Here is a 60,948-nt window from a genome sequence, read left to right as displayed (position 1 = left end):
CTTAGATTGATTAGCCATATGCATCGCATGCGTTGTATAACACCTGTTAGGAAGTACGAGTTAGCTCAAGTGGAAGGCTAACAAGAACAAAGACAGGGCAAAAAGACATGGTTGAAATTAGTGAGAAAAAATATGAAGACCTAGATTTGTGTAGCCGACTCAAATAGTTGAGAAAAGCTTTGATGATGATGATTCACTATTTCTCATATTTGAAATCTTTTTTTTTTTACTTCTATATATAACAAGATCAAGATAATCTATTGGAGGGTTTTTTAACATCAAAAGAACCTCTTCCGATGAAAGTTTTTTTAAACTCCACGCAACTTTTAGTGAATTTTTGAAGTGAGGTTAATTTGATTGTTTAGAGCTTGGCCTTATATAAATCTTTTTCTTTTCATAAAGTACCCAACACATTTGGTCCCATAAATCTTTTCACAACAATTGACATCTAATAATATTCCGGCCTATAACCACGTGAGAAAATATTTTGACGAAATCATTTTCTAGAAAATAGTTTCATACAACCAAACTTGTGGATGGTGTGTTGATCTCCGACCTTGGTTTCTCTCTCTGCAAGTTAAATTGATGACTCCATTACGGTGATCTCGACACCCCTCTGTGTCTCTCTGCAAGTTAATTGATCACTCCATTATTGTAATCTCGGTGGCCGTAATTTTTGAAGCGGATCTCTTCCGCACCGGTTCTGTGAGAATTATTGTATTTACTGGGTTGATATGCAAAATCCATGAAGAAAGAGAGTGAGGGTTCTACTTCCTCAGATCGTGATGGGGCAGAAGAGGAAACGGAGGCTGTGGAATTAGTGTTGTTTCATGTGAGCGAGTGCTATGTATATCTGGTATTCGACCACTATCCTTCCTTTCCCTTTCCAAATTTTTCTGCTGTGGTCTTATGCGTTGAAAATTTCATCTATGATTTAATGGGTAATTGCGGTTTTATGCATTGAATTTTTCATGTATGATTTCATGGGTAATTAAATGAAGTAGTATTTGGTTATTGATATATAATATTGCAACTTTAATTATTTGGTAATTCTGTGCCTTACCGTAACCTTTTATTTTTTAGAAAAAAGAAAAAGAAACGAACCCATGAATTGAATTTTCTATATATATCTCATTATGTTTCTTGTCTAATTAGGGATGAATTTGGTTGTGTTTTTCGTAAGATGGTTTTAGGACTAGTTGCATATATTCTCCGTAAATCGATTTGTTATTATAGAGCTCCTAAAGTGGAAACTTGAAAATGAAAGTCTCCAATTTGGGCAGTTCAGAGCGAGTTTGCAACTCGATTGAATTTCATCTCGTTTGGAGTTCGCTTTGATATAGACGAAAGCTTTTCAAGTCTGAAAATGGCATGCTGTGCAGTCTTACCTATTATTTGTAGGGGGATTTTATGAATCTTGGGGCATTGATATAGAGAATAGATCCTTTTGAAGTTATATTTTTTTTATTTCGTACTGCTAACCTCGCTAAACTGCGATAAACAGTTAACCAATAATCAATTAGTTCGTTGGGTCACTAACCAAGGAATGGCCAGTTAATGGCTGGAAAATTTTAATATGCTGAGACATGATTTAGCTAATCCAGGAGTACATGAATAAGAAGCGAAGACCATGTTAGTTGGTTTACATGAGAAGGCTGAGCTCTGAGCTAGAGCACTTGCTTCGTTGGTTTCTAAAAAATTAAGGATTTGTAGCATGTGCTCACTGGATTTTCAATAACATCAATGTAGATATTAATATATTTGATCTTGAGACGGATAGAGGCCTAGACAAGTGAGATGTGTATCCCAACCATTAGAGGAACCAAAAGAAAAGAAAAAGTGAGTTATGAAGCCCATTCAAGCAATGAGTAGTTGATAGGCAGTGTATGAATTTGTTGACTGGTCATACATGTTGGGGCTCTTTTGTAAACGGCTTATATTGAGGTGTATAAAGGCCTTGCCCATTGGGAATTTCTTGAATGGTTTTGCTTGCTATGTCTGGTCTTGGTTCTCTGATATTTTATAGAACACTTCAGCTTTTATTTTTATTTTTCTTACTTCATAATGAAGACAATGTCGTACTCTTATTTAATTTTATTTGTTAAGGTACATCAATTCTTTGTGTTTTGGTTGCAGATACCGCCAAGGAAGAGTGCAGCTTCTTACAGGTTCATTCAGCACTTCCAACTTTGATGGCACAGTTTTCATGCATATTTGGGTTTCTTAATCTTGTATGAGCGTGGAATAATACACTAGGTTTTTCCTCGCACATTATTCTTGTGAGCAAATTTGGCTTCATTGTGTTATTCGTTTTCTTTCAAAGTTGCATTAGAGAGACAAGATTCTTTTATCAAATTGAGAATAATTCAACAAGTAATAGAAGTTAGAAACTTGATGCACAAAAAGTTAAAGAATTATATTCTTCTGAGCATTGACAACTCTATTGCTTAATTTTGAATGACTTTAGTGAAGATTATTGGAGAAGTGGAGCATCTCTGTGTATATGAAATCATGCATGTATATCAGTTGATGATGGCTTCATGAAGGAGGGGATGATGAAGTTATTGACGCCGAGGTGGATGAAAAAGGAGGGACCCAAAGAGAATGTCTAAGAAAGTGTTTAAAATATCTCATTAGGGATCATAGAGAAGGCTCTTGGGTTCTTAGGGTATGGAGGCCATCTCTTTTTCTTGGTTAGCTGATGAGGAGGCTTTTCAGTTGAAATTTGTGAATCTTGTGCCCAGAAATTGAAGGTTCTGCCATGCCCATTGTTAACTTACATGTCCTAAAATGATAGATGGATTTCTAGGTTATTGAATGGTTCATGTTGAGTGGTTGGAGGACTAAGATTCTTGTGCATAAAGGGAAAGACCTTGATACTCAGGAATTTTTTTCTTGCCAATGGGCTTTTTCACTTTTTCAATATTTTAAGTATTTCAACCGCACATTGGGAAGTGTTTCATCAATGTAAGGAAGAAGGAACTTGAAAGATAATAATTTTAATCTATGAAATGCATAACCTTAAGAAGCCTATAGGTTATGGAGGAAAAGAGGGTAATCCAGAGTGCCCTAGTGTTGTGTAACTTTCCCTTGGATATCTTAGATTGCCCTCGTTTTCTCCCTCTGAATTGCCAGCGCTTCTTCATGGGAATTCATGAACAATATGTGACCACATTGTGAAGTTCTTTTCATCTAAGAACACATTGTCTATGTATATCATTCTTTTCCCATTAAAAGAAAGCACTCTGCAATTATTTTACTTATTCTATGGTTATTTTATGTAATGAATGATCCATGATGACATATCTCCATTCCAATACTGGATGAAAGGAAGTTGTAAGTGGAAGAAATCATATATGAAATTGGATAGGACACATTCATAAGCTATATATGTGATTTTAGACACCTCTAAGCTGACATCCCCTTCACAGTTTTGGGCTCATTCTGCCACACATAGTCAGTAATGCTCCCCTGGACAGTCTCTTGGGCCTTCTATAAACTTCTTGCTGCTATCATGTAAGTTTCTTTAACTCAAGTTCCATAGGACTTGAACCTTAACAAGACATCCCTTTATCCTTATTGCTTCGAAACAAGGAGGTTTAGAAGTAATGTGGGTTCTGTCAAAGATATTATGTGGTTTTGATGCTGATTTTGAGCTAAGCTAGTGGAATTTAAGGCGTTCTCTCATCATATTAGTGTTTTGAGATTCTAGAAGGAACAGGTAGAGGGGCTTGTGGCCTAGGTGGGACTAATGACATGTGCTTCAGAATTGCTTCTAACTATTGGAATGCCAATCAAGATTTTGAGGTATCATGTTTTAAGGTGAAATGGATTTACATCTAGAGTTAGGCTGCTTAACAAGGTTGATACCACCTCTTAAAGTCTCATTAGGTTGAAGACAGGTGGTTGTTAGTGCTACATGCAGCCTTAGGGTGGAGGGCGTGACCTGGGAGGAAACCCAGGTTTAGTTGCAACAGACTTGGGCAATAGCATGGAAAACCAAGTATAGGTTTATTCCCCATTCCACTTTAAAAGTTATTCTCTGGGTGTACCGAATCCTAAGCGATCTAGGTGAGAATGTGCATGCTGGTTGCAACTTGTATAAACTGAGAGCCGTCTCAAATGATGACTGAGTGGACCTTGTGCAAAATCTCTAATTTATTTATTACAATGTGGTTTAACCGTAAAAGCAACTCTATGTATGACAAATATGGCTATTGTGGTTTAAGGCTTTCTTGGAATTCAATGTCAATGCCAATTATATAAGAATCCGGGACAAGTAAAGAGAATCAATCAAACGGGTCAATACATTCCGTATCGAAATCAATAGAAAGAAAGATCTGAATAAAAATAGAAGATCTTAATGAGGAGAATCCACCAAACCAAGTAGAATATACAATAACAGAAATCCCAGTAAGGGACAGGCCTAGAATGTTGGACTTCCGCTCCCATGTGAGGGATCCTATAGTCTAGCTAGTGTGGTGTAGATAGAGACTGGGTCTGTTGGAGCTTTTTTGCTGATTTGGTGGAATCTTTTCTTTATTTGAAATCTAACAATTTTATTAAACTGGAAACTAGAAAGTTTCTTTTGGAAGTTAGGAACTGATCTTATAGTTTTATGGTGCAGCATTGTATTTCCTAGAACTTTATCAATAGTTTTATGGTCTTATCTTCATGCCCCCTTTTCTTGTTTAATTTTGTTTTCTGTATTATTCTAGTAAATATTAAATGTGTTCATCAAAAGTTAAGCCTTAGCACGTTATTGATATTCCTTTTGTACCACCCAATCATATAGGCTGTGCTTTCTTATCAAATCTTGCCAAGGATCACTTAGGAATGTTTTCTGTATTATTCTAGTAAATATTAAATGTGTTCATCAAAAGTTAAGCCTTAGCACCTTGTTGATATTCCTTTTGTACCGCCCAATCATATAGGCTGTGCTTTCTTATCAAATCTTGCCAAGGATCACTTAGGAATGGATTCCCTTGATAGCAAGTTAGTTTCTTCGTCTAAAATAACATTTTGCACAAGATTGCACAAGTTTTATGTTGTTTTGATGTTTTGGGAAGGGATTTATGGGACACAGGATGACTTTATCCTTCGAACATTGCCTCTCACTAATGCATGTTGGAGTTGGGATGGGATGGATGTAGTGCTTTTGTTTGCCTCAAATCCTCTACACTGCTAATATCATATCTAGATTCATCAGTTCCTTCTCCATCATGATATCTTGGTTTACTTTGGAATAGCAATATTTTCACATCCTTTAGATTTGAGAAGTCTCCTAATATGTCAGTTTAACTTTGCCTAGCAAGTTTTCCATTAGAATATATTTTGTTTTACCTCTCACTTATTGAATGTGTACAGTTGACTACTAGAGAATTTATTTTCTCTATTGTTAAATGTTGCTTTGCCTTTCAATCAAGGATTAGGGTGACTGCTTGATCCAAGAATTTAGGTGCAAGGAGTTGATAGTCCAATGGTGGAGGAGAACTGATCTTGAGCGACCCTATCAATATAATGAAGACTTTAAAACTCTGAAAGTGATAGCCATGAGAAACCCAAGCGGAATAATTGATAGACCCTGAAAGAGGTGGGTTTTCCAAATTTTCCAAGGGCATTCTTGTTAGCTGTCACAGTAGTCAAATCTTAGAGATATGAACTAATTACTTGGCTACCATTCTTTCCTCAGAACAAGGGCTCCCTTGGGATATCTGGGTATTCTGCAACGAACAATTAATCTCTGCTGCCCCCTTTTGTGTAAGATGATTCCTAGTTATTTCCATTCAACGGGAGGAATTAACCCCTTTTGAAAAAATACTGGGGAAGTACAATGGCTAATAGGTGACATGAAACAAATGAATTGATTGAAGGGAGAAGATGCAGCCCTTCTTTCCTCTAACAGAGTAAGAGTACATATTTGGGAAAGACAAAAGTGTTTAGAGTTTCCTATCAACCACCAAATGGATTTAGACAAGAATTGTACCATAAACTATAGGGACTTCCATCTTATAACTAAAAGGGCATTGATTATCATTTTTCAGAAGAAGGAATGTCGCTGTAACGTCATTTCACTCATATTCTTAACAGTACAGAGCTCTGCTGTTTCTAGTACTGCTGCTAAGAGCATTGCTGGTTGCATTTGCAAAAGCCATGATTGTAGCTGTCCATGCATGTGGAGGGCTGGTGACACATTTTTTTAATTAGTAAGCAGGCTTTGTGTAGCTTATTTGCCTGAGTGATTTTTATTTTCTACAGTAAATTGAGTCTTGTACAACGAGAAACTCTTGGACCAATACCAATGATATAATGTATGAATAATGTTCAGCCTAACCAAAGGCAGCAAAATGGTCTACATGTTCTGCTGAAATTAGTACCTGTTCAACTGAAGTTCGGTTTTCTTTTTTTATATCATAGCTTGAACAAAGGAAGTCAGCAAGTCATATTAGCAAAGAGTCTTATTATGATTTAATGTTAGCTATTGTATCAGGATTGTTATTCTCCCCTAGTGTGGTAAAGTTTAGAAATTTGTCCCTTGATTTTGGTTTATCTTTCTTGGCTATATGATTTGAATTTTTTTGCTCGCTAATTATTTTTCCACGTGTACTTTCACTTACAATACATTTTTTGGTTTTATATGCAGGAAATGCTTAAAAATCATACTTGAAATATAAATGCTTTTCTTTGAAGAATCTACAGATGCTTATTGAACACGATCCTGAAATTATCTCTGTGGTTATTTAATAGGGCTGATGAATGGAATGTAAATAAATGGGCTTGGGAAGGTTCATTGAAAGTCATCAGCAAAGGGGAGGAATGTATAATTAGACTTGAAGACAAGAATACTGGTATAGCAATGTTCAGAGATTTATTAATGGACATAAGTTTTGTTTTGTGCTTCTTCCAAATGTTTTATATATATGTAGTTACTGTTAAGATTTATCTGAATAACCAACTGATTTTATATCAAACAGGTGAGCTTTATGCTCAATCATTTCTTAGGAAAGGGGAGCCACACCCAGTGGAGCCTGTAATCGACAGCAGCAGGTTGGTTACCACTTGCTTTCCAGAATGACAGTCAACAGTATAATCTTCAGAATTGAGTGGTTTTTTGGGATGCCTAACTTATTTGCCTTTGCTTCTGCAGATACTTTGTTCTAAGAGTTGAAGAAAATTTTGGTAATGTTTCTGTTATTCTTTTTTCCTAATGTTTCATTCCTAGACATTTTGTTTCATGTGCTCTGAATTTCTATGAAGTTACTTTCTATGGCTATAATGGCAATTTCAGTAAATAGGTGATGAGAACATGCATTTATGTGGCTATTGTATGTGTTTATATCTTTAGTACATTTCTATGAAAATGGTTATTAGACAACAGAAACATGAATAGGGAACACAACAATTTTGGTAACAATCAATAGGTAATGAAAATCCTTCTTTTTTTAACCAAAAGGTACCAACTATTTAAACTCATAAGTTCATTGCTATACTGTTGCGATACTGTCCAAGGAATCAGCATCTTCTGGCATCTCTTAATGCACAACAAATTAATATATGCAGAGTTAGTGATCTCCTAGATCTCCAATGCATACCATCCTCTAATGCTCTAGTGTCTCTCATCTTGCGCCCCTAATCACATTATTCATCTCACATTCCAAAACTAGTGGCCCATAGAGCCTTGGTTGAGTAATGAATGTTTCTGAAGAGTCAAGAAGGCCCTGGGATCCTGTAAATTCCTCGGATGGTCTGGTAATCGGCACCCATGAAATCATGGAAGAAATAATCCTCTGCTTAATCATGATCCTACTTGAATGCACTACCTTATGCTATTACATCCATCCATACTAGAGTACCTATAGATAGCTAGAAGAGAAAATCTCTATGGATACTCCTCTTTTAAGGATGGAGATAGGATGTCACCCACCCAATAGCCGAGCAGCTATGAACATTGGCATTATCCATGAAACTCCAATGGGATAGAAAGAAGCTCTATATCCTATTTGGTACTTCCTCTTTAAGGATATGTTCTCTCATAGTTGTTAGGAGCACGAGCAGGAATGAGATCTGGAGCGGGGGTTGTTGCTTGTCAGAAGATCACTTCTTAGGGAGCTCCAATACAATAAGTTCTAAAAGATGGACTTAAAAATATCATAAATTTTATGCTTTGTTCTCTTTCAAATTTGGTCTAGAATGAAAATGTTCACCCTCTCTTGAAACCTAAAATTCATCTTGTGATGCATTTTCTAGATCCCGAGATGGAGCTCTCCAAAGGGGAGATGGGGCTCTTAACAACTTCAGTAGAAAGACCAAGAAAATAGGGAACCGCATTCCCAAAGTATGTAAACATGTTTAATGAGTTCAGCGGAAAGAGTTTTCAAGAGAATAAGGAACACTTTCCCAAAGGAATGGGAACGCATTGGAAATGAGTTCCAGCTCCCTAACCGCATTTTGCAAACCAGAACGCCACCTTAGATTGATGATCCTGGTAATTATACGTTGTCTATTGCTTTTCCAGCCCCTCAACACAAAATTCAAAATTTCGTAACTGGAAGGTCCAATGTTGTAGACAGCTCCCCGAAAATTATTTATTTTGCTGCCATTCGAAAGTAAGCATGCATGGGATAGCCAAGACACTCCAGACCAGATTTCCAGGAGATAAACTGAGAGAACCCTGCAATATTGTCAAAATTGGATGGATAGAGTCATTTTTTTATATCTTAATACCAAATCTACTATTAATATGTTTGCTGAGGGAAATCTCTTCTATTCTAGACAATATCCCCCTGGTCTCACTGAACCTTCATTTCCCAGAAAAAACATGAAGAACACACTACTCACGTCCATTCAAATGCATTCTTGACCTGAGCAGATGGTTGCAATACTAGAGCAGCCAAGCATGAGAAGCGGGCATGAAGAGTGTCTGTCCCATTGCTCTACATTGTTTGACATGCTAACTCTGTTAATGTTCCCCAAATTTTAAATCTAATCCCATTGTCTATACTTGCAAACTGTAAATCTAACACAACTCTTTGCTCCTATAATGTGCCACCTCTCACATCAAACTACCATGACCTGCCAAAACTCACCTGACTCTAAAACCAATCTCTGTAACCCTCTGTCCTGAAGGGTACCATTTTATCTTTAACAATTGCACGGCCCCTTTCTTCTTCATCTTACAATTTCCCTCCCATTTGACTAAGTTAAACTTGTGGTATTCGATGGCACCCTCTCTGGAAATTACCTATGGAATTTCTGTTGTTTCTCTTCAGAACCTGAAATGCTGAGGCATAATGGAATGTTGGATAATAGCATGACCTTGATGAGGGTGATTCCTGCACAAAAGAAAGAACTGTTTTTTCCATGGTCACAGTCTCTTGTAATTTGTTTAGGCTTTGAAATCTGACATTAAAGCTAAGTAGCTGAGAGTACTTCGACTTGGTGATCTGTTGCTTTAGTTTTGCTCTTATCCTTCTAATTAATTAAGCTGTCTGTGTCTACTTCTTGCTTTCATTGTGGACTGTATAATTAATTTATACTTGTAAAATACACAGGTGGTCGTGTGCGGCATGCATTCCTTGGAATAGGTTTCCGCGAAAGGCCTCAAGCTTATGACTTTCAAGCTGCTCTTCATGATCATATGAAGTATCCTTGTGTTATTGATTAGTAGGCTCTTCCAGTTTCCTGAGTAAAAAACTCACAAGGGAAAGTAGAGTATGGTCCATATTTAACGGTGGCCCCATAGTCATAAGGGTCATGAGGTCATCATTCCAATTAATGGGTTGGATATAAATAGAGGGGCAATAGGAGATGCATGTGAATTTCAATGGGATCCTCTTCCCTTCCATCATCATCCAATCTATTGATGGCATGGGATGGCCATATGGATCATATTATGCTTTCTCAATATATCATTCATTCTCCCCTGGGGACTCTATGTGTGTCTCTGCATGTGTGTGTATACATGTGTATGTTTAGCGTCCATGTTTTTATTGTCCTTGGGATTGCAGTAAAGCTTATTTTTTCTGAAAATGATTCTATTGATAAAGAAATTTTCTCGGTGACTTGTTTGGAACTATTTATTCCTTAAAAGGCTAAAAGATATTTGAACAAAAAGAAGACTGCTGAAGAGATGGAACAACATTATCAGTCAGCGTCCTCTGTGGATTACAGTCTGAAGGAAGGGGAGACCCTTGTGTTGCAGCTTAAAACTGTAAGTTTTCTCATTGCCGATTTAACCACTTAATGAAATTACTCCATGAAAGTTTTCTCAGTAGTGTTGGCTGAGTATGGTTTTTTAAGATAAGCATGCCCTACACAGAAAGAAGGTCGAAGTGTGAGGTCTGCATTTTTTGAGAGAGGGCTCAACAACCTCTCTTTGGAAGACAAACCAACAGGAGAAGCACCGATCAGTCTTAAGCCACCTCCACCTCCTCCAGCACCTCTTACACCATCGAATGCTCAGAGAACGATGGTGCATGAGCAACTTCAGGTGCACACTAGTAATGGTGTTACCATGCAATACAAAGAGAAAGACGAGTCCAAAGAATGCCTTGATTTGGAACATGAACGTGTGAATGATATTCTAGAGGACGACTTTGGAGATTTTCAGACAGCTGATTGATTTTCATTTGGTAAAGATTGTTTTGTTACATGGTTTGACTGACTGAACCATCTGCGGTTGGTTGTTTGGAGTACTGCATCATGTGTGTAAATAGATATTTTGCAGTTTGATTCTTAAGCATCCATTTCTCTCTCTCTCTCTCTCTCTCTGTCTCTTAACATAAGTAGATCGTGTGTTTTCCCTGTACTAATGCATAAGATCTAAATTACAACCTAAGATGGCCTATTTTTTTGGTGAGTTCATCAAACATCAATGGATAGAGAAGGCCATGTTCATTCATTACGTTGGTTCATTATTGTGACTTCAAAGAAGTGAGGGTTCTATGGCAATTTTGTGAGAGAAAAGAGGTGGGAATATGCAAATACTATGTCCACCATAGGGCAGGTTTACTTGAAAGCGAAAAACTTCATGTTTTTCTATAGGGATGGTATGCTATAAAACCATTTATCTTTGAAAGTTCCAATTGGCCTAAACTATCTGATGTGAAATTTGACATATTAGGGTGTGTCACAAAGCTTGAGAAATTTTGTTTAGAACTTTGGGCCTAATCAATGGTAAACCTCCAGCCGTTCAATTATACATCAAACAGTTGAGAGTGATTGTGACTTTTTTCTACGAAAGATAAATAGTATTATTGTATATGTCTCATTTTATATATATATATATATATATATATATATATATATATATATATATATATATATATATATATATATATATTAATCCTCAATCTAGTTTCTACAAGGGTGGATCGGGAGAGCATTCACCTAAAACCTTACATGCACGTGGGGCTCGTGTGGTTGAGTTGATTCAGAACAAACTAGATACATGAAGCAAGGGAATGGGGTTGGGACATTGGTGGTTAAGAGGTTGATGCCTTAACATAACTTCCCACCTCCATGCTTACCGTTAACCATTCCTCAAAAGAAAAAAAAACAAAATAAATAAATAAATAAATAAACAAAAAAAAAAAACAGAGAGAGATATACCTAGAAGGCTAAGTTGGAGAGTTGGTTTTTTGGTGGGTCATTGGGGGTTGTCAAGGCATACATAAAGGCATAATGCCTTTATGCCTTTATAAGCATAAAGGTGTGCTTGAAGAGGCCTTAAGCAAGAAGGTTTGGTATAAACTGGTTGGCGCGTTGGGTGATGAAATTTATGGTGTATGGATCCCAGGCTCGAGTCCTACCAACATCAGGGTAAAAAGATCTTTTCCCACTTAGCTATCGGAAAAAAAAAAATATTACAAAAAAAAAAGAAAAAAAAAGGCCTTAACAAATGCATGGACACCCCACTGCACAGCATCACAGGGGTCTCGACAAATAATTTTGATAGGGGGAAATAGCTGAAGCCCTGATACACAGTATGCATGACATTTTCTAAGGCATTGGGCTCAGTTCCAACTGGGACAAAGTATTGCCACATGCTGACAAATCTAGTGGTAGAAGCATTTTCCCAACCACAAATGGACGTACAACAGTTCTACCATCACCTCAATGGGGATTTTCACATTTTGGAACTCAAACCCGAGGGGATGAAGTTATTGCTATAAGTTGCGATATAGAATGCGTTACAAGCAGCGTTTTAAAAAACGCCGAGTCGAACCGGACTCGCCCGGTTCGACTCGGAAATAGTGAAAAAGGAACCGGATCGCCCAAAAATCGGAAATCGTCCGGTTCTAGAGAGAACCGGACGATTCTGTACAGTGAATCGCAGATTCACTGTACGGAATCGGTGAGTCCGAACAGTGAATCGGCGATTCCGTACGGAATATATATATATATATATATATATATATATATATATATATATATATTTTATTTTTATTTTTTTTTTTTATTTTTTTTTTTTTTGTAATCCATGATAGATTTTTTTGTAATACTTGATCGATTTTTTTGTAATCCATGATCGAATTGTTTTTGTTTTTTTGCTAATCCATGATCGAATTTTTGGGTTTTTTGTAACCCATAATAGAATTTTTTGTAATCCATGATCGAAATGTTTGTTTTCTTTTCTTGTAATCCATGATCGATTTTTTTTTTTTTTTGTAACCCATGATAGAATTTTTTGTAATCCATGATCGAATGTTTTGTAATACATGATCGAAATGTTTGTTTTTTTTTTGTAATCCATGATCGAAATGTTTGTTTGTTTTTTTTTAATCCATGATTGAATTTTTTGTTTTTTGCTTTTTTTGTAACCCATGATAGAGTTTTTTGTAATCCATGATTGAATTTTTTGTAATCCATGATCGAACTATTTTTTTCTTTTTTTGTAATCCGCGATTGAATTTTTTGTTTTTTTTGTTTGTTTTTTTTTGTAATCCATGATCGAATTTTATGTAATCCATGATCGAATTTTATGTAATCCATGATTGAATTTTTTGAAAATTTGTGATTTTTTTTGTTTAATCCATGATCGAATTTTTTTTTGTAATCCATGATAGAATTTTTTGAAAATTTGTGATTTTTTTTTTAATCCATGATCGATTTTTTTGAAAATTTGTTTTTTTTTTTTTTTAATCCATATTATTCAATGAGAAAACGAGAGAGATGATGATTCTGAGGCCACCCTATCCCAGCCATATTATTCACATATCGAGTCCCAACAGCAACAGTGTAGGGATGAGCACGAAATACTGTAAATTAAATGCTGAATGGCGATTCATGCAGGGAAAGAACATATCAATATTCGCATATTCATTCAAAAACATGAAAATTCTTAATGGAGTACCCTCATTTTTTATTGAATTCCTAAAAACCAATATTTATAATGAATTTTAATAATTTTTTCGAATTTTTTTTAAGCTTTATTCCTACCGATTCACCCGATTCCCGATCCGGATCGCCGATTCGCCGATCCGGATCGGTTTTTTGAAAGCCCGATCCGGGTCACCGATCCGTTTTTTAAACCATTGGTTACAAGATATACTATTTTCAGAGCTTGTAATTTTTTTTTTCCTTATTTCTTTACATTTCGAGATCGAGGTAATCAATAAGAGGTTTTCCCAAGTCGGAACAATTTTTTTCTATAGATTTTTAGGATGCGCATTCTACAATGGAAAATAGATACCAAATATAAATTTTCATATTATAAAAATAACTAACATAATAAGGATCATATTTAAAATATTATCAAAGAGTTATAATGGTATAAGTGTAGATTACGTAATTATATATCAATAATAACGAAAGGATGTTTATTGTAATTTTATAATAACATATTCATCAATAAGGGCTACTTATTTTATCCATAATGATCATAATAACAATTCTTACTATTAATTTAATTTATTTTATGACTATTAAATAAACATAACTATCATTAAATTAATTATAATTAAATTCTATCCTCTCTATATTAGTCTACTGAAATTGTATGTTCACAAACAATTTACTCATATGGCTAAACAATTATCCACAATTCACTACCATAGTACAAAGAAAGAATCATAGTCATATTTTTCATTCACTATTTTATTCCTTATAATATTTATGTGGATATAACATTAAGTATAGCCTCTTAGGGAGTGGATGACTAGGTGCACGTTAGGAGTAAAAGTGATTTTAATTTTTAAGCCCTGGTTTATAGTGCACTTGTTCAGCAACGTATGACTGTGAATCTCAGACTCGGTTATTGCTCAATTTTCTGATTTACAGGAAGCTTTACAAGAGATGCATCCACCTTCAGTTCAAGGGGATTGGTTCATGGTCAAATCAGCATATAATATCTTGTTTCATGATAGGTTGATATAGAATTGGTTTTCTTTTAAAAAATTATGGTGCTGGAAAATCCATTATAAAGTTAAACTTTTCTTGTGGATTCTTTTTTGGATAAGACCACACATGTAGAAATACGGGTTCCTAAACAAATCTATTTTTGAATGGATTTTTGGACTTAATTTTTGAGGATATATAATATCTAATATGGATATCATGAATATGAATACATAAATAAATTTTAAAATTGGAAATAATAAATTTATTAAAAAAACATTTGGATCGTAGGTTTCAATTGTTTTTAGATGGACCATATATTTGCATCCATCTTTAAGATGGATGCTTTATATATCTGGACTGCATATGTAGAAATGTGATCCAGCCCGCACGAAACAATTTTCCTTTTTTTTCAAAGAAAAACTTTAACTGTTGATAAGTTGATGAAATGAGATATGTTGATAAGTTGATGAAATGAGATAGGATATTGACAAATGTATGTCTTATGCGCAAAGAGAGTGATGACTTTGGATAACATTTATTCCTTTATTGTTCCTATACTGCTGAAATTTGGAGATTTGGGATGGTTGTTTACCAAGATGGGGATTGAAATAACACTGCCAAATGATTATATGAATTATCAACCATCTATATATGGATGGTTTACGAAAGGTCGGATGTGTGATTTTGGAAATTAGTAGGGTAGCAGTGTTATGGAAAATTTGGTTGGAAAGAAATAAAAAAGCATTTGAAGGCAAGAGTTTGAGACTTAATTTTGATAGTAGCTCAATGAGCGGGCTTTGGAGGTATCCTTAGGGACTTTTCTGTAGCTACGGTCTTTTGTTATGCAGGAGCCAGTGGTGTCTTGAGAGCTATTGAAGCAGAAATGTAAGCTGTAGAACGACGGCTGGAGCTGATGGTCGAAAGAGGTGTGCTAGGTCCTTGTGTTATCGAAGGGAATTTCATTAAATGTTATTAATTGGGGCTCTTTTATTTCGCGACCTCCTTGGCAGTTGAGAAGGAAATGGATTGAGAATTCATGATCTTTGGTCTAGTTTGCAAATTTTTTTCCAACATGTTTATAGGGAGGCAAATTCGATTGCTGACGGCCTTATTAAAAGCGGTGTCAATCTTCAATTTGTTTTAGTTTCGGACACGGTTTGTACGAGTCCAAATAGAAATGAGTCACCTCTTAAAACTCTATTTTTGAAATGGATTTTTTGACCTAATTTTTAAGGACATATAACCTCTACATGGAGATCACGAATATGAAAAAATAAATAAAATTTGAAAATTAATCATAATAATTTTATTAAAAAAACATTTGGACTATTAGTATTAATTGTTTTTAGATGGACCGCAATTTGCACCCATCTTCAAGATGGAAGTTTTCTATTGAGGACGGCATGAAACAATTTTCCTTTAGTTTTTGATGTTCTTCTTTTTTTTAAAATGTTGTACACAATCCTTTGATCAATAAAAGAAGTAATATTCTAAAAAAGAGCAAAATTTAAGAAAAAAAAGGGTGAAAAATCGGACACAAGGTTTTGGTCCACCGCCCTTTGCTTTGTCGAAGGGCAGGTTTGCTATTAATGAATATTTAAGGTTCATTTATAAAATGACACTAACGAGGTCCCACAGCATATAAACTCCTATTCTCAATCGTTCCTTTCTCACTAAACCCTCTCTCCCTATCTCCCTCCACTCTTACCTGGGGTTTTAGGAGAGCATCCCGGTGCCCCAACAATGGTAGCGATGATACTAGGGCGAACCCTAATTTTCAGGCCAGCGGCCATGAGTTTCTCTGCTTCTCCTTTACCTGGTTTCTTCAGGGCCTTTTGGTCATCTTCACTTTCTGCTTCTGCTACGAAAAGCCATGGCTCCAGCATTATCTCGTTTCTTCGACCTCTCTCAGTTGCTGTACCAGCGATCAATGGCCACTTGGTTTCTTCTTCTGGTCTTCGTTGCTTTGCTACAAGGCCTACTACCTCTTCTCTGAATGACCCGTCCCCCAACTGGAGCAATAGGCCGCCAAAGGAGACCATTTTGCTTGATGGGTGTGACTTTGAGCACTGGCTTGTGGTCATGGAGCCGCCTGAAGGGGAGCCAACAAGGGATGATATTATTGATAGCTATATCAAGACTCTTGCTCAGGTGGTTGGAAGGTAAGGGCTTGTTTCTATCTCTGTCTTATTCCTCTTTTTTCTTTTCTTTTATTTTCTCTTTGGTAACTGGCTAGTCTTTTGATTCTCTCTTATCTTTTATATTTGTTTTTGGGTTGAAATAGGATTTTGACCCTTTCTTTTAAGAAGGAACGGTGGATTCTTTGTTCTGTCTTATCTTAATATGTATACAGTCAATTCACCACTTTTCTTGTCTATATTTTCTCCATTGTGCTTGAAATTTTGGAATGACCTAACTTTTTGGGTAATAATGGCGTTTGCTTTCTTGATTTGCTTTAGTAGGAGTGTTTTACCCTGTTTGTGATGGATTACGTAAAGTAATGTACTTTTTTACATGTTGGATGTCCCATATATCGTGAGGAGTAGATCGATGTTTCATGCAGTGCCCATAACATGTAGAATTGAAACTGGTCCAATTCTATCAAAATGTAAGCAAGATTTATGGCTGTTGTAATTTGATAGGATTTGTTATGTGTTAGGAAGCATATGGCAGAAGTTCGTTCTCAATTTTCAATTTTGATTACTCTGCTCTGATCTTAAGGAACTTCTAATGATTTTTTTAGCCAAATAGGAGATAGAAGTCTGTTATGTAAATCATATAAGACCGGTGTTTCTAACTTATGAAACATGAAATTTTTGATGTCCGTTTATAGAAAAATTCTATGTGATCTGGAGGATTTAGTTGCTACATTAGGGCTGTTGGAAGGGATATAATGGACTCTGGCATGAAAAACTGATGTAAGATTCATAAAAGGAACAAAATGTGAGAAAGGTTGGATAGTACATATATTTTCGTGAAATATCTATACATGTTTGGAATGTTCTAAAACTATGAGGATGCTATGGTTTTCAAAGGATTTCTTATTTCCTATTTATTTATTTAGGTCCAAATGTGCTCTGTATTTCTTTTTCTATTTGGAAGTTTCACATCAAATCTGGAGGCGACAAATGTTGTCAGAAATTTTCTCTTTTTCCGTCTGAAGCTTTTGAAAAAAATTGTTTTCCCGAACGCCCTTCTAGGGCAAGGGGTATATAGTTTGAGAATATTATTGAGAAAAGGAAAACTGTTCTTATCTTAAAACCTTGTCTTGGTATATTGCAACTTTGACTATTGGAGTACCTCATTTGAGGGATTTATTGGGGCGTAGATGTCCTCATTTCTTTCCTCCTTTTTTTTTTCCATGGAAATTGGGCAAAAATCCAGTTGATATCAGACATAAAAATTGTCAGCAATCATACCTCAAAAAATTTGTTAGCAACCAAATAGAAAATTTGTTCAATGGAATTCTTAAGAAAAAATTGTGTAAGGGCAGCTTATGGCTGAACAAATCTAGAATACTTCCCAAAGATGCAGCTTCTAAATTGTAAATGCCTCCTATAGTCTATACTGGGATATGGGCATTCTTTTGTTCATTGATACATAATCACATATAGCCAAACCCAAATAGTTGGGAAAAGGCTTTGGTGATGATGATACATAATCACTTAAGATATCATTAAGACTTTATTTACCACTTGTTGAAAGAGGTTTTCACATGTTTTTGTTCTTTGATAGATAACTGCAGAAGAATGTTTATTGAAGGAAAAGGTTTATATAAGGTTGCAACCTTAAAATGTAGAATCACAGATTCGCCCCAAAAATCATTAGAAAAGGTTGTTTTAATGTTGAAAAGCCCTCTAATTGATCATCTCGACATCAAGATTTATGAATGTGAAAAAAAAAGATTTTGAGTCCCAGAAATAGTGCATCTTGCAACACATTATCTTAACCATCCATTTTCAAGATTTTCATATGTTTATAGATATACTTGATTTTAACCATTTTTGAAGTTTAAAATTTTATAACTAGATCAAAAAATAGATTTTTAGATAATCCTAAGAAATTTTACACCAAAATTATATGTTGTGATAAAATTCGAAGGTGCACCTTAATTGGATTGTTTAAGGTTGCAACCTTATAGAAACCACACCTTTATTGAATGCTAGTGATGCAAATATCTTAAAATGTGCTCTTGTAATTCACATATCAAGATGTTTTAATTGGCAACATCTAATTAGCAACATCTTGCTAAGAGTACCAAACGTTAATAGTTAATGCTTGATTAATGTCAGTAGTGCATCATTTATAATATATGGTATTCCGAGGTTAACTTGATGTCTTCTACTCATACAAATACAACATCTGACTAACTTGGACATGGCTTGGGATGGGGCTGAGTCTCAAGTCGAGTCAATCTGCCAAGTCTTGAGTTTCCTCTTCAAGTTTTTATCTTATAAAACTTAGATATTATCCAGAATATTTAGTCTCTTTTAGTTTTATCAAAAAAAATATATTTAGTCTCTTTTATGAGACTCAAATATTAGTTGGATAGATGAGGATAAGAGTTAGATCGGATTCAGGCTTGACCCGTGACGGCCCCTTATTTGGTGGGTTTTATAAGGACTTCAAAAGTTTATTGAAAACTGCATAAGAATGAGTTGAGAAAAGCATAATTGTAAAATACTATGCGCAAAATAGTCAATATATATAGATATATTAATTTATTTATGATCAAGGTTCAAATTATTGTGAACCATGTTGGGTATATTTGCTGATATATTGACTGCGGATCTCTCCACACCATGATATGATGGCTACTGTGAGTATTTGGTCAATATCAGTGTATATATTCATATATTGTGACGTTTTAAAAGTTACATGGGATGATATTAGGCTGATACTAATGACATAAAGTCTATTATACCTGGATTCAAAATATTTAAAAAGGAAAAACATTTTATGTCCATTATGAATCCTTTCAAAGGTCCTTACATCCTGCTTAAGATCAGTTTTGAACCTAGTAATCTCTTCCCTTGATAGACCTTTTGTACAAGACAAACAAATTCGCAACTGTGCACTCATTGCAAGCGAGCACATCAGCATGAGATTCTAGTCCAAAAGACTCAATGTTGTTTACAGACAAGACTTTGAAAAGGCCTACAATCACGTTGATTGGACCTTCTTTGACCATATTTTCTCCTTGATGGGATTTGGCAGAAAGTGGAGGGTTGGATAGTTAGGTGTCTATCATTGATCCATTTTCAGTTATGAGCAATGGATCCCCTATGGATTCTTATAATTTTTGCATGGATTGCGACAAGGTTACCTCTCATCTCCTTTACTATTGCCCATCATCATGGACTTCTTTAGCTATTCCATCTCCAGTGTTTACTCCCGTGGTATTTTCAGCGGTTTCTCTAGCTCTTTGTATAGGCCCACCATCTTTCACCTTCAATGTGCGGATTACACCCTTGTCTTCTATGATGCCACCCTCAACATATTGGCAGTCTTTGGTTATTCTTGAGATATCTTGAATTGGCTTCGGGGTTGTGGGTCAACATGACCAACATCATGCTTCTTAGCTTATACACAATCCGAGCTCTAGCACTTAGAATGGGATAAGAAACCGATACCCTTCCCATTAAGTACCTAGGCCTACCATTGTGCATAGTTAGACTAAAGAAACCTCAACATAACAATATTTTTTAAAATTTTGAGAGGCGTTTGGCCTCTTGGAAGGGTTGATACCTGTCGACAGGTGTCCATATGACTCTAATGAAGGCAGCCCTATCCAATATCCCGGTATTCCAGGTGTTGTTATTTTGGGTGCTGGCCAGTGTTGTACCCACATTGGAGTGCATGATAAGAGACTTCCTTTGGCGTTGCCGGTGGCTCCCATAAATTCCAACTAATCAAAGTAACAATTTGCAAGCTAAAATAGTTGGAGGTTTGGGGATCTGAAAACTATAAGCATCTAACACTGCCCCCTTTGGGAAGTTGTGGTGGCACTTAGCCTCCCTCCTTGACCACTTCTAATGATTTGTAGTTAGTCATGGCTGTGGCACTCGGACTCTGACTTGCTTCCTAAAGGACCGTGCTCTTCAAGAGCCTTTTATCCTGGCCTCTAGCAAAGAGGACACCCGTTGACTCATTCGTCAAACACTTGGGTGGTCAGCTGGCGTGCTCCCTGTCTCAATTCTATCCCAATGTCGTCAAGATTGATGATCTCATGTCCCTGATCGAGTTGCACACGCCTGTTTCCTTCCACAATATGGTTGTGACAAGATTATTTGATCCCCTAGCCCTAGAGGGACTTTCTTGGTCTCCTTGTTCCACCATGTTCTTACCCATGAATATCAAGACCAGTCACTATGTATTGGGCCTGCTTCTTTCTCCCTGCTTCTTCATCAGGTTCATGTGTTTAATTGGTTGGCCATCTCGAACAAAGCACTCTCTTCTCAAAACTAGGAGAGTCCAACTGGCTCATTGATGTACTATGTGTAAGGCCAAAAGAGGAGTCCATTGCACATTTCTGTGTTCATTGCACACCCAGTGTCTAGTTTGGTCCTTCTTAATTCAATTATTTGACTCTGTGGGTCACTCCAACAGTTGAAAGCCTATTCAAGGTAGCGTCTGGTTGCTCTACCAGCCCTCAGCCTTATACTTTGGCAGCTGACCATACTAGACATCATTTGGGTTATATGGTTGGAGGATGATCACTAAATTTATATGGGGAACCGATCCTGAACCATTACCCTCACTAGGTGCATCAGGTAAACCATTATTTTGTGCCTCCCCTTGGCCTCATAAAGAATTAAGATCCTACTCAGCTATAGATTTCTCTATCCAATGTCCGCAAATCATTCAACCCGTCCCCTGTACTCAAGATCCTCATTGTTGCTGCCACCTGAACTAGGAGTCATCAAGCTAAACTTCTATGCGGTTCCATTGAGAACCCTGGTCCTCCTTTTGACATACATGGCCCGAGACAAATTCGGAAGCCGATAGCTGTGCAATGGACGGAGCATACTAGGAACCAGACCCAGGACCTTTGGCACCTTTTTGATCTTTGGCCCTTGGGGAATTTTCCTCTTCTATTCTCTATGAAGGGTGCACAATATCTTTTATATGTATAAAATGCTTTAGAAAAAGAGAAGACCTTTCTCTTGCTTTGTACAATGCAATCAATGTGTGGACTGCCACTGTCCTTTTTGTACCAAAATTTTGACCTTAAATACAAACAGTGAATTCTCTTTAAAAGAAAAGAGAATCCTGGCCCTTCTAGTATCGTTCTTTATTTTTTTTGGGAAGGGGGGGGGGGGGGGGGGGGGGGAAGAGAATTCCACATTGGCAAAATATTAATCACCTTTTACAGGCTGTTGGGAATATCCTGTTCACTCTTGTTGGGCTTGAAAGTGCTTGACAAATGTCGGGGTTCATCACTCATCATCGAAGGAGACTCCCAAAACATGATCTTCATCCCCCGTCCCTGGAGACTTGAGAGTTTGTTCGACCAACTTTCATTGGTGTGAGTCATCCAGAGTTTTTTTTATACATACCTGACATGGAGCTAAGTCCCTGGCTGTACTTGTCAAAGAAGGGGTAGATCGTACATCCCTTGTAATGAGTTGGCCTCAATCCCCCCTTCCCTAGGCTCTTGCAGCCTAGCTTAGTGCTAGCCATTTTGTCCCAAGTTTTGTACCTGTTGTTGACAATCACATGTTGTGCAAGTTTACCTCATTCATACAATGAAAAAGCTTATAGAAGGTGTCGACCTTCTATTGTACGAAGGAATTTTTTTGTATACGGTGTTAACCTTATTCTGTTGAAGTAAGTTGCACGTCAAAAATCCTTTAAGGAGTGTTCTGAAGTTGTAGGAAAACCCTCTAGTTGATCATCTTGACCTCGATATCTATATATATATATATATATATATATATATATATATATATATATATATATATAAGATTATCAAGTGCTTACATATCTGCTCGATTTGTATCATTTCTGTAATTTTAAATTTTGTAACTAGGGATGAAAGTAGATTTTCAAGCCATCATAAAGTTTTCGATCTGTACATAAGAGTTATTTGTAAAAAAAGAATTTGTGTATATATATTTATATACTGTATAAAGCTGTTATATATTGATATTTTCCCTTCCATGATATGGGTAGTAGGCCTTTTCTCTAACCTTGTTTATAAATATTCTAGAATATAAATTATTTTGTAATTTTTTCCATATGTACATTTTAGTAGTTTCAAGATTCTTAAGTGGTGTTACTCAAAGTTCACACGTGCACCAAAATTCAGAATTTCTCAAATCTATTATTACTATTTATACACAGACACAGATGTGTATGTATATGCATATAAACACGCATATATACATGTCTCTGATTTGCCAGCTCATTTATGAACTTTTCAAGGAAGTTGGTATGGATGAGGGCCACAAGAAACAGTCCGGTTATTATAAATACCTCAATGCAGTATGTGGTTCTATAAATTTGCTCTCAAGGACATCTTGTATTAGATACTTAATTAACTTTATCCTCATATACATTGCTAATGCTAACAAATTTAACAACCTTCATGGTTAGGATGGATTGGAGTTAATGTACAACCATTCTGTTGTCCTCAAACTTATGAGTAGAAATGCAAATATTATGTGACTACCAAAGCCAGATTTGCATGAACTTCATATTTCAGAGCCTCTTTTGAGAAAAGGATGGATTGGGAGTTATGTTATTTTGGTGGATGCTGTTAAAGACACTTGGTCTAGGAAGATCATGGGTATACCTATGAGTCCCTATCTAACTCCTGTGACTTCTAGTTGTCTATCAACCTTGTCTTCAGAAACACAGAACCAACTTTAGGATGCAGTGGTGAGAGGACTTGATCTTGTGGGGAGGCCAATGAAATTATTTTCAAGAAGAAAATGAGCAACTATTCCCGCATTTTGGAAAATTATAGCTAGGAGATGAATTAGTTAGCATCATGGCCTTCACGCATTGATGTATTGGCTTATCTCATGTCTGGTTCATCACTCGACCACCTTTTTGACAACTTTTGTATCCAATGTGTCGTCTTCAACAAACTGCTTGATCCAATGTCCAAAGTGTCAAAAGAAGGTGGATTGAGGTAGGGAGTTGTTTAGGCCTAAAGGGGCAATAAGAGTGCAATGCTCTGTTCCCAGGTGCGAAAATGTTGTCACTTCATTATTTCAGTTTTTTTTGTGGCTCTATAGTCCCAATAACTTTTGACGTTCTTGATGAGCCCAATGTCATTGTTATTGCAGTTATTGACAGGCTAGTTAGGTTGAGGCCCTACAGATTTGAGAAATAGGTTACTTGCATCCTTAACAAGTATTGACTGCATTTGAATTTATGTGCAGAATAAGAATATGTTTATGCAAATGAGGCTTCAAGGGCCAAGTTTATGTTAAATATATTATTTTGAAGCCCCAGTTTGTGTTAAATATATTATTTGGTTGATGTGTTTGTATGGGAATTAGAAAGTATACGCTTTTTCCAATGACTGGTTTATGGAGAGTCCTTGAAGTGGAATATACTTTCCCGTTATGTATTTAAATTCTTTTACTTCAAATACATGTAATGTAACTTCTGCATGACAATAAAGCAGCTAGAATTATTCTACTATCTTGTTTAGAACGAATGAAGTTAGAATGATTTATTGTCAAGCACAACTGATTTGCAAGAAGCGAGCATGGAATCCTAAGGTTGTGAAAGAAATTAAAATATTGGACAGAGAAATGAAGAGCCAGGGTGAAGAGGCAGTTGGGTAGAACTTAGGATTTAACCTCGTCTCTGATGGACTGAGATAAATAGACTCCTTATCTGATGAAGTGGATGAGAGCTATGACAAATGTGAGTTTCTTTTATTTCCTTAGGGTCCTTGGGAGTTTAGGTATGCGACTTCTAAATGCTTGATTAGAATGGTAGTTATATCATTTCCATGCAGTTAGATGGGAATCAGAGTGTAAAAATTAAAAAGGAAGGGGGCTTAGGCATCAGAGAAGTCAGAGATCTACTGCCATCTTAGGCAAGTCAATGGGGCGCTTTGCCACCCAAGTACTTTGGCAGCAGGTCATTCTACACAGGTTTGGGCTAGATGAGTCTGGATGGATACCCATAGGTGCTGCCGATGTCTGGACTGGTTGCTTGGAAAGCGGTGATTGCGTCCTTTTTGGTGTTTAAAAAGGGATTTGGCTTACGGCTTAAACTGTGGAGGTGATCAGGTTTTGGAATGATACTTGGTTGAATGAAAGGTCCTAGGAGGAGGAATTCTGTGACCTATATCTTTCCCATTGGCACTCTTTTCCCATTGGTAAGATCGCTGTTTCTTCTTTGTCTACTGACGTAACCCAAATCAACCAGACCCATCAGCCCATCGCCGCTTCGAGAGATTGGTTCACCCTACCCGTACCCAAGGTCCTGGTCTTTAACTGGCTTGTCATCTCCAAAAAGATTCTAGCAATTAACCACTTGCAGCGGAGAGGAATTTATCTCATCAAAAAGTTTCTGTTGTGCAAAGATAGCATGGAGTCACTTGATCAAATTATTCATCGCATGCTGGCCACCGGCTTTGCATTTTATGTTAAACCAGTTTGGATGGGTTTGGTAACACCTGAAACGGTCAACGGCGGTTCTCACTTCCCTCCCACCTTGCCTTTCTTAGGCCTGCTTCTATGCTGGCTTCCATTTTGGCAATCACATGGACATTGAAGCTTTATTTTTTTGAGAGAAATTAACATTGTATTGTTAGAGTAGAAATACAAAGATACAAACCCACAACCAAAGGGGCAAAAGTCACCGCGGAAGGTGACCGCTGGGTGCAACCAGCAGAGAAAAGAGAAAAAAGAAAAAAGGCTACACAAGCCCTACAAACAAGACGCAAGAAAGGAAAGAAAGGAGGAGAGAGAAAAAAGGCCAAAAAATCTAGAGACAAAAGTGGCAAAAAGGTAGCTATGGATCCATTATACTAGTAGTAGTGAAGAGGCTGCTCTCTGTTTGGGTAGCTCGTCAGCGAGTCAGTTGGCCTTCCTCCAGGTATGCATCAATGAGACTGGAATACGCCTGCAGAAGTCGTGAATCTCTTCAAATATAGCCCATAGTCTCCACGGAGGAGTTGAAGAACCAGATGCCCACGATATGACATTTTTCGAATCCCCTTCAACAAGAAGGGGATGACCCCATGTAGGATCTTAAGCATTTGAGACCTTCAAGAAGAGCTCTGGATTCTGCCTCAGTGGAGTCTGCGACCCTGATAGGAAGAGAGTAGATGTGTATGGTGATACTGTTGCAGTTCCCGAAAATCCCTCCTATACCTGCCTGGCCGGGATTCCCTAGAGAGGAACCATGGACAATCAAACTTTAGCAAAACAAAAGTATTTGAAAGCAAAGAATCCCACAATCTGACCATGTACCAACTGAAAGCAAACCATTATCTTTTGTGCTTGAAAGCTCAATGTGTTTCACACATTTTTATGGGTTGGACTTTGAGTAGCAGTCGGAACACCTTTCCTTCAAACCGATGACCATATCCAAATATTGCACTTCAGGTCGCACCTGCCTTTGGTGCCACCAAACTAACTCCATTGGCTGCTCATTTGAGAACCTAGGTGCAGCTGGCATATGTGGCATCTTGCTCTGCTGAAACCATTCTTGCTTACTCAGGCGCGCTATTAAACACACGAACTGTACCCCTCTAAGGCTCAGGCTCTACTTTTGGACTTGAAACTATCTGATAGTAGTTGGGGATCTCTTATGCTGATCGAAGGCGACTCAATGAACATGACCAATTGGGCGAGAAGATTAACCTCTTGTGCTTGGAGACTGCGACCGATCTTCGACCAAATCTTTGAGTTGTACTGCACCATTCAAATATCTTTTAGACCAATCTAGGTTAGACCAGACCAATTATTGAACTGGTGAGGCCACCCGTCTAGTCAGACTGGTCCAATAAAGCCAAGGGAAGTTTACTCTCATGACCCCCTAAATTTGCATGATTTTTAAAGAAAGGAAACTTATCAAAATACCTATAAAAGATAAGGTATTTGATTTTTTACCCATATGCAATTATTCCAACTCAAGACCATGTGTATTTTCATGGGTATTCTAAAATTAAGTCAAAGCACATGGGTAAAGTGTTTAATTGCTCCTCTTGTGAGCAATTTGATAAATTTCCCTTTAAAGAAGCCCCACAAAATGTTGTACTCTATATCAATACCGTCTTTTCAATATACCCCCACATCAAACTTTCAAGATCTGAAGTAATAACTTATGTGATGACTTCGGAACTTGAAGATCTTAAATCATTTTTTTCTAAACTGTGACATTGGACCTTCTTCAAGATCTGAAGTAATTTCTTATCTTCGGACGTTGAAGGTCCGAAAGCGAGGGCCCTCACCTCACATAACTCACTCTGAACTAATAAAACTAATACAAATCGTACAGACTTCTTGAGAGTTGGTGTTGAGGTGAGTTTTGTGAGGTGAGGGTTTTGACTTTGTGTCTTGACTTCATACCTTGAAGGTTCAAACTCTAGATATGATTTTGAATGTTGAAGGTCCAAAGTCACAATTTAAAAAAATTAACTCCATTATTGCTTCGGATCTTAAAGGTAAAATTGGAGCATTTTGGGAAAAAGTTAAAATATGAAAAACCTGTATCAATGTAAAAAGCAACGTCTTTTGTGGGTGGGGGGAACATGATCGAAAATTTGCATAAGTAAAAAATCAATAAAAAGAATAAAAAGGAAAAGTAGAGAAAATTATGGAAAAGTGGAAAAATCTAAAAGTAGAAAAATTTTAAAAAATTGTTACTCGTCAAGCAATGATTATTTTCTATGTTTTTTTACTAATTAATTGGTGAGCGCTTTGGCCTATTCCTTGAAATAGGCCTACTCAATGAATAAAAGTGGGCAATAACTGCAAAAAAATGAATTCCATCATGAGATATAAAAGTGGTATACAACTACTATTGAGACATCCAACCATGAGAAATAAATGTAGTATACATGTATTACTGAGACATTAAACAACATACCCTAAGAAAAAGGAAGGAATAGTGAGAGTACTAGATTACCCTAATTGAAAAATCAACAAAAATGGTGTCAAAGGGGAAATGAAAATAGCATCAAATTTGTGTTTCACATTAAATGGGTCATTAATTATGGATTTTTTGACATGTAAAAACAACTAAAGAATTGAAATATGCTGAATTTTTTTCCACATGAAAAGGCACCCTGAATAACCACAAACCAAGAGGTTCAGGACACATTTTATGATTTCTTGCAAAAAACCACAGAAGTTTGGCTTTTTCTATCTTTTCCAGCAACAAAACAATAAAAAAATGTTTGGATAAGCCTACTTGGGCTTCAAAAGTGCTGATTTATGGCCAGATTCACCCTCGAAAATTGCCAGGAAAATGTCCCTCCAACCACCCCTTGCACAAGAGGGAGAGGGAGGGAGGGAAAGTAAAAATCCCTGAAGGAGCTCTCTCTTCAAAAGTATTGTTTTAAAAACCCTAAACCTTTCTTTACATTGGAAATGACTGAAATGCTCATAAAGAAGTTAAAAATGATGAAAAGCGAAGGGTTTTTGTTTAGAAGAGAGAAAAAAGAGAGGTGAATTTGTGTCTTTTAAAGATTGAACTTTGGGACCAGCTTGTTTGGCATTGGACTGGTGGTGCACCAGTCTTTTGCTAGGTTGCGGGACCATCTGGTCCAGTATTGTAGTTTGGACTGGATGGGCAGCCTAGCCATGGGTTCCTAGTTTGGACCAGCCTCTCCTGTTCGGTGCGGTTTAGTTTTCATTGTTTTAGACCCCAATCTTGAGGAGGAAATTTTTTTTTTTTTTTTTGGGGAAATTTTGTACAAATCCCCAATACTTACATGCCACAATTTGTATTCCGACATTGTAACTTATACACTGCTTTTAATATAAAGAGTCACATTTTCAAAAAAGCAGTATAACAAATTATTACTGTTTAAGCATGAGACTCGAGTATTGTCACACAATTATGTTTCCTTGTTTATGAAATTGTTTAACAAGCATACACATTTTACTTTTTTTTTTTTTTTGTGCGATACTTGAGTCTGAAAAGATGGCCTATAGTTATGCATAGAATTCTTTGACTATATGCAGGTTTTTTGTCTTTTAATTTGATAATTTTTGTTTATTCAACAGTTAAATTGTCATATGAATTAGAAAATGGACTTATTTATGAAAGTTCATTTTTTGTATGTTTGTATTCTATTGCACTTTTTGATAGTTTGAGGTTGAATTTTTTATTTGTTTGAGGTTTGGAGTAGCTTTTACTTGGTTGTTTCTTCTTCCTTTGTGGGTATGGTGTTTGTGCTTATACATGTGTGAGCCCGAACACATACATTTATGTGAATATTGTGGTAGTTTGTACATATTAATTATTTGGGATTGTTTTGGTCGATTTTAAAGATGCATGTCTGGGTTGTACCAAATGAATAGTTGGACATGAAGTTTTTTAGAGTGTTTCGCTTGCATGTATCAGGGTTATTTTGGTCATTTCAGATAAAAATGTTTCTTGTCTCTGCTTTTGGCAGTTGTATTACTTTGTTTTTGTTTTGTTTGCAGCGAAGAGGAAGCTAGGATGAAGATCTATTCTGTTTCAACCCGACACTACTTTGCTTTTGGATGCCTTGTGTCAGAGGAGCTGTCCTACAAGCTTAAACGTATGTGATTTGTAACATTCTTTTATGCAATCAAATATAATTATCGAAGGTGTCTTACTTATGTTGTTTATGAGGTGCATTACAGCTTTGCCGAAGGTTCGATGGGTTCTTCCTGATTCATATCTGGATGTCAAGAATAAGGACTATGGAGGTAGGCACCGCTCCTGTATGTTCTAAAAGAGAGAAAGATAAATCCAAACCAAAGTGTTTGTTCCATTGTGTAATGTACTTGCATAACGTCATATAAACTAAAATAAGCTTATTCAGTCCAGGACATACTTTTAGTTTCTGTTATTTCAACATGAATGCGAAATCATCTGGTCATTACAGTGCGATGTTGATTTCTTGGTTTGTTGAGGCATCAAAATTGAAATGGCTCTCCTACTTTACTGTTGACTGTTCTCTATGCATAGTCAAGTTGCTAAAATTTTCTTTTTTTCACTTTGCTTTTGTGCAGGAGAACCTTTTATTGATGGAAAAGCTGTTCCATATGATCCCAAATACCATGAGGAATGGGTTAGGAACAATGCACGTGCAAATGAGAGGTCCAGACGCAGTGACAGGCCCCGGAATTTTGATAGGTCAAGGAATTTTGAGCGGAGGAGAGAGAACATGCAGAACAGAGACATGCCACCGATGCCTAATCCAGAGTTCCAGAACCGTGGCAGTCAGAATCCGATGCCTCCGAGTGATATGCCTCAAAGAGATATGGGTCCGGGCCCAAACATGGACTACCAAAACAGAGACATGCCTAATAGAGATTTTCAGAATAGAAATTTCCCCAACAGAGAAACGGCTGGAATGCCAAACACGGGTTTCCAGAACAGGGATATACCCAACAGGGACATGGGGGGCATGCCTCCTGGCAATAATCAGGGGCCTCCTGGCAATAATCAGGGGCCTCCAGGCAACTATCAGGGGCCTCCTGGCAATCACCAGGGGCCTCCAGGCAACTATCAGGGGCCTCATCAGGGGCCTCCGGGCAACTATCAGGGGCCTCATCAGGGGCCTCCAGGCAACTATCAGGGGCCTCCTGGTAATTATCAAGGCCCTCCTGGCAACTATCAAGGGCCTCCGGGTAACTATCAAGGCAGAGAAATGCCTGTCAGAGATATGCCTCCCATGCCAAATAGAAACTATTAATGAGGTTTCTCCCTGATATTTTGAAGTATAGGGGACAAAGGTTGCAGTATTATGCTGAAGTGTAGGACTTGACAATTATAGCTTTTTCGCACTTGCTTTGGATATTATGTACCCCTCGTTGTGGGGAATATAGTTGTTAACTGTGACGGTTTGCAGTTGAGTTCTAGGTGCTCAGCCATGCTGAGCAGTACCTTTTGCTTTCGTTTTCAAACTTTGTGGTCATTGACTGTTTGATTATCATTTTATCTGGTCTGTATATGTGGTCAGAATTTTGATCTTCTCTTTTAATCTTGTTTGCACCTGAAGGTAAAACGCATTTCTTGGTTTGCATAGAATGGGTCTCAACCACTGATTGGTGGTTGTTTTTATCATTATTTCTTTTCAATAAGTGGAACTTCATAGCTATTTGATGCATGATCATTGGGAAGTTGATGCTACAAATTAATTTCTAGGAAAGATGTTGAAGGGATTGCGTCTTGAGATTATTATGGGATACTGGCAAAGCCAACACGCCATTTTGGTAAGAATCTGTAGTGCTAAAAAGTTTTTGTTTAGTAGGCATTCATAGTTGTATTCTTTGTTTTAAAGGGAAATTTATCAAAATATCTATTAAAGGTACACTATTATCACTTTGCACATTTTTTTAAATTTTTTCTTAAAATACTTATAAAAATGCACATGATCAACATGCAAAATGACAAACAGTGCAACTCTCCATGGTATTTTTGATAATTTTCCCCTTATGAATTCTTATCTGTTTTTAACATAATCCTCTTTTACACTTGCTAAAAATATGTAATGCAAGTTTGAAGTTGTCAATGTAGACTAATAAGTTAAGAAATTGTGTAAATCATTTATTTTTTGTACAAAGAGATTATAATCAGTTTTAGTCATTGGATGTGATATCCAATAAGTGAAGGTGTCACGATATTTAAGAAATTTTACTTTGAATTAGGTGAATAAATAATGTCACATTTTCAGCCACCCAATTTAAATCAAGATTTGTGATATGTATGTATCAAAAGCAAATAGTCTCATTGTACATATTTCCATAAGTTAAACGTAAATGGAATTGGAGACTATTTCTTAAAAAAACTCTCATTGTACATATTTCCATAAGAATCCAACGCCTACTTATTTATCCGTTGGCCCCTAGCATATGACGGCTCTTTTTCGACATTTCAGTTGGTAATAGGCGACTCCCAAGTCATTCCCCCACCTCTTTACTTCCCTCCCTTTCTTTCTTTAACCTAAATTTACTTCCCTCCATTTCTTTCTTTAACCTAAATTCAGTATCCTCTTGTGGAAGGCCATGGTCATAGCTACACTTTGGGTCATCTGGGCCCAGGCCATGGTCGTAGCTACACTTCGGGTCATCTGGGCCAAGAGAACATCCCCATGTTCCATGTGTCTCCCAGTGGAGATTGCTGGAATTAGACCAATCAAAATTGAATTTTGACGATTGCTCCTTTGGCAACCCTGGACCTATGGGTATCGAAGGACTAATTAGAAACCACACAAGTACAACCCTAGTTTCCTTCTCAAAGCACACTGGCCATCACGACTCCTAATCGGTTGAGGCTCTCGCCCTTTTCGAAGGCCTCAAATTCTTGGAACCCTCTTGGAGCTCAATCTTGATCCAAGAGTGTCATTTCCTAGGGCTATGGCTCCTCTAGATGCCCTTGGTCACTAGCACCAATTTTTAATAAAATATAGCTATGAACGTTTTGTGGATGCATATTTGGAAGGAGGGGAACTGAAAGGCCAACGCTCTTGCTAAAGATAGTGCCGCAAGCAATAATGTCCAAGTTTTTCGGTAGACTGCGACCTTTTGTAACACGATAGGAATTTCTCCCCTTGTACTTATTTTTGGACTTGTACTTTACACCCCCGCTTACGGGTAGTTTTTGGTATAGAGCTCCCTATATGTGAGAAGCTATATTTTGTATAGAGGCCCCGGTCTGTAGGTGCCCAATTTTTTTATCATGTACACTCTCTTCTCTTTCAACGTTTATGTTAATATTTTCATATATATATATATATATATATATATATCAATGAGAGATGAACAATTTAACACTTTGCCATATCTTTTTATTTCTTTTCATGGAAAAACACAGGGTCTTATGTTTGAATAGTGGCAAATGGGCAAAATGGTAGTGTTCGAATAGTGGTAAATGGGCAAAAATGCGGTTTAGATTTTTCAGGTCCCCGACGATAGATAAGATGGTTGGGGAGAGGAACCATGTCCCTTGAATTCAATGGATGTCTTCTCTTTCATTATTGTATTTTCAAACTTTTTTTTTATGCATTATTGTATTTTCAAACTCCTCATCACCATTAAACAAACAGGATATCCGGGGAACTACGGACTAGTTTTAAGAAGATGCATTAAATTTTTGTTTTTTTGGTTTTTTTGTAGATAATTTAGTGGAGATGACGAGCCTCTATCCGTTTTTGAAATCGTTAGTGGTTTTTTAATGTGTTAGGTAAGAATGGAAGCCTAGACCTTAGTTTGGGCACAAGTGACGCTACCACCACGACCCCAACCCCATTCTTGGACATGTTTAAAGTTCCGAATTACCAACAACAACAAGGTAATTTATTAAAAAATAAGATTTCTCAAATATTCTAGGGATGAGCCCCATAGTTTATGAATACACTAAGCACAGCCTCCTTTAATCTTTGAGAAATTATAAAAAAAGGTGTGGTTTGTATAGAGCCGAGGTTCTAAATAATCAAAGTAAAGCACACCTTCAAATAATGTGGAGAAATGTGGTTTCAATATTGAAAATCTTAGTGATAGCCTTAAAATATATTTTCATATTTAATTATAAAATTTAAAGCATAAAAAATAGTATAGATCGAGGAGATCTATGAAAACTTGAAAATTGATGGTCTAAAATGCATTAGAAGATGCACTATTTCCAAAACTTGAAATCCAATTTTTTCTCATGTCCATGCATCTTGATGAGATGATCAATTTGAGGACATTAAAACAACCTCTTCTAGTAAAATTTTTGGGGTGGGCTCTAATTTGATTGCTTAAAGCCTTAGCTTTATATAAACTTTTTCCTTATAAAAAATATACCTTAATTTTTGGATTTATTATAAATAAATCGTAAACTTTCCAAAACCTCATCCAAACCCCTTTCTGGGTGAGTAGACGAAAATAGCCTTCACAGTAGTCTTAGAACTATGAAGGCATCACGGTCTATTAAAAACTGTGATGCTCATGGCCGGTTGTAAGTCAAATGTAGTTTTGAAGCATCACGGCACTTAAAGAACCGTGATGGTTTATTGGACTATCACGATTCTAATTTAACTGTTATACCTTCATCATAGGGTATAATAACTCTTAATGACCATCACAGCTTTTTAAGTGTCGTGATGCCTCTCAACGACCATCACAACTGTTTAAATACCGTGATACCTCAAAACATTAAACCACCCAACCATCACAGTAGTGAGTCTACCATGATGTCTTCGCGGTCTTAAGACTACTGTAAAGGCTATTTTGGTTAAAAAGACACAAAAAATGGAAAAAAATGATATGGATGAGGCTTTGAAAAATTTGAGGTTTATTTTCAATAATCCAAAAATTAAAATATATTTTTAATAATTTCCCTTAGTCTTTCTTTATGTCTTAAATAAGGGGGATGTGAAAGTGGATAAGTGTGGCTGTGCGCTATGATGGACATCGCCATGTTAAAGCCAGCAGCGTTATCGCCATCTAGGGTTGCAACGGGCCAGCCCAAACCCGGCTCGGCCTTGAACCGGCCAAAAAGGCTTTAGCCCATGCCAAGTCATTTCCTTTATTAAGGACGGACCAGACTGAGCCAAATAAATAAAAAAAAAAAAAAAAAAAGGAAGAAACAAAGAAAACAAGGGTCAGGCCAGGCTGAACTGGGTTGGACGTGGCCCATGCCCAGCGTGGCCCGGCCTTACCCTCAGGTCGTGATTGCCCAGCCCCAGCCTGATGGTTAGGCTGCATTTTGTGGCCTAGGCCCTAGTTTTTTTAGAGCTGGGTTGATCGTGCACATTTCGTAGCCTTGACCCTAGGTTTTTTTAGAGTAGGCTGACAGGCCGGGCATCTTGGCCCATTGCCACCCTTATCGCCATCCAACTTGGGAGACAATGGGAGTCACAAGTTGGGTTATGTCCTCCCAATCTCCCCATCGTTATTTATTACTTGCTTGGAGGGGGATAACTCTAGATCATCAAGCCATTTGCACAACATATTTATTTTATTGTAGATGTTTTCTACAAGTTAGTGTTGATACAAAGATGTCATAATTACTTACAACCATCCAATGCGGCTACTTTGTACCAAAGATAAATAGTCTCATTGTATACATTTTCTATTAATAATAGAAATTGTATATAATGAGACTGTTTACCTTTAATGCATGGAGGTCACAAATGCTTACAATCATCCGCAGTGAAATTTGATAGTTAGAGTGTATCACAAAGTTCGAAAACTATTTTTTTGAACTTTAAAATTGGTCAATGAAATAAATGCGGCCACCCAATTTTACATCCAATGACCAAGATTAATCGCGACCAAAAGGAAAATGGTCTTGTCGTATACTTTTCCTTAATAATATTACAAGAAGCCATAGGTCTAGAAACCCATGTCCAATGGAAGGGAGGTGAAGGGCCTGAAGTGAAGAAACGCCTTTGCTGCGTGAGTTCGTTGGGAGTAGGACGGTAGTTGGTGAGTGCACCTGCTGCATCACGCCCTGCCCATCGAAACCCCCGCCTTCAAACCTTATTTACGTGACCCGCAATGAGAGGGCCCGGTCAATAACGTGTTTTCCTTCTTCTGAACACTCCCCAGTTTGGTGCAGTTAGCTCAACTCTTCCTGCACCAACCCACCACCCAAACAGTACCACTACACCACTCTCTCATGTCACCACCATTGCTCTGCTTCTTCCCTCTTTGCTAATGGAGCTCATAGCAAAAAACGATGGGTTCTCTTCACAGAAAGCGAAGCCAGCATACACATTACAGGCCAACAAGCTGAGCTACAAGCTGGTCCCGCGCGACGGCCACTGGTGGCGGGGTTCGGGTGCCAAGGCGCGCTACATTCTGTGCGGTGTCACCTGCGAGGCTCGGCCGGGGGAGATCCTGGCGATTGCTGGGCCGAGCGGTGCGGGAAAATCGACCCTTCTAGAGATCCTTGCTGGGAAGGTGTCTCCGGGGAGCTTTTCTGGGGAGGTTCTTGTCAATCGTAAGCCGATCGACGGGTCGAGGTTGAGGAGGATATCGGGGTATGTGACCCAGGATGACGCGTTGTTCCCTTTGCTCACTGTGGAGGAGACGCTCATGTACAGTGCGTGCTTGCGGGTGAGGGGCGGAGCGAGAGAGAGAGCATGCAGGGTGCGCACGCTGGTGCGTGAGCTTGGCCTGGAGCATGTGGCGAGACAGAGGGTGGGAGCTGAGGATGCAAGGGGGATCTCTGGAGGTGAGCGGCGGAGGGTTTCCATCGGTGTCGACACGGTGCATGACCCTGCTGTTCTCTTGCTCGACGAGCCAACATCAGGGCTGGACAGCGCCTCTGCGTTGCAGGTGGTGTCGATGCTTCGGGACATGGCGGTGGTGCATGGGCGAACTATCGTGTTGAGCATACACCAGCCGGGATTTCGAATCCTGGAGCTGGTGGATTCGGTCTTGCTTTTAGAAGACGGGTCGGTCCTGCACCATGGCTCACTTGGGTTGCTCGAAACCAGGCTCAAGCTCGCCGGGAACCGTATCCCTCCTCATGTGAATGTCCTCGAGTTTGCGATCGACGCCATGGATAGCTTGCAAAGGCACAAGATCCTGCACCACTCTGCAACTCTCAACGAGCTCTTCCTCCTATCTGATCAATTTCGCCATGGAAAAGCAACATCAGACAAAGGCGAGTCTTGCTCTGTACGCTCAGACAGATCCATGGGCTATGCCAATTCATGGGTGCGCGAGGTGTCCATACTAACAAGCAGGTTTTGCAAGAACACTCTGAGGACAAAGCAGCTCTTCGCGGCCCGAACCCTGCAGGCCTTAGTTGCAGGGTTCGGGCTCGGAACGATATTTCTAAACATCGGCTATGGTGAAGCAGGAATGCAAGAGAAGGTTGGTTTCTTTGCTTTCAGTCTCACTTTCCTTCTCTCCTCCACAACAGAGGGGCTCCCCATCTACTTACAGGAGAGGAAAATCTTAACCAGAGAAACCTCTAGAGGAGCTTACAGGGTCTCAGCCTACGTTATAGCCAATGCTTTAGTGTTCATCCCCTTCTTGTTAATGGTGGCTCTCCTATACTCTATTCCTGTGTACTGGCTCGTCGGCCTCCGGAAGGGGTTCCCCGCCTTCACCTACTTCGTGGGCGTGGTGTGGCTGGTGCTTCTCATGGCGAATTCATTCGTTGCCTGCTTCAGCGCACTGGTGCCTAATTTCATAATGGGAAACTCCCTCATTGCTGGCTTCATGGGTGCCTTCTTCCTCTTCTCTGGTTATTTCATTTCAAAGGGGAGCATACCAAAATACTGGGTCTTCATGCACTATTTGAGCCTCTTCAAGTACCCCTTCGAGGCCTTCCTGATCAACGAGTACACGGGCACCGGGGGCTCCCGGTGCTTACAGCAGGGCATTGGTGGCTGCGCGCTCGATGGGGCCGGGTTTTTGGAGCAACAGGGTCTGAGGGTGAGGCAGAAGTGGAGCAACGTGGCCGTGATGCTGCTCTTTGTTTGTGGATACAGGGTGCTCTGTTTTTTGATCCTTTGGTTCAGGTGCTCTAAGACGAGGAAATGAGAGGCGCAATGCTGGTTGATCAGGCCTCTGGACTGAGCCCAGTGTTTGGTTTGGGCTGGTGGATTCGTGGCTCCTGACTTTTGTGTGGGCCTTGGCCCGGTACAATGAGGGTACAAGTTTGGGGCCCGCGCTTTTGGAAGGGGGAAGGGAAGTTGAGTGTCTTGGGACTTGGTAATTTCTTGTTGTGCGTGGGGCTTTTGATCAGAGAGTTTCATAAGCTCTTTGCTTGTGCTCCACTTGGGAAACGGCCCCCAAAATCATTAATAACTTATTCATTTGAAGTGCTTTTTTTTTAACCTTTTGCTGTTTTCAAGCGTTAGACCTTAGAATCCATGCAGTACTTATTGCATTCTAGTAATTATAGTTTGTCGGGGTGGTGGTGGTCATAATTTAAAGTCTGTTCGGGCTGCCAATGACCCGGTCTAAGGCCCAAACTGTCCGTGACCAACCCGGCCCGAACTCTTTGATGGAGCTAGGGCCCACCTGGCCTGAAAAACTTCTTCTTTTTAAGATCTATCTCATTTTAAAATTATTTGGATACGCTTTTTATGTTTCCCCTACAACATAAAACTTATATATTTCCCTTTTATCCAATCATCTATTCTAAATGGAGGGTTAACATTGTCCTAATCACAATGTCACATCTCTACATTATTTTATTTTTAATCTTTTTTTTATAAACTATTTTGACACGTACTAGTGAAAAATATTAAAAGAATATTTTTAATAAAATAAAACGATCAAAATACCTCTGAAAATTTCAAGAGGTTTTTTGGTCATTATATTTTATCAAAAAATTATTTTTAATATTTTTTATAGGTGTGCCCCAATGAGAAGATGACACATACTAAATTTCATATTCATACAATTTGTATATATATATATATATATATATATATATATATATATATATATATATATATATATAAAGCTTTGAAACGCCAGATCTAAGATCAAACGGTGAGTGACTCTCTTGATCAAAATTGGATGGCTGGATGGTAAGGGAAGCATAGATCTTCTATCCTATAAGAAAAATATAAAAACATTTCTCAAATTATTTTATCCAATGAAACTTAAAATTGAATAATTTATTTTATAATAATCAAATATACTTTACATCTTTGACGTGGTTTTGATAGAGAGAATGCTTCGATAGAAAGACGAGAAACAAAGTCCACATTTATTTTTTGAAAAATAAAGAGAAAAAAAAAAAAAAAAGGTTAGAGAAAAAATAGCCTAGAGGGAAACCGGACAAAATATAGTGCCCATTCAACCGCTCTCTCTCTCCCATAACGATAAATTCACTTTTCAACCCAATAAAACAGGGAAAAAGTTTATATAAGAATGCAACTTTATAATGTAGAACTATGGTTGCACCTCAAAATTTCATTGAAAAAAAATAGTTTTAATGTTGAAAAACCCTTTGATTGATCATCTCAACATTGAGATGTATGATCATGAAAAATAAAAAGATTTTAAGTCTCAGAAATAATGCATTTTACAACATATTATCTACACCGTCCATTTTCAAGAGTTTCATATGATTATATATCTACTTGATTTTAACTATTTTTGAAATTTTAAATTTTATAATTAGATATAAAAATAAATTTTAAAATAATCCTAAAAACATTTTACATCAAAATTATATACTATGATAAAATTTGAAGTCGCACTTTATCTCTACGGCTACGGATGCATTCGTATGTCAACTGCACCTATAAAACAGAGCTCATGGATAAAAACTAAACAAATGTGATAGATCCACTTGTCAACTCCATGACCAGATAAACAAATAACTCAACTGCCAAATGTGAATTTACAAAAAAAATAATAATAATAAAAAAAGAAAAAAAAAGAAAAAAAAAAGAAGTGTTTCGTGATTCATCCAACAAACCTATTATTATGTGGAAAATCAGGCCAATTACCAGGATTTCCTCTGAACTCTGGTAAAGTATGGGAATAAAAAATTTGAAATAATCAAAATTAGCATCACAGCTTGAATCAAAGAAGCCAACAACACCTATCATCTTCATATATCTTCTATCAAATTCTCTGAAGCCCTATGGTTTTTGTTGTTGTTCAAGGATTGAAAATGGGGATCAAAGATCGATATAACAGGGACTTGGGTTTTATTTTTTCGTTTTTGAGGAAATCGTAATTATAAGAAGTATTTTAGTTCCTAGAGTGGATCAAACTCGCAACCTTTTGATTCCGAAGCAAACACACTACCGCTAGGCTATGGAAGCCATTGTAATAGTTTAGGAGCTAGTTTTTTTTAACGTGTTAGTGGGGTGATGTTATGGAATAAAACCGCAACATACTGACTAGGATATGGGGTTGCTACCACCATTGGTTTGTTGTTATTGCTATCAAAAGAGTTAGGGGAGATTGCGAGGGTCTTTGATAGGGTGGTTGAGTGTAAGAGAGCAGAAAGTGTTGGGCTCCCAAAAGACATTATTATTATTATTATTATTATTTTAAAAAGTTAAGACACCATTATTTTATTAGCTTTCGCTTCAAAAAAAAGTTCAAAGACTTGGGATATGTACGTTTTTGAGATTTTGGGGTTGTTAGAGAGAGAGAGAGAGTAAATTTTGTTAGGTTGGAAAAATAGAGCTTGAGGCTTCACAATGGCATTTTGAGATATATTCAAGAGATTTGGAATAGGAGGAAGCCTTTAGGAATTTTTATTTTTTATTTTTGGGTAAATCTGTGGGGGAGAAAGTCCCCTATTCATTTTTCATTAATAAAAATAAAATTCGATTATAGCTCATAATTTTACAACCCTACTATAGGGCAATTGTATAATAACCTTATGATATTGCGATACAAGAAAGATAGCTCCAAGTGTATTTCCTTCCTTCATGTGTGCTTCGCAAATAGATGAATTCTTAAAGTACTTGTGCTTAAAGAAACTAGCTATTAGAAAGGAAGGATTAGTCAGGATTATCCATGCTAACTTCATCATGTCCGCAGTATTGAATTCAGAAATATCATGGAGCCCAAGCTTCCCCTCGTCCAGCATGAGGCATACAATTTTTCACTTCACTAGATGAAGCCCTTTCTCGCCAACTGTGATTGCCCATAGAAAATTTTGTTGCAATCTCTCTATCATATTTGCATGCGCGCTTGGGAAAAAAGAGAGATAAAATCTAGATAATAGACGATAAATCAAGAACTGATTTCAACAACGGCAAACGACAAGTATAAACTAAGGACAAAGTGCCTAGTCCTTATTTTACCAATAAATTTCCCAACCAAACTATGACAATGATTATGTTTCCTTAGAAAAGAGGTAGCCCCAAGTACCTAACCAGAAGAGATCCTTCAACAAAACCCTATTCTTTAAAATCAAATGCTTAGAGCTTTGTGAAACCCCAAAGAAAAGTGCCTTACTTTTGGATACATTTAATTTATGCTCTGTGGTCTTTCCAAAAATCAATAGAATAGATTTTATGGTTAAATCTATAGAATAGATTTCCTGGTTATAATAGCTGTATTACATGCATCATAAAAAATAATGGCATCGTCCTCATAAAAAAGAAGTGAAACCCTATAATTACAACTAGAAGGGCAAGCCATGGGAAGCATACCTTGTGAAACCATGTAATCCAATTTTCTGCTTAATAAATCCATAACAAGCAAAAAAAAATATGGGGTAAAAGGTCACCCTGTGTAAATCCCTTTTATCTCTCAAAAATCCTTTTGAAGAGCCACGATGAAGTACCAAAAAAGAGGGAGTGTTAATGCATTGCCGAATCCATGGGAAGCCCAGAGCATATAACCTAACAAGTACGAAACTCTAAGATACCCGATCTTAAGCACTACTCAAATCAAGCTGGATGCACATCTTAAGTTTGGCCGACTTCTTGTAACAGAGAAATAATCTATTGTTTGTGACGAGTCTTCCCTTGAGAAATATCGCTTGTCTAGAATCAATAAGAATACCCAAGATCTCCCTCAAGTGATTAGAGATGATCTTGCCGATGATGTTATAGACGACATTGCATAAGCCGGTGGGTTTAAACTCCTTTATAATACTGGGCGAATTTACTTTAAGAATAAGGCAAATGAAAATAGAGTCTATATATTTTTAGAAATTTAGCTTTTTTAAAAAATTCATGTAGAGCTAAAAAAGGTCTTTTATGATCACCTCCTAATTAAATTTATAGAATTTCACTGTAAAGCCATTTAGACTTAAAGCACTCTCACTCTTCATACCCTAAATATAAGTTTAATTTCTTCAAAAGAGATGTCATTTATAAGTTGCACTTGTTGGTTAGCGTTAAAGATGGAAGAAACTGATCAACCAACTCAAACCCTATATTACTTTCTTGTGCATGCAAATCCTCAAAAAAAAAACCAATTATATGATCCTCAATTTGCTTTTAAAAAGAAATAGATTCCCCATTTTAGTCTTTGACTAAAGTAATCATATCATTCATCCTAATAATAATGGTGGATAAATGAAAGAATTTTGTATTAGAATCTCTATTCTTCAATCAAGCATGTCTTGATTTTTGCTTCTATATACTCTTCATGTAATAATAATTGTTGTTGCTTTTGATTACATCAGATTTTCATTAGTAGGGTCACAACTTAGACTATCATCAAGAGTAAATAGCTTTTGAAGAAAAATCAACTATTATGTCCGTCGCATATCTAAAAACATCTGGTTTGAAAAAAAAGACCAATGTGATCTTTTGATGGGGAATAATATATATATATATATATATATATATATATATATATACTTTTTTTTTTTTTTTCATGCCTTTTATTTTTGCAAAAGATCACTTACAAGTGGTCTTATTACAATAACATATACTTCAAAATAAAATCGACAAAACAATAAAACCAATATCTTGAAACTTGATACCATTGAAATAATTATTTCTTATGCTTGATAATATAAAGATAAAATTGTAAGAAATAAAAGTAGAGAGTGTCGGAGATTACCTTAATCGGGCTTATTACACTCCACACCGAGACACCACCATTCAATAGTGCGGGATCAACGATCAAACTTCAATCTCAACCGAGAAAGCATTTTTAGGTCAAACTGTTCTATAGAACCTTTTTAGAACTCCCTTTTAATCATCAAGCTTTGAACCTAGGTGCTAACCCCCAAGACCTAGTTTAGTATATCCTCTACTACCCAACCCTTAGGTTTAATCAAGATGAGAGAGAGAATTAGGAAGTAGCCTAGGATTGGGGCGTGCCCCTCTAAAGATGGACTAGGAGAGAGAGAGGTCTGGAGAGAGAGAGAGGAGAGAGAGCAGGGCATGCCCCTTTGAGAGAGAGAGAGAGAATAGATAAGAGAGAGAAGGGAGAGATGTATAAAGAATAGAGGAGGAGATGTCTTCTATATTTAGAACAAATTTAGGTTTAAGGTTTCTTAGGGTTTCCCATAGTTTGCCTATTTAGTGAGAATGAATATGAACCGTTGATCAATGGTGACTTATAGGGTAAGAGATCTAAGTCATCCATTCCATAGATGAACCATCAACATTATAGAAGGTGTATGGACCCTTATCCCCCTTTCTTAAACCATTTTCCCATCAATAGAAATTATCTAATCAAAATATTGTGCATTCCATAAAATAACACATGCCTTCTCATACTTTCACAAAATCTTTAATATATCAAGTTAATATATAGTCAACATCTTCCAACCATATGCCATATCTTATAAAATTAGAAAGAGAATAAAGGGTGGGGCGTCCCACCCAAGGAGGGCACTCATTGGTCCTATATTCTAGAAATATGGTAGGCCCATGTGCACAATAGCCTTCCATGAAATTTATATATGTATAAAATTGATAAAATAATTTTTAAAATATTATTTGAATATTTAAACCATTGTAATATCTATAATTTATAAATCCAAATATTATATATAAAATATCCAGGGATTTATAAAAATTCAAATAATAATTCTAAAATAATTTCTATCATAAAACAAACATAATTAAATTAATTTGATAGGAAAATAATCAATATGGTTTTGGGATTAAATCAACAATCATGGGGCACTTCACATTCAACTGTGGACTACAGACCACACTTGCTTTATCAAGCCGATCCAGTGCTTCCCATGACCCATAATCCAAGCAGAGGCTTCTTAACGGGTCACCAAAGTCTGGCCAATGAGTCAAGGGGTCGCAATCCTATTCTGTAGATTTCAGGTTCTCTCCTAGAGACAAACCAAGGTCACTTAGACCTGATGCGACCATAGCTCCTATGGTGCATAGGGGTATCTCTCCCACATGCATATGCTTCACCCGGAAATGTAGCTCGTTTTCCCAAAACGGTCTATCAATATGCATGTCGTGATGGTACATGGATCAGGCTTTGGTTCCCTTCTCTGAAAGCCACTATCATACACAAGGGTCACATAGTCCCTCGGCTCACCCATCCGAGCATACTCCGACCTCATCAAAGGATGACCCATTGGAACCCTTATCGGTTTATATTATATGCCCAGGTAACATGGGTTTTTCCAACCGACTGGCCTAGACCATCAAGCACAGTCTGGTATCTGCAAACATTGTTTGCATAGTATGGTCCACATGGGACCACACTCCCACTGAGTTTACAATCACTCATAGGGCCTTTAATGGCCACATAAACTCAACATGGTTCCATGCTCAAAGATCCTTCCTTAGCCTCTTTAACGTAGTAACAAATCTGAACAAGCCAGGAAGCTGTTGCCATGTCGTGAAATACTTGAAAGGGTTTTGGCGAGTCGAAGCCAAGTTTGTAGATAAACAAGTAAAAAACAATGATCAAAGTTACCCTTGGGGAGTGATCCTACATTGGATCCAGGGTAAGGAAAAACCCATTCCATGTTTGCAAGGGCACTAAGTGTTCTCATATGAAACTTTTATATACTCCGACTGTTTGACCAGGAGAATCACCCTCTAGTTGAACTAAGATCTGAAAGTGCACAATTAGCCAACGTATGTGCAAAATCCCATGAATTTTGAGAAGAAGAATTTCTACCACCCATTTTCTATGAGTTACCCAATATCATATTGAAGTCACCCATAATTAGCCACGAATAAACACTCGAAACTATTAGAGTATATCCATTACACAAACGTGTTGCTTGAACAGTTATCATCTGAGCCCTAACATTCACCACATTGACAGGGGTTCTACAAAACAATGATACGTTTTGTTTTTTTTCTTTTGAAGAAGATGAAGAAAGAGGAGAAGAAGAAGAGTCGGTATTTTATCCATCCTTTTCACTCTCTCTCAAGGTTTTCAAATTGGTTTTCATTTTTCTATTCTTTTCATTTTCTGTCTATACATTTTTTTTATAATTTCCAAAATCCATAATAAAATAGAAAAAGAAAAGAAAAAAGAAACATTTCACTACTATAAAAGGAAGAAAAATAAATAATGCCAATATTATGATTAGTTGTGATTACAATAAATACATGTTTATTATGAATTTATTATATGTATCATGTGACATATTTTTGTATTTCATATTCTCTATTTTTTATAATAATATTTACTTATTAGTAAATAATATATGTACTTATGTAATTAAAAAAGTTTTATTTATACTAAAATGACATAATTGAAAATGTAAAAAGAAAGAAGGATGAGAAAAATAATTAACAAAAATGCAAATTATATAAGTTAATAACATATTTCCATAAAAAGAAAAATATGATTATTTTTAAAGCAAAAAATTTTGAATTTTTAGTTTTGCCATTCAAACATTTGACAGTTTCTATTCAATCTTGATGCACTAGTCTTTTTTTGTATGTACAGAGTTTATTTTGAAAATATTTTTTGCTGAAATAGTTTATTTTAAAAATACTTTTTGCTGAACTTACTCTATGGTTGTAGAGATTACATCCCAAAATTTAAGATTTAAAAATTATCCCTAGCAGGTAGTGCCTGAGGGAGTAAATGGATAGTAAGTCCCCAAGTAAGTAGGAAATCTTTTAGCCTATTAACAACTAAATTATTCTATTAACTCTTATATTTAATAAGAATTATACTTAAAATAAAATTTATAAGTAAAATTATAATCATATTTTGAAATTTATGGGAGAGATTTTTGCATTTTTATTTTCCTAATTTTCAAGAATAATAGTTATTTATATGTGAAGAATATATTTCGTGATATAAGTAAAAGTAATTTCAATTATGCTAGAAAGAAATTTGATTGAAAATGCAAAATAAGAGAAAATAGTAAAATAAATAACCAAAAATGAAATTATATAGATTAATAATATAATTGAAATCATACTATATTAGCAAGAAGGAATTATTTTTTATGTAATACAAGTAACAATATAAATGAAATAATTAAAATTATAAGTTTACCTATATTCATGAATGAAGACTCATTCTCTTATATATATATATATATATATATATATATATATATTGTATTTTCTGTCTTTACTTTTTGCATTTTCTAAAGTCGTCATCATCATAGTATTTTCTCAACTATTTGAGGTTGGCTACACAAAGGTATGATATTCTGCTCTATCAAGGGTCATACCTTCTGTGAATCTATAAATCCTCATATAATTTTTCACTACTCTTTGCTATTTTTTTGTCTTCCATCTAAACTAACTCTCACATCCTAGTAAGTATTGTATTGGGTTTGTGCTGTACATAATCAACCCACTTAAATCTAATTTCTCTTATCTTATCATCTATTGGTACAACACCTAAAATTTCTTAAATGTATATCATTCAATTCTATCCCTTAATGTCTTGTTACTCAACCATCTCAACATTCTAATCTCAGCTGCACTTATCCTACGGGTATCTTGTTTCTTGACCTCCCAACCGCCTCATAAAGCAAAGTTGTTCTCACAACTGTCCCATAGAACTTGTCCTTCAATTTTATTGGTACACGGTGATAACATAAAATTCCGATTGTATATATTCACTTCGCCCACCCAACTCTAATTTTTTGTACGATATCATCCTTAATCTCTCCATATTCTTAAATTACCGACCCAAGATATCGAAAGTGCATTCTTTTTAGTATTTATTGGTTGTTAATTTTAATTGCTCCCACGTCTCTACTCCTATTATTATTAAACTTGCATTTAGTATACTATGTCTTAGTCCAACTAATTGTTAAAACTTTAGATTATAAAGTGTCCCTCCAAAGTTTTAACTTTGTATTAATGTTGTTACGGATCTCATCAACCAAAACTATGTTGTCTGCCTTATCTTACAGGTGCTTAGTTAACTCATCCATAATTAAGACAAAGAAGTATAGGCTCAACGCTGACTCGTGATGTCAATCCATTGTCTTTGAAAACTCACACGTCTCTCCACTAGTTGTAATTTCTAAAATCCGAAACTAAATTTAAAGAAAAACAAAAAAATTCCAAGAAGAAAATAAATAATATCAGTACTATTATCCGTTTTAATTGAAACATACATCTAATTATTATAGATTATTTCTTAAATGAATCGTGCCATAAATACTTGGCATCATGTCCTTTTCATTATTCCATTGCATTCATGATTTCTTCTTTTCAAATAATTGAGAATGTGTCGCAAGACTAGGCACCACTCATTTCCTTGGTTGTCTTTGAGTCGAAAACCTTGTAGAAAAGCACATTCACGTGTGCATGATAGAGTGAGACCAAAATTTGAGAATGCGGAAGATGAAAGCAAGAAAATGAATAATAAATAAATAAATAAATTATTCTGTTAATTATTATATTTAATACGAAATATATTTAACACCAAAAAGATATAAATAGAATTGTGATAGTATATTAGCAAGAAAATTACTAACAAAAAATATAAATTATATAGTTTAATAATATATTTAAAATTATAATATATTTCAGGAAAATAATAATCTGAAATGCGACTAAATTTTTTGTGCTTTCTTTTCACTTATTTAACATTATTATCTTTAGGACCCAGTTTCTATTCGGCCAAGACCGCATATGTAGACATGCAGGCCCATTAATAAATCTATTTTTGAGATGAATTTTTGGACTTAATTTTAAAGGACACGTAATATCTAATATAGAGATCATGAATATGAAAAAATAAATAAATTTTAAAAAATAAAAATAATAATTTTAATAAGAAAACATCTGGATGGTTAGTTTTCATTGTTTTTAAATGAAACACCTAGTTGCATCCATCTTTAAGATGGATGCTTTACATTCAAAGTCCGCATATCTAGTCATGAGGTCGAGCCGGCATGAAACAATTTTTCTTATCTTTATTCAAAAGATGTTTTTTCCTACACGGGCGAGTCACACAGGTTTGTGGTCGACAAAGCTAGAGAGATAGATGGGGGTTCATGGTTCTTCAAATAATTATAATTCATAATAGTAATAATAATAATATTTATAATAATAATAATAATATTGTTATTATTATTTGAATTTGGTTATACAATCTTTGTCAGAACTAGTGCTCCGGAGAAGTTGAACTTTGAGAATTAAATGTTTATTTATTGGGTGGGCTTTGTATAGAGCTTAGGCTCTAAACAATCAAATTAGAACCTACCTTCAAATAGTGTCGAGAAATGTGGTTTTAATGCTGAAAGTGTTTGTGATAGTCTTAAAATATATTTTCATCTTTATTTATAAAGTTTAAAGCTTCGAAAATTGTGTAGATCGACAGATCTATGAAAACTTAAAAATCTTGAAAATTGACGGTCCAAAAATGCGTTACAAAATACACTATTTTCAAAACTTGAAATCCATTTTTCTCCCATATCTATACATCTCGATCTCGAGATGATTAATTTGAGGATATTTGGGCATCAGAACAACCCCTTCTAGTGAAGTGTTTGTAGTAGGCTTCAATTTGATTGTTTAGAACCTCGGCTCTATATAAACTTTTCCCTTATTTATTTGATGTTTTGGGGCATGATACTAAAAAAATACCTTTATATGTAATTAATGGTGAATCTTAAATTTTTTAAACTCTAATGCTCCTCCTCATCTTTGCCTTATGACTCTTTGGAAAAGTTATTGAAGTTTGAATATGTTTAAACAATTATTGTCATACGGATACCCATATGTGAAGCTGGATCCATCAAATTCTCTCTTTACCTCTCTATAATTGAATATGCTTTGACGAAAATATTATTTAAAAACTGAAAATTTATCTCAATGATTAATATTTAATACATGTATAACACATGTGCACATTACTAGTATATATTTTTAGAGAAATGATCCTATCGGACCCTCTCCCACCCATGTGTGTAGGACCCCTAAAAGATCACCATTAAAGTTGGTATGGATATCTAGAAAAGTTAAGTCCCACACCCATATGATAACTTTTCTAGATATCTGTACCAACTTTAATGGTGATCCTTTGGATCCTACACACATGGATAGAGGAGAGTCTTATAGGATCATTACTCATATTTTAAAACCAAAGTTAAAGAGTTGGCACAACTCATGGCGCAAGAATAAAAAAGCGACCGTATGCCTAGAGTAGATACATGGCACATGACCTCAAAAGAGAAGAGTATAGAGTACCTACCTCTCCGTTCCCCTCCTTTTGGCTTCCCATAAAACCTAATTTCTCCCTTTAGCTTTGTCATTTTTTTCCTATTTTCTTTCTGTCTTAAATCTCACGTAAAACCTAATATCTCTCTCATTGGACATTTCCAATGTTGATGATAAGTTTGGTGAGAAAATTTCGTAATACAATTTTAGATATGAATGTGGTAATAAATTGGCTTTCATGTCAGTAAATTTAGCTAGTTATATAATTGAGAAAAGATTTAGTGGGACTTCCTAAGTCGACGAGATTTAACCATGATAACATTGGCATGCATAAAGGACATGTTGGATAGGCAGGGTGCTTCTTATTCTTCCATATTTATAAATAATTTTTTATTTACAATGTAGCTGTTTGTTAGGTATTTTTATATTTTTTATGGGTTATGTTAGGGTGCTCATATTATGAAGTAATTTATTATTGTACTCAACAAATTTTTTACACTTATATACCCTTGTTATGTATATGAAGTATATTTTTAATAACGGTATTTTTTATCATTTGGAGATGTATGATGTCATTTACATGGAGTGTAACAGTACTCACATGGAGTACACTAGTACCATTTAATATTTTATGTCGGTGATGTCACACCCCTATGTAGATGACGTCATACCCCCTCCTAACGACAAAAAATATTCCTATTAAAAAAAACTTTAAGTATAACACAAGAGTATATAAGTGTCTAAATTTGTTAAGTACAATATTAAATTACTCCATAGCATGAGCACCCTAACATAACCCTTTTTTTATTGGTAAAAAAATGTATTTTTATATCTTTTACTAATAAATTCGTACGACATTAAAGTCAAAAAAATCCATATGGATTAAAATGGGAATTTGAAAAATCATGTAACCATTACTTTTGTGAGGCAAAACTTTGTGTATAACAAAAGGAGATTGTATACAATGAGATCATTTATCGTTGATACAAGTCACAATTACTTATAACCATCTGATGTGAAATCTGATAGCATAGGTGTGTCTTAAAGTTCGAGAAGATTTCTTTTAAATTTGAGCTTGGTCAATGGAATAAATGCAGCCATCAATTTAATATCTAATGTTCAAGATTAATGATGATCACCTTGTACTAAAGGTAAATAGTCTCATTGTATAGTTTTCCATATTAAAATTCTACTTTTCTAGTTTCTTCGAAGTTATTTTTTTTTCTTTTTGAACATTAACAAAACCAAAGTTAACGATCAATATTGTGTTAGGATTTAAAAATCCTCATAGATGCAGAAACAATCCCGAACGTTGGATCCTACTAAGATTGTGTGCTTATTTAGCTAGAAACAAAATACGAGAGAGCACGAGCCATAATACGAGAAATAAAGTATGAATCATACACACCATAAGAACACAAAGATTTACGTGGTTCACCCCAAGAATGTCATATCTATGGGCATGACAAACTGAAATCCATTATACCAATGAAAGTTATATTACAGATTTTGAGAAAGAGAGTTACTTTCCTAACACTCGACAAAACCCAATCGAGTAAACCCTTTTAGACCTAGACTCATGATTGGTACCACCCGTCGATCTCTCACATCTATTCCACAACTAAACAACTGTTAAAGAAGAGACAATCTCCATTCTACAACTAAACCATTGTTAAAGAAGAGACCATCTCCATTCCAAAGCTAAACCATTGTCCACGAGAAGAAACTTCTCTCTAAAAGTGTTGAAAAAACTTTAGAGAAGAGATGAACCCACTCTTAGGATTAGGGGTAGTGTCTTTAAACTATTGATCGCAAAGATCAGACTTTTACCAGAACTATGAGAACTTTGTAAATTTTTGTGTACCCCTCCATGGCCATGAAACCCTTCTTAAAGAGGGATGGAGGAGGCCGTTCTCTAACGTTCGGCTTCTTCTTGAAATATCTGAGAAAATGTGGCCCTGTAATCCTGGGAAGTGGGTGGTTACTTTCTAGCTGTTAAATAACGACACTTTCTCTCTCTAAGAAGCTTTCCTTTTTTAGTGATAAGCATTAAATTATAAGAGAGAGAAATATTGCACGTTTAAAGGCCTTATGGCCACACACACGTACCAACATCTCCCACTAGGCCATGAGGGCCAGATATACTGAAATATCATAAAGTCTTTACCACTTAATGAATTTAACATTTATGTACATATTTTTTCATGACGCTTTCACGCAAGTGCGGTTATACATCTCATAACAAAAAAATCCTAAGTCATGTCATAGTTTTTCACGCTAATGCGGTTTTTCCTCTCATGACCAAGACATCAAAAAATATCCCATTTAGGAGTTATTGACTTAAATATTTTAAGTCCCATGAAAACTACATGCTTTGATAATATTTATGCACTCAATCCCTTTGTTAAAGGGTCAACAATCATATATGAAGATGGCAAATAACTTAAAGTTATTTCATTCTTTCCAATAATATCATAAATATAATGATAATCAATTTCAATGTGCTTACCCTTGGAATTATAAGCTCAATTTCTAATTGATAAAATAGCAGCCTGATTATCACAAAAAATTTAACAGGTCCGTCGGCTATATCCAGCTTCAAATCATTTATGAAGCGTTAATCCATACTGCATAAATTATAGCAATGCTACAAGCAATATACTCGATTTCCATAGTATACCGAGCTACATAACTTTGTTTCTTACTAGACTAAGAAACACATCTACCACCAAAGAGGAATACAATTCCTGAGGTTGATTTTCTATTATATGTGTGTCCTACAAAATCTGCATCAGAGTACTCAGTAACCTCTAAGTTATCAGCTTGGAAGCACAACTTGTAATTTTTAGTTTTCTGAATATATCTGCGTATCCTTTTTACAGTATGCCAATGAGCCATCCTAAGATTACTCTGAAATCTACTTACAAGACCATATGTATGACTCAAATCAGGTCTTATACACAACATGATATAATTTATGTATCTTACAGCTTGAGCATATGGAATTCTTTCCATTTCAGCTTTGTCACTATCATTTAATGGACACATTTTCTTTGATAATTTTGAGCCTTTACAAACAGGTGTATCTATGGGCTTGCAATTTTCCATCTTAAATATTTTAAAACACTTTTTAAATAATTTTTTTGAGATAAATATAGAAGTCTTGAACTTCTATCTCTTGTTATCTTAATGCCTAATACATATGAGGCTTCTCCCATATCTTTCATCTCAAAATGGGAGCTTAGCCATGATTTGGTATCGTTAATCATGCCAATATCATTATCGGCTATCAAAATATCATCTACATATAGTGACAATATAATAAAATTGCTCCCACTATTCCAGATATATACACAATGGTCTAACCTATTGGCTATATAACCAATTTCAGTGATTGCATTATGAAAAGTAAAATACCATTGCCTAGAAGACTGTTTTAGACCATATAAAGATTTCTAAAGTTTATATACTTTGTCTTCTTGGCCTTTAATTACATATCATTTTGGTTGTTTCATGTATATATCTTCTTTTAATTCTCCATTTAAGAAAGCTGTCTTGACATCCATCTAAAATAATTTTAGATCATAATATGCAACTAATGCAAGGATAATCCTAATAGATGAAAATTTTGCTACTGGAGAATAAGTTTCTACATAATTTATGCCCCCCCTTTGGGTAAATCCTTCAGCTACCAACCTAGCTTTATAATTATCAATAGATCCATTTGCATTAAGCTTTTTCTTTAGGACCCATTTGCAACCGATGACTTTTCTATCTTTAAGAAGGTCAACCAACTCCCATACTTGATTTCTTTTAATAGAATCAAGTTCATCATCCATGTCTTGAATCCACTTAGCTGAGTTATGTGAGCTAATAGCTTCATTGTAGCTACGAAGTTCATCTATTGTATCTTTACTCATTGAAGAGTAATTATCTTCATTCATAAATACATAAAATTCTTCTAAAGTTGTAGGTGTTACTCTAGTTCTTTTAGGCCTATCTAGTATACTTGATTCAATTGAATCATTCTCACCAAATGTAAAAGGAGTCTGAGAAACATGGTCTTCCAGACCCTTAACTTTATCAATTTCATGTAAGTCAATAGGCTTATTTAAAATATTTTCATCATCTATATTTTCTAAGAAATAAGCATCATGACTCTCTACTAATGATCTAGTATCATGGTTATAGAATCTATACCCTTTCGAATTTTCTGAATAGCCTATAAAATAACATTTTATAGTTTTACTTTGTAATTTATCTCTATTTTGTGGTGGTATAAGCACATGTGTCCAATAACCCCAAACTTTCAAGATAGTAAGGTCAGGTTTCCTACTTGTCCATAATTCATATGGGGTCAAGTCTATAGATTTAGTTGGAACACGATTAATGATATATATTACAGTGTTGAGAGCCTCACCCCAAAAATAAGGTAATAAATTTGAATGACTCATCATGGACTTAACCACGTCAATTACAGTTCTATTTCTCCTTTCATTTTGTTGTGGTATATATGGCATAGTTGTTTAGTAAATTATATCATGCTCCTTACAAAATTCAGAAAATAAGGCGGAACAATATTCACCTCCCTTATCTATTCGAAGAATTTTAATATGTCTACCTAACTAATTTTCTACCTCAGCTTTATTTTATTTAAATGTTTCTAATGTATCTGGTTTCTTATTAATTAGGTATACATATCCATAATGTGAATAATCGTCTATAAATGTTATGAAATATTCCATACCTCTATGTGTTTTCACATTTAATGGGCTACATATATCAGAGTGAACAATACTAAGTAGTTCACTAGACATTTTCCCTTTATAAAAAGGCCTCTTAGTTAATTTACCAGAAATACATGACTCGCATGTTTTAAACACAATTTCTCCTAAATTGGGGAGCAAGCATATTTGAACCATTTGATTCATTTTGTCTTTATTTATATGTCCTAATCTTAAGTACCATAAATATGGATCATCCGTACACATAAAAGCATCAAAAGAAGCATCAATATAACTAGAAAATGATGAACTTCCATTAATATTCAGTCGGTACAAATTGTCAACTTTAGTATTGTACACCAAAGCTCTAGAATGCTTCCTAATGATAACCCGACCAGACCTAAACCTTATTTCATAACCGTTGTCGTCTAGCCTTGGGATAGAAATCAAATTGCGCCTCATATTGGGTGCATACAATGTATCTGTCAATAAGATATTTGTTCATCCTAGTAAACACAACTTGAAAGTACTAACACCTAGTACATCGCAGTAGGTGTCATTTCCCATATAAATTCGCTAGTTACCAAACCATCCTTGGTCCTCGAGACATGTCGAGTGGAGGCTGAGTCGACCCACCAATTTCTCAGGTCATGATCGGCAACTATTGATTCTAGGACTACACAGATCAAGTCCTTTATCTTATTTTGATTATTTCGAATAGGGTTGTTATTTTAATTCCTATTTTTATTTTTCAGCTTAGAACAATTAAACTTGATGTGTCCAATTTCTTTATAATAAAAACAGGTCTTCTCAACCTTATTCTTTTGATTTTTAAAATTTCTCATCATTTCTTTATACCTAGTATTTTTTTGATAATTGAAAGGTTTGTTGAGGATCTGAGAAGATGAACTTTGGGCAAAGTTGAGCTCATTTGACTTCTTCCTCATTTTTCTCCCAGCTTCAACACTAATATACATAGGAAGATTTAACATGGTTATCCCTTGTGCATAATGGTTCAATGCAATTACAACAGACTCCCAAGATGGAAGGAGACTGTTAAGGACAATGGACACTTGCATGCGATCGGGGACTGGATTCCAACTGCGGCAAGGTCTTTTGCAAGTACTGTCATTTTATTTACATGCTCGGTCACTAAGTCTGTTTCTTTCATTATGCAATAATTGTATTTTTCTAACAACAATTGTACATGAGTCTCATAAGTGGTCCCATACTTTTCAGATAAGGCACCTATCATACTTTGAGCTGTGGAGTAATCTTCAAATACTCTAATTAAATCATCTTCCGTAAAGCTCAACATAGTAGTCTTAGCTACTCTATCATATTCTAACCATTTTTCAAGTCTCTTTCTGGCTTTGACCATTGGCATTAAGCTCTAAAACTGATGGTTTTGTTTCTAGGACATAATCTACCCTATCTTGAAAAAGAATATATCCAATTTTTTTTTTCCACAGAAAAATTGATCCCATTGAGTTTTTCAAGTTTGGATAATTCTGATATGACTAGCCTAGATGCCATTTTAAATTTTTAGATAATACTTAAAAGTTCAAAAACAAATTTAATTGTGTTTAAGAAATGGTTGTCTGCTAACTAAATCAAATAAGTTTGTCGACTCTCAGTGAGCTGCAACTTCAAAGAAAAATTTTCTCGAACAGTTTATGTTCGCACTGCTGTGACGCAACAAAAAATTAATAAAGTAAGGCAACAACTACTTTTATGTCAAATCTTTCATAAGAATAATTTTCATAAATATGTGAATATGTCTTAGCACAAGATAGAGAGTCTACAATGATATTTGATATTTTTCAACAAAAAATATGGCATTGCATAATCACAAAAAAAAAAAAAAAATCACAAAATCAAGATCATGAAATTTTTTAACTTAAAGAGACTAAAGCATAAGAGAATTATGCAATGCAGTGACAATTATTATGCAAATAAAATATGTCGAAAATCCCTAAATTATAGGTAAAAAAAACAACAATAAAAAACAATAAAATAAATATATGCAATTGATATGTAAGCCTTTACTCCAATAGAATTGGCATGTGCATAATAAGATTCAATAATAATAATAATAATAATAATAATAATAATAATAATAATAATAATATGCATTAATTTTCAGCAACAAAAAGATCGAAGAAAGAAGATGCCAACCGCCTGATTTTCAGCAGTCCATGGTTAGTAAAAGAAGTATATAACAATACGTAAATTTAGATGCTCAGCTACTTGCTTAGAGTAGAAGATTTTTTTTTTTTTTTTCTACAGTCTGTACAAATTACTATTATTATTATTAATTTTATTAGAAAATAGAGATAAGAATTATTTGCCTTATTTTCTGTTACTTGACTGTGGGCTCAAGTATGTACTATATCAACAACTTGATCTGAGAGAAAATAACTACTGTTCCTACTCTAGAGAGAGCCTAATATTAAGGCGTAGAGAGAGAGCCTAATATTAAGGCGTAGAGAGAGAACCTAATATTAAGGCATATCCTAAGTTAAGATAACTCTTCTGCAACAACTTTAAACTTATTTTCTCTCTTTTCCTATTCTTTTGATGATTCTTTTAGCATCTCTATCTCTTTAACTTTTCTCTACAAAAGATTAAACAGAGGACTCATCCGAGTACGCTATGATCACGTAAGCCAAACGCAATCTAGAGAGAGAAGGCAAAAGAATTTACGGAGAGAAAATATTCAATAACCAACAATACCAGTAAAAACAAACATTAAATCGCAAGTGAGGAGCAATAAATTAAGAGAGAGAAATTTATAAAAAATAAATAAATTCAGACTATTAAATTTAAGGTTAGAAAAAAAATTCACAGCAAGATATACGTGAATGACAAAGCACAATATCAAAGTTACTGTAAATTAAAATCAGGGAAAGAATAAGATATAGAATTCCAAAAACAAATTGGGACCTATAGGTTCTAAGCCCGCCACGCTTCCACAACCTGTTCTGATACCAATGTTGAAAAAACTTGAGCGAAGAGAAGGACCCACTCTTAGGATTAGGGGCAATGTCTATAGACTATCGATTGCAAAGACCAGGCTTTTACCAGAACCGTGAGAACTCTATAAATTTATGTGTATATCTCCATAGCCAGAGAACTCTATAAATTTATGTGTATATCTCCATAGCCATGAAACCCTTCTTAAAGAGGGATGGAGGAGGTCGTTCTCCAACGTTCGGCTTCCTCTTGAAATATCTGAGAAAACGTGACCCTGTAATCCTGGGAAGTGGATGGTTACTTTTTAGCTGTTAAATAATGATACTTTCTCTCTCTAAGAAGCCTCCCTTTTTTAGTGATAAGATTAAATTATAAAAGAGAGAAATATTGCATGTTTAAAGGCCCCATGGCCACACACATGTACCAACATAAATGGGATACCATTCATAATTTTCATGGGAATTGCTTGAGAGCAACCGAGACTCTCTCTAAAAGGGAAAACCATCCAAAATCTTTATCGGAATCGCTTCTCTACAAGAAACCAGCCTCTCAATCTACTAGAGGCACATTATACATTCACGGGGATGGCAAACTAAAATCTAATATACCAATGAAAATTACATTACAGATTTTGAGACAAAGAGTTACCTCTCTGACACTCGACAAACCCCAGTGGAGTGAAATTTTTTAGACCTAGTCTTCTGATCGGCACCACACGTCGATCTCTCAACTCTATTCCACAACTAAACCACAATCTAGGAAGATACTATCTCTATTCCATAACTAAAACACTGTCAAGGAGGAGAACCTTGTGAGCAACCGAGACTTTCTCTCTCTAAATGGGAAAACATCCAAAATTTTCATGGGAACCGTTTGACCCAGTCTTCCGATCGGCACAACACGTCAATCTCTCAGTCTATTCCTTAACTAAACCACAATCTAAGAAGAGACTATCTTTATTCCACAACTAAACCACTATCCAGGAGGAGAACCTCTTGACCAATTGAGACTTTTTCTCTCTAAAAGGGAAAACATCCAAAATCTTCATAAGAACTGTTTGATAGGAGAACCTTGTTAGCAACAGAGACTTTCTCTTTCTAAAAGGAGAAACTATCCACAATCTTCATGGGAACTGTTTGAGAGCAAACGAGACTTTTTCTCTAAAAGAGGAAACCATTCATGAGAACCGTTTCTCCACAAGTAACCAACCTCCCACGCTACTGGAGTCACATCCGCAATGTTTCACTTCGTAAGAAGCTCTCTTCTCTTTAAAAGGAAAGCCTTGCTTCTCATGCACAGGAGGCGCCTGCTCCTCTCTCTCTAGAGGAAACCCCCGCCCCTCTCTCTCTAGAGGAAACTTATTTCCCATATGATGACTCAAATAGGGCACACAAATTCTCTGAACTTTTTTCCCATATATAAAAGGTTCTTAATCTATATCAAATAGGAAACTTCCTCATAGAAGCTATATATATCTCAAAACCAAGAGATATATCAGACGAGTCTTAATCTTTTTGGATTTCTATTCCTTTTAAGAAACTTATCGATATCAAATCCCAATCTCACATAATATGAGATTTTCTTATGTGGGTGATTTTGGATAATCACCCTATCCAACATATTACTCCACATTTTCTAGGTGTTAGTATCCAAAGAGTGTAGATGATTAAAGAAAGCGAGTGACCAAAATAATTTGGGAAAATACAATATAAGATAGAGATGCGTATAGAAAGAGACAGACATTATAGAAGATTATGCGACAGAAATCAATTTTCATGGTTAATCCTAAACTTATCGGAACCCAATCAAGATGTGCATTCAGTGTTTACTGAAATAAATAGATAGAGAAAAGAAGGGATTCATTTTTTTTTTCCAGGTAGTTTAGGAGTAAGAATCGTCTGGTACATGTGGCACTCCTAACTTCAATGGCTAATCGCTCAAGCCCAAGCCCAATCCCTGAGAAAAGAGGAATTTAGTATGAGAAATGCAAATTTCTCTTCATGAAAACAAAATATCAACATAGTGGGAATGAGAATGAGGCCGTAGTGGTAAACATCAACTACCGGTCTAAGTTTCCATTCCCACTATTCAAAAACTACTATCTGTTTGAAAACGGGTGCACTAAAGTGTAAATTTATCTTCATCTTATTTTCATCAAGGTAGACCAAAATAGCAGTGGTCCTTCACCCCTGCAATATCAAGGGGACCCAATCCCAACCTATCTGAACCTCAATCCCAACCTATCTGGACCTTTCTCTAGGTCCAAATCGAGATCCAGTCCAATTGACCCATGGGATCCACTGAGAGCACCCCACCCTGACCACCTCTGCATGGAGCCCATTCTCAAACGGCCAAAGAGCCATTATGCCCCTAAATGAATTTGCCCTCTGGGGGCACCTTTCAGTCTCTTTCTAAGGACCACAGAAGAGGGGAGCAGTGGTAAGACACGTGTACTCCACAACATTAGAGAGCGACTGGTGCAGGACCACCTAGTTTTTTTAGGGTTTCTTTAAAAACACTCACTTTCTAATCGTCAATCCAATGAATCGAGGCATATCACATCAAAGGCCCTGTATGAAGTCGTTGGGATGAAAGTCCACACTCCACAAAAAGACAACCTCTTCAAAGTATAAGTTGCCCTTTTTTGCAATTATCTGTTCTTTCCCATATAATAGAAGGCACTTGAGTTCTGGTCAATAGATTTGCCTTTGCCTTTGCGTGAGGGCACTTCATATATTTATTTATTCATATACATTTATTTATTTATTTGGGTGGACCTCCATCCCACCAAGAAGCTGAAAGGTTGTGGATTGCACCCACAATCCCACTCAGAAAAGGAAAGATGGTGCGGATTATGAGTATTTTATATAAGACAAGGATTAGATGTTTTTTGAGCCTTCATTAATTCTTTAAAACACTCAAAAGATTCTTGTGTTCTTGTTGGAGCATTTCTTCCATTCACTCCCTCAAATAAATTTAAACTTAGATTATTTTTAGGCTCTATAATCTAGGGGACGTAACCTTTTAACACATGTGACTAATGATAAAATAAAAATTACTCTTGCACGTGCCGGAAAAAATTTGTTCCTACGATCAAACAGAGATCCAATCTAAGAGTTTAAGAACTCAAAATATGAATGTGTTTTTCTAAAATAATTCTATGGTGATTTTTCAGGTGTATCCCAAAATTTCATGTTGAAAAACTGCTCTTAAATAGCGCTTTGACCCAAGCTAGCGAGTGTATAGCATAGTCCCCCGCAAGAGCATACCATACTAGCTTTGTTGTTCTATACTTCCGCGTGTGCAGCGTGTCAATATTGATTTAGGTTTTTTCGAAAAGAAAAAAGCTTATACATGGCGTCAACCTTATAATATTGAAGGTTCGCTTAAAAAACCCTCTAGAGAGAGCATTCTGATGTCGAAAAACCTCCAATCAATCATCTAAACCTCAAGATGTATAAAAATAAAATAAAAAAAAGAATTTTATATCTTAAAAATAATGCATATTGTAACAAGCTATCTGGATCATCTATTTTTAGAATTTTCAAGTGTTTATAAATCTACTGAGCTATACTATTTTTGGAATTTTTAAATTTTGTAAACAAGAATGAAAATTAATTTTCATGTTATCAAAAGGTTTCGGACACCATAACTATTTTTTTTTTTTTTTATTGACGTTAAATATGATAGTGAAACTATATTTCCGAACAAAATTTAGGTACACACCTTGGACACCTTAGGTTCCTCACACCTTTAATAAAGACATAAAGGTATCCCTTTTGCATATTGGGTTTAAGTTGATATTTTATAATTTTTCCCTCACAAAATGGAGGTGTGGATGTTTAGGTGGTCGTCTGTACCTAAATAAAAATGGAGGATAAAAAATTCCCACCAATATGCCAACAACTCCAAATTGATTCAATGTAACTCAATTTAAAATATTTTTTCTCCTTTATACACAGGTCAAGATTCAATTAAATGTTTTTCCAACATTAAAAAAGGATTTTAAAGTTACAACTTAGTTCTACATTTTAAGGTGTCAACTTTATATAAAATATGTCTTTAGATAAGAGATTTATACTGTTTCGAATTTTGAGAAGTGCGTTCAATCCCATAACTCAACTAGAAGTGCCCTCAGTGGTCTGAAATCTTCAGGTTGTGTGCTCAAACGTAGCAAACCTACTGAAAAGTAAAGAATCATATTGATCCTTTTTTTTTTTTTTTAAGATTAATGAAGTTAAACGTAATTCACTCAATAATTTTTTTAAATTTCAATTAGAAATTTATGGAAAATAGGGAAATTTTGTCAGATGTTAATTATTTAACTTTGGATGCTAGTTCTATAGGGCTTAGGTTTTATGAAAACAAAGTGAGAGCATCACCTCAAATCCTTGTCTAAAAAGAACTTTGAGCATCGGAAATAGATGACTTTAAAATCAATTTCTAATGCTGACTATAAAATTTGAAGCTCAAAAAATGATAAAGATCTTACATATCTATTAACACTTATTTTTAGGGTGAAATGGATAATCTAAATAATATGTTACAATATACATTATTTTTAGGGCTAGGAATCTTAAATTCTTTTACAACCGTCGAGATGATTGATTTGAAGGTTTTTTTATGCCCGAATCACAATTTTTGTTGAGTATTGAGGTGAGGCTCTACTGATTTTGATAGTGCTGCGGCCCTATCAAATTGAGTATTGAGGTGAGGCCCTACTTGTTTTGAAAGTGTTGCAGCCCTATCAAAACATTTTCCTTT

General features: G+C 35.8%; 3 protein-coding genes across 3 annotated transcripts; all 3 read left to right on the top strand.

Annotated features, from left to right (window-relative positions):
* Positions 1 to 534: 534 nt before the first annotated feature.
* On the top strand, positions 535 to 10,755 carry LOC18442162 (Adaptin ear-binding coat-associated protein 1 NECAP-1). Its single transcript, XM_006852386.4, has 8 exons — positions 535 to 856; positions 2,137 to 2,168; positions 6,748 to 6,848; positions 6,975 to 7,047; positions 7,148 to 7,179; positions 9,552 to 9,642; positions 10,099 to 10,210; positions 10,319 to 10,755. The coding sequence occupies exons 1-8, from the start codon at positions 746 to 748 to the stop codon at positions 10,619 to 10,621; spliced, it is 855 nt and encodes a 284-aa protein (XP_006852448.1). The 5' UTR covers positions 535 to 745; the 3' UTR covers positions 10,622 to 10,755.
* A 5,257-nt stretch (positions 10,756 to 16,012) lies between these two features.
* Positions 16,013 to 30,523, top strand: RIP1 (cobalt ion binding protein). The gene is made up of 4 exons (XM_006852385.4): positions 16,013 to 16,502; positions 28,971 to 29,068; positions 29,154 to 29,219; positions 29,526 to 30,523. Exons 1-4 carry the CDS (start codon positions 16,084 to 16,086, stop codon positions 30,209 to 30,211), a joined length of 1,269 nt encoding a protein of 422 aa, XP_006852447.1. The 5' UTR covers positions 16,013 to 16,083; the 3' UTR covers positions 30,212 to 30,523.
* Positions 30,524 to 34,768: 4,245 nt separating this feature from the next.
* ABCG10 (ABC-2 type transporter family protein) lies at positions 34,769 to 37,297 on the top strand. The gene has a single exon (XM_006852384.3). It carries the CDS (start codon positions 35,160 to 35,162, stop codon positions 36,999 to 37,001), a length of 1,842 nt encoding a protein of 613 aa, XP_006852446.1. The 5' UTR covers positions 34,769 to 35,159; the 3' UTR covers positions 37,002 to 37,297.
* The last annotated feature ends 23,651 nt before the right edge of the window (positions 37,298 to 60,948 follow it).

The sequence above is a fragment of the Amborella trichopoda genome, chromosome 1, assembly GCF_054954075.1.
Source record: "Amborella trichopoda isolate Santa Cruz 75 chromosome 1, AtrichopodaSantaCruz75HAP2 v2.0, whole genome shotgun sequence".
NCBI classification, from domain to species: Eukaryota; Viridiplantae; Streptophyta; class Magnoliopsida; order Amborellales; family Amborellaceae; genus Amborella; species Amborella trichopoda.
The sequence above is the reverse complement of the archived record's forward strand: the minus strand, read 5'-3'. Positions and strand labels throughout refer to the sequence as shown.

Excerpts from the sequence above, each read along its gene's own strand:
- LOC18442162 (XM_006852386.4), top strand. The coding sequence starts at position 746 with ATGAAGAAAGAGAGTGAGGGTTCTACTTCCTCAGATCGTGATGGGGCA. Across the intron at positions 6,849-6,974 it reads ACTTGAAGACAAGAATACTG|GTGAGCTTTATGCTCAATCA; the intron begins GTATAGCAATGT and ends TATATCAAACAG. Across the intron at positions 7,180-9,551 it reads AAGAGTTGAAGAAAATTTTG|GTGGTCGTGTGCGGCATGCA; the intron begins GTAATGTTTCTG and ends TAAAATACACAG.
- RIP1 (XM_006852385.4), top strand. The coding sequence starts at position 16,084 with ATGGTAGCGATGATACTAGGGCGAACCCTAATTTTCAGGCCAGCGGCC. Across the intron at positions 16,503-28,970 it reads CTTGCTCAGGTGGTTGGAAG|CGAAGAGGAAGCTAGGATGA; the intron begins GTAAGGGCTTGT and ends TTTTGTTTGCAG. Across the intron at positions 29,069-29,153 it reads GCTGTCCTACAAGCTTAAAC|CTTTGCCGAAGGTTCGATGG; the intron begins GTATGTGATTTG and ends GGTGCATTACAG.
- ABCG10 (XM_006852384.3), top strand. The coding sequence starts at position 35,160 with ATGGAGCTCATAGCAAAAAACGATGGGTTCTCTTCACAGAAAGCGAAG.